A 70,908-nucleotide genomic window follows, 5' to 3' on the forward strand; every position below is an offset into this window, starting at 1 on the left:
CCTGCCCATCCTGCATTACAGGCAGATTTTTTACCAGCTGAGCCACAAGGGAAGCCCAGGAATACTGGAGTGGGTAGACTATCCCTCAGAGAAGGCAATGGCACCCCACTCCAGTACTCTTGCCTGGAAAATCCCGTGGACGGAGTAGCCTGGTAGGCTGCAGTCCATGGGGTCCCGAAGAGTCAGACAGGACTGAGCGACTTCACTTTCACTTTTCACTTTCATGCATTGGAGAAGGAAATGGCAACCCACTCCAGTGTTCTTGCCTGGAGAATCCCAGGGACGGGGGAGCCTGGTGGGCTTCCGTCTATGGGGTCGCACAGAGTCGGACACGACTGAAGCGACTTAGCAGCAGCAGCAGCAGACTGTCTATCCCTTCTCCAGAGGATCTTCCCGACCCAGGAATCGAACCGGGTTCTCCTGCATTGCAGGCGGATTCTTTACCAACTGAGCTATGAGGGTAGGAGACATAAAGTGAAGTGGGAGAAGTTTTAGCCCAGGGCCTGTACTACAGTAAGCGCTCAACAAATCTGAACTCTTAGTGATACTACTAGGCTGCCATCCTTACCAGGAACCGCATGGGGACACTCTGAGAGGGAAGAGATGGGGCTCTAGGTGGCCCCCCGAGTGGGGTGGGGGTCGGGGGTGGCGAGAGCCGCCGATCGGGGGGCAGGCCGGGCAGGGGCGGGCGGTCGTGGCCTCAGGGGCCCTCTCCCGGCCCCGGCCCCCCTCGCCGCCAGGGCACCACTCGGCTGCTGCGCTTTACGAGCGAAAACAAACACGTCCCACAAGCGGCCCCTGTGCCGCGCGGCCCCGCGCCCGCCAGCGCCGCCGCCGCCAGGTCAAAGCCGGCTTTGTGCCCGCCCCGCCGCCCCCGCGGCCCAGGCGATTTTAATTAGTGTCTGGGTCTGCGCCGGGAGATGGGAATCAAAGCCCCCGTTCTTCCAGCGTCCCCGCCCCGACCCCCGCCTTTCAGCCTCGCGGATCCCCCGGGCTCCGCGTACCCCTGCTGGCTGCTGCGGGAACTGGAGCCTTCCCCAGCAGCCGCCTTGAGTTCGAATCTCGCCTTTTTACAATGGAGGGACCCGGGGCACGTTCTTGGCACTCTGAACCTCGGTGTGTCCGTTAATAATAGCATTCACCCGGTCAGCCCGCCCTTAACGTGGGCGCTGGGAGGGTTTACATCATAAAATAGGAGGGCTAGCCCTGAGGCAAAGCACCGAAAACACTTCTTAGGGGAGAGGCTGGGGAACAGGGGTGGGAGGTTGGTGTGGTGGTGGGGGGTGGTGTGGTGGTGTGTGTGGGTGTGTGTGTGTGTGTGTGTACACGGGTGAGAAAGGGCAGATTGGCTCTTTGGAAATTTCACTTGGCAACTGCCCTATAGCAGAGGGAGTTGAAGGGTTGGGACTGGAGCCAGTGGCTTGTGATGTGGATCCATATGGGGGGCTGAGGCAGCCACCAGATTTGGGGGGGCGGTGAGGAGGGGACCTTGAAGGGGAAGGTCCCACCATGAGCAGCCTTCTACTACCTGAGGTTTGACCCTTACACTCTTGAGGCCTCATAAAGAGTAGCCAGGACCTTCAGCTCTGCCTGGGATGCTTATTTAAAATGTCAAAGCCTGGCCTTACTCCACACCTGCTGAATCTCAACCTATGGCCTGGGGTCCCAGAACCCACTCTTGGAACTGTTCCCATGTTGGTTCTTGTGGGCGAATATGGGGTGTGCAGAGGGTGAGTGAAGACTATGACTTTTCCATAGTCTGCAGGAAAACATGTAATCCTTGGTCCCCCTCCCCCAGCACCATGGCAAGAGGGACATTGAGCCCCTCATTCCCCTCATAGAGCAGCATGTCCTTCACTAGACCTCGGTGTCCTTGCCCATAAAATGGGCACAGCCTGGCTCATCCACTCTCCCTTTTGGGGCTCTGGGAGGACTAAAGGTGCCCTTTTGTGGGAAAGGGTATTAGCGGCAAGAAACAGCCCCCTCTCCCACTCACTGCCATTAACCAGCCCCTCTAAAGGCATTTTTGTGTGTGCATGACTGATGCTGCTCAACACCCTTCTGTGAATCCCGACTGCCTTCAAATTAAAACTCTGACTCCTCAGCCTAATGTTCTAAATTGGGTCCTGGCCTTATCTCCAGCCTCCTTTCTCACAGTCCCCCATCTTGGTCCAAAACAGCATCCCTACCCTGTCCCATGGAGAAGGTGATGGCACCCCACTCCAGTACTATTGCCCGGAAAATCCCATGGATGGAGGAGCCTGGTAGGCTGGAGTCCATGGGGTCGCTAAGAGTCGGACATGACTGAGGGACTTCACTTTCACTTTTCACTTTCATGCATTGGAGAAGGAAATGGCAACCCACTCCAGTGTTCTTGCCTGGAGAATCCCAGGGACGGAGGAGCCTGGTGGGCTTCCGTCTATGGGGTCGCACAGAGTCGGACACGACTGAAGCGACTTAGCAACCCTGTCCCAGACACCTGTGCTTTCTTGCTTCCTTGCCTTTGTCCCTGTTGGACATAACACTCCCTCCCTCTCTCATCTCGCCCATTTTCAAACAGACAAATTCTATCATTGCTTTATTATCCTGTTGAAGGGCTACCTCCATTCCTGCCCCACCCTGCCCCTGCATCAATCTTCTATGATATACTCCAGCACTATTTAGTCCTCTGTTAAAGCACTAATTACCATCTACACTGGTTAAGATCTTGAGTTTGGAAGTTTGATAAACCTGATTTGTTGCCATGATTGTGTGGCCTTGGGCGAGTTCCTTAACCTCTCTGAGCCTCTATTTCCTGCTTGTGATTACTGAGGGGATTCGGGGACTTAAGGAAAGGGAAAGTGCTTGGGGGCAGTCACTGCAGTGTCATGGTTAAGACTTCAGACTTTGAACTAGAGGGCATGTGTTTGAAATTCTACCTCCACTCGTTGGCAGTATGACTTCGGGTACATGCTCAGTCACTCAGTTGTGTCCAACTCTTTGTGACTCTATGGACCATAGCCCACCAGCCTACTCTGTCCATGGGATTTTTCAGGCAAGAATACTGGAGTGGGTTGCCATTTCCTCCTGATCCAGGGATCAAACCTAGGTCTCCTGCACTGGCAGGTGGATTCTTTACCCCTGAGCCACCTGGGAAGCCTATGACTTTGGGTAAGATTACTAAAAATCCCTCTGTGCCTCAGTTTCCACAGCTATGCAATTTGGATAATATTCGTATAGTGAATAGACTATGGGATGGCCCTTGTGATTTCATATCCTGTACAATGCCCATCTTTGAGTCTGAGTGGAACCTGTGATTTGCTTCCAGCTGGTGGAGTATGTCAGAGGTGAGGGGATTTTGCAGATGTGATAAAGGTCTCAAATCAGTTAATTTTGAGTTACTCAAAAGGAAGATTATCTTGCCTGGGCCTAATTTAAAAAAGTAAAAGTTCCTAAAAGGAACCAGACCCTCCTTGGAGTCAGATACTCTCTGTTGCTGACTTTTGAAAAGTAAGTTGTTACGTTGTGAGACTATACGTCCATGGAATTCTCCAGGCCAGAATACTGGAGTGGGTAGCCTTTCCCTTCTCCAGGGGATCTTCCCAACCCAGAGACTGAACTCAGGTCTCCCACATTGCAGGCAGATTATTTACCGGCTGAGCCACAAGGGAAACCCTATGTTGTGAGAGGGCCCATGTAAAGGGCATGTGGTAGTCTCTAGAAACCAGGAGTGGCCCCTAGCTGACAGTGTGCAAGAAAACAGGGACCTCGGTCCTTTTACCACAAGGAGCTGAGTTTTGCCAATAAACCAAGAGTGCTTTGTAGTGGATCTTTCCCCCAGTCAAGTTTTTGATGAGACCTCAGCCCCTACTGACATGGGGATTATGAACTGGTGAGACGCTAAAGCAGAAAACCCAGCAAAGCTGTGTTCACACTTATGACCTATGTAAACTGTGCGATAATGTATTTTTTTAAAAGAATAGTTAATGTACAGTATTATGTTCATTTCAGGTGTATGATATAGTGACCTGACAATCAAATACATTACAAAATGATCACCTTGACAAGTCCAGTAACCATTTGCCACCATAAAAATTATTAGCATCACTGACTATATTCTTAATGCTGTAGATTATGTCCTGCAATTTATATCTGGAAGTTTGTATCTCTTAATCCATCTCACCTATTTCTCCTATTTTGCCCAGTGCCCCACCCATAATAAATGTGTTTTAGGCTGCTAAATTTGTGGTAGTTTGTTACTCAGTCTAAAAAACTGATATAAATTGTACCTACTCTGTAGGGTTCTGGTAAAGATTAAGAGGTCACTAAAGTCCATGGGGTTGCTAAGAGTTGGACACGACTGAGCGACTTCACTTTCACTTTTCACTTTCATGCATTGGAGAAGGACATGGCAACCCACTCCAGTGTTCTTGAGAATCCCAGGGATGGAGGGTGGGCTGCCATCTATGGGGTCGCACAGAGTCGGACATGACTGAAGTGACTTAGCAGCAGCAGCAGCAAAGTAAAGCCTTGGGCTTCCCAGGTGGCACTAGTGATAAAGAACCCACCTGCCAGTGCAGGAGATGCGAGAGACATGGGTTCAATCCCTGGGTCAGGAAGATCCAGCTGGAGGAGGGCATGGAAACCCCTCCAGTATTCTTGCCTGGAGAATCCCATGGACAGAGGATCCTGGTGGGCTACATTCCATAGGGTCGCAAAGAGTTGGACATGACTGAAGCGACCTAATACACACACACACGCAACATAAAGCCTTAGCCTGGTGCCAGGCTCATGGAAGATGCTCAGTTAATGGTTGTGATTAGTTACCATTGTTATTATGCTTAGAATATAGCACTTTACAAAATTAAGTTTTTAATCTTCCGCTTGTTAAATTAGTGAATTTAACAAATAGAATTTGCAAGCAGGAAACCTACCTTTGTGCAAACTTGCTATGAGACCTTCACCTTGCTGGGTTATATCTGTTAGGATGCTTTAGGTTGAAAGTACAGAAAATTGACCAATGATGGCTTTCCAGCAGCAGAATTTGAGATGAGGAGTGGTGTGAAAATGTTGTGTTAGGAAGTATTTCCAAGACAAACCAGTAGTAAGGAAGTAGAGAAGTGAGACTGAGAGGGCGAGTCCTCCACATTGTGGAGAAGAGGACTCTACAGGCCAAGTCCCACAAAAGGGAACTTTGGTGCCATCTTGCAGAGGATTTCTGGGGATAGTACAGATCTCTCCTCAGAGCTATACAGATCAGTGCAAGGACCAATACCTCCATGCTCATCCATCATTGGTTAAGGGCACCTTTGAGTGCGAGGGAGTGTGTAAATTCCCAGGCTTTTCTGGCTTTCCACACTCACAGGCCATGTGGGCTCCAGCAACCTGAGGGTAGTCTTCTGATAAGAAAAAATCGATACTGACTGTTGGGAGTGAAAGCACATTGGAAGCGTGCTGCTGCTGCTGCTGCTAAGTCGCTTCAGTCGTGTCCGACTCTGTGCGACCCCATAGACCGCAGCCCACGAGGCTCCCCCGTCCCTGGGATTCTCCAGGCAAGAACACTGGAGTGGGTTGCCATTTCCTTCTCCAGTGCATGAAAGTGAAAAGTGAAAGTGAAGTCGCTCAGTCGTGCCCGACTCTTCAAGACCCCATGGACTGCAGCCTACCAGGCTCCTCCGTCCATGGGATTTTCCAGGCAAGAGTACTGGAGTGGGGTGCCATCGCCTTCTCCAACATTGGAAGCGTACAAGTAAGAAAATATGGAAGGGATGAGAGGGTCATTGGCAGTACTGCTACAGTGGCCTAAGCTATGAGGATATATGTTGTTTTCTTAATAAAAAAAAATGTAAGTGGCCCCCAGACTGGCTCAATGTGGTTCATCAATTCAGTTACCTACAGCCTTCCTCAGCATTACTGACATTCATAATCCTCTGCCTCATGGTCACAAGATGGCTGCTTCAGCTCCATGTCTTATGTCCTTAACTGATCTCATCTGAAGCAGGAAGCAGGAGGCAGAGGGAGGGCAGCAGCAAGAAGGCTCTCTTCTCTTGTGACTCTTCTCTACAATGTGGAGAACAAGCCCTGTGCCCCTCCCCAACCGACATCCCGAAAGAAATGGGGTTGAGGCCCAGCCCTAGACCAGTCACTGGCAGAGGAGTGTGGGGTTGCCAAAGCTGAGTTTGGTCAGTCATGGTTCACTCCAGTTGCTGAACACCTAACCAAATGGACTTCTGCTAGCAAAGAGGAGGTTGGGGTATGGCTGCCAAGGGGGCAACCAACAGCACCTGCCACAGAATATTTGCAAAAGAGAAATATTGGTATCTGCCTCTGAGATTCATGATGAGGATGAAATGAGCTGGTTTTAATTGCTATGCATGTCCACATGTTTCTACTTTCTTGCACTGTGAGCTCACTGAATATAGAGGCCATGTCTCACTTACCTTTGCCTTCCTTGATTCTACCCTCTGAATAGTGCTTAACCCCATCTACTTCTCTGTTGCCACACCCTAGTCCCTGCTGCCATCATCTCTCATGATAGCTATGATAAATTACTCATGGATGGCTTCCATTCTTGGCTCCCTCCAAGGCTTTGTCTCCCACAGAAGCCTGAGGAATCACTGTAAAGCACAAATTTGATTGAGTCACCTCTTTGCTAAAAACACTTCCAGGCTTAAAAAAAAAAATGGGGGTGATATTCAGAATTACTACTGATTTGGCATAGGCTCTGGGCAATCAGAATAGGCATCAGCATTGACAGCCATGGGAGGGCATCCTCCCTGAGTCCCATCCCTGTTCTGAGGGCCCTGGAAGGGCTGGCATCTGCCTACCTCTCCAGGCTTTCCTCTAGAGCCTGTTGTTCCTGCTCCCGGCTGTCTGTACCGCCCACCTCCACTGCCCAGCCCGACTGTTTTGCTGGGCTGATCTGCTTGCACTTCTCCAGATGTACCACACTTATTTGTCTCTAGGCCTCTGAACATGCTGTTTCCTAGGGCTGGAATGTGATTTCCCCACTTTCTCGGGCTACTCCCTTAAAGTCACTAGTTGGGTATCCCCTCTTCCAGGAAGCTTTTTCTGAACCCCCTTCTCCATCACCATGGTCTCACAGCCCCTCAGTGCTTTTTGCTATCAGAGTGCTTGTCACCCTCAGCTGTCCTGTTCATGGCTTTCTTCCTCATCAGGCTGGGGTCTTTTTGAGAATACACGGAGACGCAGTGGACAGTTACGTCACCAGTGCTGGTAGTAATGGGTGGTGATGGTGGTGGTGATAGTGAAGGGTAGGACCACCCTTAGATCCAGGCAGGGGGGACCACCACCCTGGACCACGCCCTCTAGAGGGCCCCACTCTGCCCCCCTTTCAGCTGCACCCCTACCCATGTAGTGCAAGGAGTCCATAGGTTCAAAGGGATGTGTACTTATCCCGCTTTTAGACCAGGGAACCCAGGGTTCTGGAATTCTCTGCCCAGACAGCCCAAGTCTGCTTCCAGGACTGTGCACTCCTTTCCCCAGATCTGTTCTCTAAGGCTGAGGGGTGTTTCCTGGGGGGAATGGGCAGAGGGAGGAGGGTTTGGATGAAACTGGGACATTTTTCTAGTTACTATTGCTACATAACAGATTATGCCAAAGCTTAGCTTAAAACAAATATTTTTGGAGGGAATTTTACATTTTTTAATTGAAATGTAATTGATGTACAATATTATGTTAGTTTCAGGTTGCTACATAATGATTTGATATTTGTATACATTATGAAACGATTACTACTACAAGTCTAGTAACCATCTGTTCCTATATAAAGTTATTCTAATGTTGTTGATTGTGTTATTTATGCTCTACTGTATATTACATTCCTCTGAGTTATTTATTATATAACTAGGGGTTTGTAATCTTAATCCCCTAAACCTATTTTGCCTACCACCCACGTCCCTCCCTTCTGGCAACCATCCACTGGTTCCCTGTATCTATGAGCCTGTTTTTATTTTGTTTGTTTTGTTTTTTAGAATCCACATATAAATGAGATCATGTGGTATTTCTCTTTCTCTGTGTGACTTATTCACTTAGCATAATGCCTTCTAAGTCCATTCGTGTTACCAAAAATGGCAAGATTTCATTCTTTTTCATGGCTGAGAAATATTCTATTCTGTACATATGTATATATATCACATCTTTACCCTTTCATATGTTGATGAACACCTAGATTGCCTCTGTATCTTGGCTATTATAAATAATGCTTAAATGAGTATTGATGTACATATCTTTTCAAATTAGTATTTTTATTTCTTTGGGTAAATACCTAGAAGTGGAATTGTGGTTCATGTGGTAGTTCTAATTTTAATTTTTTGAGGAATCTCCATGCTGTTTTGCCTAGTGACTGCACCGATTTATCATCCCACCAACAGTGCACAAAGGTTCAGTTTTCTCCACATCCTTTCCGACACTTGTTGTTTGTTGTCTTTTTGATAATACCCGTGCTGATATCTTATTGTGGTTTTGATTTGCTCTTCCCTGATAATTAGTGACGCTAAGCATCTTTTCATTTGTCTGCTGGCCATATGTCTATCATCTTTGGAAAAAAAATGACTATTCAGATCCTCTGCTCATTTTTTAACTGTTTTTTTTTTTGATGTTCAGTTATGTGAATTCTTTGTATATTTTACATATTAACCCTTATCAGATGTATCATAGACAAATATCTTCTTCCATTCACTTAATCTGCCATTTCATTTTGTTGATAAATTCCTTTGCTGTGCAAAAGCTTTTTAGTTTGATGTGGTCCCATTTGTTTATTTTTGCTTTTGTTTTCCTTGCCTGAGGAGACACATCCCCCAAAATATTGCTAAGACTGATGTCAGAGTGTGTACTGCCTATGTTTTCTAGGAGTTTTATGATTTCACATCTTTCATTTAACTATTTAATCCATTTTTACTTTATTTTTGAATATGGTATGAAAAAACAGTCCAGTTTGATTATTTTGCATGTAGCTCTCCAGCTTTCCAAATACCATTTATTGAAGAGGATGTCTATTCCCCATTGTACATTCTTGCCTCCTTTATTGTATGCTGATGACCTATGTAAGTGTGGGTTCATTCTCTCTATTCTGCTCCACTGACTTACGTGTCTGTTTTTGTTTTTGGTTACTGTAGCTTTGTAGTATAGTCTGAAATCTGGAAGCACCATTCCTCTAGCTTTGTTCTTCTTTCTCAAGATTATTTTGTCTATTAGGTTTTTTGTATTTCAATACAAACGTCAGACCTATTTGTAAAACAATTGTTTTTTCATGCTTGTGAATTCTGTGGGTCAAGAACTTGTATGGGACACAGTAGGAATGGTGCATCTCTGCTCCATAATGTCTGGTCCTCAGCTGGGATGACTCCGTAACTGAGTCATCTGGAGAGGTCTTTATCTGTTTATCTGATGGTTGATACTGGTAGTTGGCTAGGAGGTCAGTTGGAGTTGTTGACTGAAGCATCTATGTATGGCCTCCCCATGTGCTCTGGGCTTCCTCACAGTATGGTGGCTTCAGAGTAGTTGGACTTCTTATTTAGGGCAAATATCTTAGTAAACAGAGAAGTAGTTGTGTTGCTTTTCCTAGGCTAGCCTTGGAAGTCACCCAGCATAATCTATTGGTTACAAATGAGTCACAGCCTACCCAAATGTAAGGGGAGGGGACATGGGCCACACCTCTCAATGAGAGCAGTATAAAAGCACTTGTAGACATGTTAGACATGTTTTAAAACCACCAAAGACATGCAGGCTAGGGTATTTCCACCTGGTCCGTGTGTGTATGAAGCCCCCTCATAGTTCAGGCAGAGCTGGAATGAGAAGAGAGGAGGGCCAAGAGTTGGAACCTGGGGATTGCCCTTCCTGTGCTTCTATGTTCTTGCAAAGAATTTAGAGAAGTCAGAAATTTTAAAATTTGGCCTTCCAGGTCATTAATAAATTACGTTTGTCAAACTAGGAAGATAGAAGATATTTATTTAATAGTTTGTTTAGTTTGATTTATAGCTTTTAAATATTTAGGATATGATAAGTAGGCTCCATTTGTATTCTTGGTTGGACCCTGCAAATGAGAGGGGTGGTCTTTGTGATGGAGGCAGCAGCAGTGGTGGTGGAAATAGTGGTGATGATGGTGCAAATTGTAGTGGTGATCATTTGAAGGCTCAGTTCAGTAGTCAACCACATCACATCACCATTGTCTTCACCATCATTATTTCCCTCATTTTCTTCTTCAAAAAGCATGTGTTATGGGGGCTGTGTTAGGGGCTGGGAATGCAAAGATGACTGCAATGTGGTTTCTGGCTCAAGAAGCTTACTGACCAGTGGGATAAAGGCTCAGGAACAGATCTTTGCAATACAAAAGGTTGAATTACAGAACGTACAATGCTGGGGGCAGCAGAGGGGACCAGGAGAGCCATTTAGAGGAGGGCTTAAAATCTAAGCTGGGCCACTATAGGCAGAGGATAGGGAAAAGCATTCCAGAAAGTGGGAACAGCATGTTTAAGTTATAGAAGAGAGGACAGTAGTTTAAGAAACGATAACCTGGAAACAGGGATTCCTTTTGACCCTGTGTGTGCTCTTATCCACGCTCTTATTTGGGGAGGCTACTCCCCCAGTCCAATCACAGGATTCTAATACCTCCTTCCTGATGACCCAAGATGGACCATCTGAGTCCTTCCCTAGGATCTTTCTATTGGAATTGGAAGGGAAGAGCCTTTGTATATTATCTGACAGAGAGCTATCAGGATGCTGAACAGTTTACAGTATGTCTGCTTCTTAAAAGAGTTGGTTGGAAAGGAAGTGCTGATATGCAGGGTGAAACAGAGAGAGAGAACACCCTGATGGTGTCGAAACCTGAGACCCAAGTCTTTCTAGAGCCCACGTTCATCCCGGCTTGATCAGATGAAGCAGCATACTGGACCCTGGGATGCAGCTGGGAGAAGAGGTGAGAGAACTGGAGCATCAGGAGCCAGATCCCCAAGGGCCAGGAGAGGGAATTTCGATACTATTCTGAGGACAAAGGGAAGACATTAAAGCAGGTGCTTAATGGAGGGGAGACAGGGTGAGATCTGTGTTTTTAAAGATCATGCTGTTTTGATAGGCAAGACTTGCTAGGAAGGAGAAGGGGTGAAGAGGAGAGGCTGATGGCAGGGGGCTTGTGAGAAGACAGATCTCATCCTCACCCCAGATATCGTGGGCCAGAGGGAAGGGGGCAGGCCCTGTGGGTTCCGTCACAGCCCCAGCTCTTCATTGCTCTTTGACTTTGGGCGAGTTATGTGGGCTCTGTTTCGTGCTGGGGACGGATAAATGTGGAGAGAGACATTAGATGTCGTGTGGTCATTCAGATAGCCTTGAGCTGGGGGCCAGAGATCCTTGTCCCAGTTCCCATTAGAGAAGGTCATGGCTCAGGTGGTAAAGAATCTGCTTGCAATGTGGGAGACCCAGGTTCAATCCCTGGGTCGGGAAGATCTCCTGGAGAAAGGAATGGCAACCCATTCCAGTATTCTTGTCTAGGAAATCCCATGGACAGAAGAGCCTGGCGGGCTCTAGTCCATGGGATCACAAAGAGTCAGACATGACTGAGCAACTAACACTTTGACTTTGAAGATAACTCCTGTGCATAGAAACCCATGCCACCCCACCCCTTCCCAACCTCAGCCAACCTCCTAAGGCACTTCCTGTTAATCTTCCACAGACTGAGTCTGCAGGAGAAGAAAGCCAGCAGTGGGTCTATTCCAGGGACCAGGGTGAGGGGAAGGAGGGTGGCCAGGCCTGCCCTGGAGAGAGATGCCATTGTGCCTGGTGGGGGCCCAGGCCTTCCCTCAGCCCCCAGGCCAGCCCCAAACCACAGGCCATGTCCTGTTTCTCAGAAATACTGCCATTTCCCAGAGCCCAGGGTTCATGAGGGGACACGGGGAGGTGGCTTCACAGTTGCTAGAGGAGGAGGAGGGAGGCTCTCCAGGAAACCTGGAGGCCAGGCTTGGCCTTATAACAGGATGATCAAGTTTGGAGGCCAGAAAGCTACGTGAGAAAGTTGAGTGGAGCAGAGGCTGTGCCTGTCCTAGCCCAAGACCTGGCCCTTCCAGTGCTCTGGGATCCTTCAGGAGCAGAATCCCAGACCTCCCCCTGGAATCCACCCCCTCCCCCACGACCCCCGCCACTTACTGATGTGTGATCTTGATTAGGTCACTTCCTCGCCCAGAAGTTTCTTCTTCACTATGTAGTTGACAGTCTCCACCTCACTGGGTCGTCCTGAGCATCAGATAAGACACTGGATTTGACTGTGCATGTGGGAACGGATGTACGTGCTTCACCCAGAGCCCAGGCTACGCCCAGCCTGGCCACCAAGCTGGATGGTGGATCCCACGGGACTCCCTACAGCAGTCTTGGGGAGCACCTGGAGACCACTCCATCCTCCTCCCTCATCACACTCATGGGGAGCCCAGCAAGAGTTAGGCAGCAAGTTGGTGACTGAGGAAGAATGGAAAGTCACTATGGAATGGAAAGTGAATGGAAAGTGAAAGTCACTCAGTCGTGTCCGACTGTTTGTGTCCCCATGGGCCATACAGTCCATGGAATTCTCCAAGCCACAATACTGGAGTGGGTAGCTGTTCCCTTCTCCAGGGGATCTTCCCAACCCAGGAATCGAACCCAGGTCTCTCACATTGCAGGTGGATTCTTTACCAGCTGAGCCATCAGGGAAGCATAAGAATATTGGAGTGAGTAGCCTAACCCTTATGCAGGGGATCTTCTTAACCCAGGAATCAAACCGGGGTCTCCTGCATTGCAGGCAGATTCTTTACAGGCTGAGCTACCAGGGAAGCCCCTGGTATGAATGAATCTTGACTTGTTCCTGAACCTTCCCTTCCTCCATCCTCATTCCTGTTTCTTCTACTTTTTCCTTTCCCATGAGATCTCCTTATCACCAAGACTTGCTTAAATCCTGTCTGAAAAACCCGCTTCTTCTATCTTATGTCTACTGCCAGCCACTGCCCTGCCTCTCTCCCCTCTTTCACCACTCAATCTGTCTCCTCATCCCCCAGACACTGCCTCAGCCCCCCAAAACCTGCTCCTGCCTCCCAGTTCCCCCGACGTGGCCCATTGCCATGGTCCCCAGAAGCCCCCTCTCCCTGTGGAGAGCCCTTTCCAGGTCTCATCTACTGGACTCAGACATGCCCTCTCCTGACTTCTCTCTCGCCTCCATGCGGTTCCTTTGCTGACGCCCCAGGGCTCTGTCCTAGTCGCCTTCTCTTTCCTCTCTGCCGTCTCCCCCAGGCCAGCATCTCCCGTCTCCAGCTGTCAGTTACCACCTGTAAGCCAACAGCTCCCAAATCTCTGTCTCTGGCGCAGCCTCCTTTCTAGACCATTGTATACCCAAAGGACTGGGGTTCTCGCCTGAGACTCAGTTCAGCTGAAACTCCTGGGTTCTCCCCTCAGCCACCCCGAGAGGCACCAGCTCCACAAGACCCCCTGCTCTTCCTCAGCCTGACGTCCATCCCAGCCCCAGCGCCTCTCTCCTGCCCAGGCACTGTCCTCCCTTCCCTGGATCCCACAACAGCCTCCTACCTGGTCTCCGTCTCACTCCTCCACCCCACCCTTCACCAGCAGGCAGGGCCAGCTTTCTAAACCACAACCTGACCGAAGCGCTGAAACCCTTCCAGGGCTCTTTGCTGCCCTCGGGGTGATGCCAAAGCTTCTCGGCTAGGTATTCAGCCTCAGCTCCCTCTGCTCTTTGCCTCACATTTTATTATCCAGCAACAGTGAACTGTTTGTGGTCCTCCCTGTAAGAAGCTGTTTTTCATCTCCCTGCAGCGGCCTCTTCCTGTGCCACTGTCCACCTACCTTCCCCTCCCTCCCCTCCACCCTTTCTTCTAATTCCTGCTTATCCTTCAGACCCAGCGAAGTGTTCTCCATCTGGGCAGGGGCTGTGTTCCCCATGGCCCTGTGGTCACAGCCCTTGCACTCATGGTGTTGTAAAGACTCATCTCCTGCTCAAGATTTTGGCTCACTCAGCACAGGCAGGGGACCATGTTGGTTCTTATATCGTGCTGGTCATCTTGCACAAGGCCTAGACCAGAGTAGCTCAGAAAGTGCTTTAAGAATGAATAAAGGGAAGGAAAAGACAACTCAGAGTGATGTCAAACCCTGGGAGAGCTGCTTAGAGATTCTGAGTGTGTTGACACACTCAGAAAGCTCTGGACCAAAGTCAGGAGGTTCTGATGTGCTGAACATACCTCCCACGGTGGGAAAGATTTGGGGTGTATAGCACAATCTTCAAATAAGTCCATCAGAGAAACCAGGGAGGCAGTTGGCCTGCAACACCAGGACAAGTATACGGGGAAGTCATTCCTGTCCTGAGGCCCAGGCAATGCCTCTGCTCACAGATCCCTGCCTCCAACCCCATTCTCCAGCGAGGGAAGGGGTCCCTGTGCTGGGAGGGGCAGGGGTAGGTTCCAGGAGGCAGGAAAATCTCCACTGAGTAGAAGACATCTGAGCTAGGCTGAAGGATGGCCAGTTAACAGTGTTAACTGATTCCTAGGCTTTCAACTCAGAAGATTCAGAAGCCACCCTGGACTTCAAATTAACCCCATGTGGTGAGCAAGCCAGGCTGGAATGAGGAGTCTTCTCCAGGAGGGACAGGCAGAAGCTGGGACGAGCTGGATGTCTTCTTACTCCAAGGATGAGGGGGAGACTTCAGGCACGTTCCTCAAACCCCACTGTCTCAGAAAAGGCCCTGGGGAGCGGGCAGGGGGATGTTGGGGAGGATGATACCCCTCCCTGCTCAGTGAGGGCGGTGTTGGGAGGCAGCTTAGCTGACGTCCCCAACCTCAGATGCTCAGGGACAAGACAGGGGCTCGCATCAGGCTCTCTATGGCTTCCCATCAGGTTTGGGGATGGGGGGGTGACATGTGACTGCGGATGAGAGCACAGGTCTGCGAGTCAGTAGGTCTGAGCTCTGGTCCTGGCTTCACCACTTGTCACTGTGAGGCTTTGGGGAAGATACTGGGTGATCCTGAGCCTCTGTCTTCTCCTCTCTAAAATGGGAGTAATTCCTATATTGTTCACCTTAAGTAGAATCATGGGCATTAAAACGTCTTTGAAAGGGAAAGGAACTGTACCCATGGGCAGGATAAATGACTGATGTCTTTAATTGTAACTGTTAGGCCTTCTTCCCAGACCGTGGTGCCAAGGTTGGCAATCTGACTGCCAAGTCTTGGAAAGCCTCTGAGGTGAGAATATTCGGGTTTATAACATTGGTCACGGTGGAACGGGAAGGAGTGCGAGCTTGGAGCAAGAGACCTGGCATACAATTCCGAATCTGCTACCACCCTGCTCTGTGGCTTCAGGCAAATTGCTGCTCCTCCCTCAACTCTGTGTCCTCATTGTAGAGTGTAGCTGACGGTTGTCAGGACCCCTGCACTATCTGCTGGGAAAGTACTTTGAGGTTCCATGCATACCCCTCGGCTGGCTGACTAGAGTCAGTCCCCCTCACTAGGCTCAGTCCCAAAGAGTTATGGGAAGGGGGGCTGCCCACAAAAGCAGGAGGCACTGTAGCAGGGGGGCCGGGGACAGCAGCAGCCCAGAGCAGGGGAGAGGCCACGATGGCAGACAAGGACCTGGGTCAGAAGGCGGGGGTGGGGGAGGGTGGGTACTAGCCCTGGCTCTCAAAACCACTCTCTGTGAGGACTGGGGCCAGCCTCTGCCCCTTCTGCACCTCAGTTCCCAGTCCTGTAAAATGGGGATGACCAGGCCTGCCTGTAATCAATCATGAGAACACGCAGAGACTGGAAATGGACTCAACAGGCAGGGCTGAGGGGTAATGCAACTTCTTATTTATTAATATATAACAACAAAAATGATAAAGCTCATATCTGCAGCTGTTCAGATCTTTGTTATAAGGTCTTGGTCATTTTGTCTGGACTGGCCGTGACCTTCAGCTCCGGGGTCTGGGCTAGGAAGATGTTCCAGTGACCTGAATGGAGAAAAGAGGAAGAGGTGTGTGTGGGTGTGCAGTCTATGTATGTGTAAGGGTGTGTTGGTGGTGTGTGCGTGTGCATACATGTGCACAACTGAGGCAGGGTGATCGGGGTGGGGAAAACTTGGGACAAGGAGGACCGAGTAGGCTGGGTTTGAAGCCCACAGAGGGGAAGGAGATAGGGACCCCATCCTACCCTCATAATCCCAAAGGGTTCTGGCACAGGAGCCCACCTTCAACCTGACATCTGTTGGTGACCCTCCCCTCTGTGACTTCCTCTCCACCCACCTGGGTCCATCTTCCTCAGGGTGGTGGGGAGTAAGCTGGGGGCCTCTGTAGGAACGTGGTTAGGAGGTTTCAGTGGGAGAGGTTCCAGTAGAGGAACTACTCAGCACCAGGATTTAGGGGCTCAGAGTCCCCTCTGACAGCCCTGTCTCCCTCGCCCCAAGACCAGATCCAGCTGGCTCTGCTTCACCTTCCCGCTCCCGAGCTCTCGAGCGCCTGAGTTGGGAAATCTCTGGCCCAGACACCCACTGGATTCCTGTGCTGGGAACTGACGTCTGTAGCTGACAGCCCCCCCTCCCAGCACCAGCAGCCTGGAACTCCCCAGCTTCTAGCCCGACTCTCTTCCCAGGCCCCTGTCCTCGGCCCAGGGTCCCACCTTCGTGGGTGCCGGTGAGCAGCCGGAAGTTCTGCGCCTCTTTCTGGAAGTCTTGCTTCCTGACTTTCTTGATCTGAATCAAGTGGAAGATTCCTGAGGGCAAACACAAGGGCACGAGCAGGAAAGGGAGGGTGTGTGGTCAGTGAAATGGGGCGACTTAGACCCAGGACAGACCCAGTCACCTCCCTGCCCTCCCCTATTCTGACCAGACCCCGAATCCTGAGGACTCAGTTTCCTAAATATTTTGAATCTGTCCACCCTATCCCCCAATGTCACCCTTCCCCTCTAGGCCCCATCGTGTCTTACCGGGGTCACTACCCTAGACTTCTGACCTTTAACCCCGCCTCTCATCTGTGATCCCGGCTGCAGGCAGTGGAAAACATGCCTGTTACCCTGTCACCCCCTCCTTCCATGACCCTGCTCCTCTCACCATCATCATCCTGTGCTCACACCCCTCACCTGTCAACAGTGCCGAGGGGCAAGGAGCAAAGGAGGGAGGAAGGGAGGCTGGGAAGCTGCCAGGCCTGTAGGGCCTAATCAGTCTTTTTTTTCTGGACTGTAGAATGTATGATAAAAATCAACAGGTGATTTGCTTCAGACACCAAAGCACTACAGGTGTCAGGGTTGTAGGCTCCTTTTCCACTCAAGGCTCAGTTCACCCCATCCCTTGTCTGTGCTCCAGGCCTAACCAACTCCTTGAGGTCCCTGAAGGGGTCAAGCCTTCCCATTTGCCATCCCTTCTGCCAAACTCCGGCTTCTGTTGCCACAGGTGAACTTCTCATCCTCCCAGCCTTACCTGGGAAGTCTTCCTGATTCTCCCTCCTCCCTTAAATAGTTATAATTTCCTCCTTGGGTTGCCCACACCTCTTGGCTTCTGTTCGTGATTGTTCCTATTTCTAATATGCTACCATTGTGTCTGTTCTTGCCTCCTCCACCAGAATGTTCTTGGGTTCCCTGAACCTGGCTCATATTAGGCATGCTGACGGAATGAATGAATGAATCCCTGGATGGATGGATAAGCAAATATATGAGTACCCAGTCTAGGCCAGGCCCTGAGGGGGAATGAGGTATTAGCTGGATCTCCTGATGTTTGTATCCCCCGGGGAGCTGGCCACGGGCACCACACATGGTGCTAAAGCCCTGAGCACTTGGGCTATGAGGTCGCGCCAGCTGTTGCCACCAGGGGCTGCGGCCAGAAAGAACAGATGTGACAGCAAGGCCTCTGCTAGGCCAGTACCACCCTCAAGAAAACCAAGAACTGGCCTTGCCTATGGGAATCCGGGTGGGGTCCCACCTAGGGGCACAGACTGCTCTGGTCCTGGGACTGAGCTCCAGGAAGCCAGGAATGCCCAGCACTGTGCTCAGGCCCCCCACCCAGGTGCCAGGGACAGAATATGGGAGAGACTTGCTCCAGAGGCCCAGGCTGCATCACAATTATGAGATGGGGACGGGTCCTGGTGCCCCTGCCTGCCACTGCACAAACCCCCAAACACAAATTGGAGAAGTGACTGGGAAGAGGGTCGTCTCCATGCTGTCACTTGCAAAGCGTGATTGAACGGTCTGGGCTCTTGGGCCTAGAAGCAAGAGCTTGTCTGAGGGTCATGGTTGTGTCTTTTGGCCTGTGAAGGGTGTGCCAGGCCTGAGAGTGGCTGGGCTCTGTGTGTCCCAGGCAGAGGTGTAGTGGTGGGTGAGTTCCAAGAGACAGGACAGGCTCGGCTTACTGAAGAACCTTCTTGAGCACAGCCATTCCCAGAATGGCAAGTGAACCACCTGTCTGGAGGTGAGGTGGGGCTGAGTGCAGTCAGGGGCTCGGGACCATCAGGGAGGCTAACAGAGGGACTTCCTTCCCTAGTTGGGGAGGAATTGAGAACCCTGAGGTCCCTTCTCCTCTTGAAATGCTAGACTTGAAAAATCCTTAATGCTAAGCCAGTTCTCTGCTCAGACTCTGGGCCTGGAGCTGGCCCCGCTCTGGGGTGGCCTCAGCCTAGTTTTCAGCTCACTTTGTCTCCAGGTCAATTCTCCTCTTCCTCTCCTGGCTCCAAAGGTTGCTGTTTCCACTTGTCTGGGTGAGGAAACAGCAACAGTCTCCCACTGACAATCAGCCCTTGGGAGAGTTCGTTTTGATTTTCTCTGTCTGGGACAGGGAGGGAATGGGGGGTGTTGATGGGGTATTTCAGCCACCCAGGGGCTTAGGAGGTGATAGGGTGAGTAGGTTTGCTAGTGAGAGGGTGGCAGGGCCTGGTGCTGTGAAATTGAGGAGTCCTCCCCACTTCTTCCTTTTCACTGCACCCCTGGTAATGAGACTTGGCCTTGAGCTATGACTCCCCCATCTCTGCCATCCTGCGCCTTCCTTGGGTCCTTCCCTAAAAGCATAAGGTCACCTTTGTGGAGGTGGCACTGGGGACAGTAAGACCTGGGTTTGAATCTTTACTGTTTAAACTGTGTGATTTTGAGCAAGTCATTTTACCTCTCAGACTCAGTTTTCTTATCTGCAAAATGGGGACGTAATACAATACATACCCTTCCGGTTTCTTACACCTGTGAACTGCAACACATTATACATAGTACCTGCTACTCACCAGTCACAGAGCGCCGGACATATAAGCATGGGCTCTGGAGCCAGAGTTTGAGGCTGTCGCTGCAGTGTGCCCCTCTTGCCTTTTTACATCCTGTCCAGCCCAGGCCCACCCTCCATGAAGGTTTCCCTGACCAGCTCGACTCCCAGGGAGCTCCTGCAAGCCATGAGGGCCTGAGGACAGAGGCTCAGCCTGTTACTCCCTGTGGTGCCAGAGCGGGTGGGAGGAGGCCCAGTATAAACTTGCAACCCCACCTGTCCAGGGACTGAGGGTCTCCCAACGCTCAGAGCAACCATAAGGATTACTGAACCTCCCCCTCAGCCTCTGGTCAAGTCCCCTCCCTGCTCTTGCTTACACACTTCTGTGAATGGAACTTGCTCCCTGCCTTCCACAGCAGGAAGACTTCAGGCTGAGAAGGCACTTCCTCTCATTAACAGAAACGTGCTTCTCTGCCATTCTAACTCAGCCAATGAGGTGGGATGAGAAGGATGCAGACATTTTTAGCACTTACTGTGGGTCGGGGGTGGTACCTATGTCATTTCACTTAAGCCTCTCAAGCCCCTTCTCCCCCATTCACAGAAGAGAAATTTGAGGCCCAGAGAGGTCCAGTGATTGCCCAAGGCCACACAGCTAAGAAATGGCAGAGCCGGGATTCAAACCTAGGTCTGTCTGATTCCAAAGCCCCTGCTTGTTGTTTTGACCCTTGCGGTCACTCAGAGCACAGCTGCTCCCTCTGCCTGGGGCAGTCCTTCAGAGCCATGAAGCCAGCGGTCCTGTTCCCCTGAGTCTTCTCTTCTCCAGGCTGAACAGCTCCACTTTCTTGGTCCATTCCTCCCACGACAGGGGGCAGAGTAGAGCAGGGAAAGAGCCGCATCTGACGTCACAAGACCTGGGCTCTAGCTCCTCCACTTACTGGCTGTGTGGCCTTGGGCCAGGTACTTCACCTCTCTGAGCCTCAGTTTCCTCATCTGTAAAATGGGGATAATAATACCTAACTCTCAGGATCGTTGAGGATCAAATGAGATGATGAATGTGAAAGCACTTTGTAAATTTCAAAGTGCTTCACACATTGGTTGTTATTATCATTGTCATCATTCTTATTATCATTCCCTCTTCCACCCCCCATCCCCTCCACCTCCCCACTGCCAGCCAACCACATCAGTAGAGAAAAGTGACCTTAGAACTAATTCCCAGTTAAAGGTTTAATTTGTTTTACTCTACCCAGGGGATTTACATTTAATAAGAAGATCCCCAAAGCTGAACTCTCAGCAATTCCCTTCTCTTAACCTTCAGTTGGTGATAGAAGCAGCCTACTGCACAGGATAATTTTCTCACAGAATGAGAAATATGTCGACTTACCGTAGAGGGATAGGATCCACCATAAAGGAAAGGCTAGATGAGACTGGCCTTGAGGATTTGAGGGTGCTGTGAGGGCCCTCCTGCCTGAAAAGATCTCTCCTCCCAGTCTGCTGAAATTCTACCAATGGACAACAGCTCTTTGGTTCTTCGGGGTAGGCATTACTCTGTCCTGGCTCCTCACAAAGTGTAACAACCCCTTTCCCCCAGGAGAGGGAGCACTGCCAGGCTCTGGCATCTCAGAGTGGGTGAGAGTATCACAACTGTCAGAGTCACTGTCCCCCTCTCTCTTGGAATCTGGGACTCAGAGCTGGAAGATGACCTGAGGCAGGTCTTCTTGGGCCGGAGGCACTTAATCAGTTCCCTAACACCCCTGGGAGGGGGCGGCTGGAGCACAGGAAGGGGGACAGGCCAGAGTGGGAATGGGCCAGTGCTCACCTTTTACCAGCTTCCAGAGGTAGATCTCCACCTGCTCAGAGGCCTCACGCTCGAGGGCAAAGCGACGCAGGTTGTCCGGGCTTGGGGATACTGACGTGTGAACAAGAACTCGACCTGGCGCCTTCGGACACTTGGTGGCACCGATCTCACTGTGGCCCGGGTCTGCCTTGTCCTCTGGGAGAGACAAGGAGCTGTGAACGCTCTGTCTCCCCACTCCTGATAGCCCAGGAAGAGGGACCACTGGGCTGACATCTCCCTCAGGGTCATTAGGGTCCTTGGGAAAGTTCTGGTGCCCCTGGGAAGACAAGGAGATTTCTGGGGAACAGAGAGGGGGCCTCTCCCCTAGTCTCCTCCCATTGATTAGCCTGTCAGAAAGCTTCTGACCCTTCAGGGCCCAGCTCACCTTCCACCTCCTCCAGGCAGCCCACCTGGAACAGCTTAGTTCACCCTATGTCCTCCCACCTATAGCTTGTTAACCCTTCTTGCTTATGCCTCTCACTCATGCCCTTAGATCCATGCTGCCTTGCATTGCCTTGTGGTTGTTTCATTTGGGTATGTTTTCTCTCTAAAATAAACCCACAGGGGAAAGGCAGGAATCCTGTTCTTTAAGTCCCTTGAGTCACTCACATCGCCAAACACAGGCTCACAAGGAACAGAAGGAAAGGTTTGGGAGAGGTTGAGGCGCTGATGGCAGTAATGATGATGGAGCGTCATATGGAACAGGTGGTGATAACCGTGATGATGGCGACTGCAGTGGTGGGGGGAGGAGTCGGGGGTGGAGGGTGAGGATGATGGGGATGGTGGTAAGTTTGTTTCTGGATCCTACAAATTGGATCCAGTCCTAAAGCCTTGACATGTTGGAATTTCAAGGACATTCCCAGAACTTTCCATGTATCAGTACTCCCTGATTGTCTTTCAGGGACTGAAGGACTAAATCCCTACACATCTCCCGACCTTCTAGACTCTTACTAGTTATGAAGACCTTTGAGGTGTCCAGCTAAAAGCTGTAAGCTGTCTCAATATCTTTAAGGGGAAATGGAGTAGGATCTGAGGGTGAGCCCAAGACCACGTGTGTTTGTGAAGGAGCCCAGCAGCGAGCCACAGCCATTCTCATAGAGAATTCAAGAGAATTCCTGGGTGGTCCAGTGGTTGGGACTCTGTGTTTTCGCTGTTGAGGGCCTGGGTTCACCTCTTGGTTGGGGAACTAAGATCCTACAAACTGTGCAGTGGAGAAAAAAAAAAGAAGAAGAAGAAATGTATTTTAAAATAAAGAAAGAAAAAGGAATTCCCTGGCTGTCCAGTGGGTAGGACTCCACGCTTCCACTGCTGTGGGCCTGGGTTTGATCCCTGGGTGGAGAACTAAGATTTTGCAAGCTGCATGCATGGCCAAATAAAAAAGAGAACTCAAGGTGAACCCTCAACCATCATGCCATCATGCTTCTCTCTCACCTTGCCCCTACTGTTTATTAATTTATAAGTGACTGTTATCCCTTATGTCTAGGTTTTGATTTGCAATTCATAGAGCACTTTCATCAACTCTATGTCTAAGGTTCAGAAAGGTAAAGTAACCTGTCTTTGCCTAGAAATGTAAGTTAGGTAGATAAGTATGTCAGGGAGCAAACCCATGCAAACTCACATCTCCTGACAGCAAATTCTGGGGCAGATGGAGACTTAGGATAATCATAGCCATTCGGCTATCTCATCTGTGAAATAACTGAGATGGAAAAATTAAGGAAACTCTGAAATCATAGTACAATACTGGGTGCACAGTTGGTTCTCAGCATCTCCTTCCTCTGTTTCTTCCCCGTTCTTCTCCTTTCAGTTTTGTAGCCAGCCCTGTCAGAGACATGACCAGGACAGTGCCTTCGGCCCCACCTGCCTTCCTTCCAGGCTTGAGGGAACAGGCCCGCCCCTTACAACAGCTCCTGCTGACAGTCACAGGCTGCTCTTCTCAATGAGATGCTCTGACGTTTTTTCCTGCACAGCCGTTAATCCTAAGGTCACTGTTGAAAGAACTCAGCCGGCAACTCTGGAGGCCTGACTTCTAGAAGCTTTGTTCCCCCCACCCTCCGCCGTTTCCTCCCACCCTTAGCTTTTAAAACCTTCCTGCTTATGCCTTCCACTCATGCCCTTAATCCCACACTGCCCTGCATGGCCTTAAAACTGCTTGGCTGTGTTTTCTCTCTAAAATAGACCCATAAGGTCAAGGGAAGGAATAAAGTCTTTTGAGTGACTCATACCACCAAACACAGGCTCACAATGAACACACATAGAAGGAAAGGCTTGGGAGAGGCTGAGGTGATGGTGGCAGTGATGACGATGATGAGTGTGATACGGGAGAGGTTTTAGAAGGACTTCTAGTTCCAGCTTCATTGTGTAACTTAAGAAAGTCCCTTCCCTTCTCTGGGTCTCAGTTTTCCCATATGTTTATGAGGACTGAAGGAAGACAATAGTGATCAAGAGTATTGTGTTTGTGGGGATTCCCTGGCAGTCCAAGTGGTTAGCACTCGGCTCTTTCACTGCTGTGGCCTGAGGTCAATCCCTGGTCGGGAAACTAAGATCCAGCAAGCCTCATGGCATGGCCGAAAAAAAGAAAAAAAAAAAAGGAGAGCATTGTCTTTGGAATAAGACAGACAGGGTTCATATCCCAAGTCTGTCACTTACAGTTTTGGGACCTGGGACAAGGTATTTATTTATCTTCTCATTCTGTAAAATGGAGATGAAGATGTAGGTGACTACCCTGTCCATTGTGGTGAGGATTGCATGAACTCATGCCAAATACCTATGTGGCACACGATAAGTATTCAATAAATGTTGACCATTCCTCTTAAAAGGAGGTTCAAAAGGGAGGGGATATATGTATACCTATGGCTGATTCATGTTGAGGTTTGACAGAAAACAACAAAATTCTGTAAAGCAATTATCCTTCAGTAAAAAATAAATTAATTAAAAAAGAAGTCCTAATAGCCTAAGCTTTTATGACTTCACCGAATCCAGGACATTACTTGATTCTGTGTGTGCCTGAGAGCCTCTGAATCTGTAGCACTAGATGGTTCTGTAAGCCTCGTAATTGAGTTGGGCGTTTCTCACTGCCATGTTTCTAGCATTCTGTGCATCTAAAAGCCCCTGAATCCCGTGACTCTGAGCCCATGCCCCATCTATCCATGCCCACACAGGATGTTCTACGTGTCTGTGCCCTGGGGAGAGAGACCCAGGCCTTGCTCTGGCCAGTGCCCTCCCTGCCCCCAGGCTCTCTTTGTACCTGGACAAATCTTGCAGCACTTCCCAGCTACTTTCTCAGGGTGGTGGCAGGGGTATGCAGTGGGGCAGACCACCCGCTGGCAGTCCTGGCGGCCGTCCTGGCAGGTGCACAGGATGCAGGGCAGGGGTCCGAAGGAGCGGAAGGCCGGGTGCCACACCTCCCCGTGGGAGTATGTCTTCCCACCATGCACACAGGCTGGGCCGAGGAAGGCAGGAAGGGAGGAGGGTCAGTACCTTGGGCTTGGGACAGAGTCCAATAATGGGTGGGGGTAGGTCCTTGGGGTGCCCCTGATTCACCAGTCTGGCCCAGCCACCCTGTAAAGTAGAGGCCAGGGAATAAACCAGTCCCCTGTCCCTGACATCCCCCATCTCAGCACTCAGGGCAGAGGTGGGACCGGTAAGTTCTTGCTGAAGATGAAGAGTCCTCCCCGGCTGCCATGGGCACCCATGGTGGGGTGTGGAGAGGGCTGGCCTGACGGTAGGAGACCTGTGCTGTCAACAGTGGGCCATGCGAGCGTGGTCAGGTCCCATCTGTTTTCACAGCCTCAGTGTCCCATCTGTCAGAGAGGGGCTGGGCGGATGCCACTGTGGCTCTTCCCATCCACCAATCAGGGTGAGATGCAGTGAGGTCTCTCTGCCCGTCTGCTGCCACAGTTGTCTCCTTGACCTGCTTCCCTGATCCATCCCAACCATCCTCCTGCAGCCCAGCTCTGCTTCCCCCTTCCTTCATCAAAACCTTTCCCTCAATACCTCCTTATCTTGTAATAATTGATTTACATGCTTGTCTCCCCTACTAGTCTATGAGTCCCTTGAGGAAAGGGACCATTTTCATCTCTCTCTTCTCTGCCTCTCAATTCCCAGCAAAATCATGCTCAAAAGAATATTGTTATATGGCCTGTAATCCTAGTTCCAGGACTGGTTCTGTCTCTAACTCAGTACTCTGAACCTCAGTGTCCTCATCTGTCAGATGGAAGTTTAGATCTAATGTTCCGTGAGTCTACCAGCCCATGGCCAAGTTGAGACTGGGGAACCATGGGGTGGAGGTGGCAGGGATGGGAAGTAGGAGCAGACAGGGGCCCCCTTCTCCACCTCAGGGTCAGCAGAGGCTCCGGTTCCCACCTTTCTTATGTTTCTCCTTCAGAACAATCTTGACTGTGGTGCTGCCTGCCTCCTTTGGTCGGAAGTGGCGAGGGATGAAGCCCAGAGAGGCGCTGGGCCCGGTGGGGGACGGGGTGCTCAGGTCTCTCTTTCTCCCGCTGTCCCCTGAACACGGATCCTGGGAATGTCTCTGTGAAGGGCAGGAAAGATGAAGATCACTGATGGCCCGCTGCCAGTGCAGAAGCAGAAAAACAGGCTGCAGTGAGAGGCCTGAAGGTGGCTGTTGGGACGGCATAGGCTCTAGGCAGAAGGAAGGTCTGATAGGGTCAAAGACACTCCCAGGCAATGCATCTTTGAAGACTCTCAGAGGTCAGTGGTTTTGGAAGTCCAGCCTCCACAGAGCCCTTCTTCAGCTGGCAGCGCCAGAACCTTGGAGCTGAAAAGTAACCAGAGGGGGCTGAGGTCTTGATCTGGAAATTGTGAGTGATCAGGGACCCCGAGAACTTAATATTCAAGAAACGGAGTGAGCATGAGCGTCAGGACATTCTTTGTCTGAGAAGATTTAGGTGATGGGACAGGGGATGGACCTCCAAAGATCCCACCCAACTGCAGAATCCCCTAGGTGAGAGGACTGAGAGCAGGTCCTGTCCAGAGATGATGGATCTTAGGAGCCCCTTTTCTGAATCCAACACCTCAAGACCCCACACTGCCAGATCAGGTCTTGAGAGGGTTGAGGGTTAGCGATGAAAGCAAAGGGTGTGTGTGACGGCCATGAAACAGAGCAGGAGCTTCCTGGTCCAAAACTTGGGGATTGAGAAAGGAGCAAGTGGGCTGGGGACAGAGGTGGAGTTTATCGCCCCCTCCCTGACACTGAGTCACATTCCTTCTTCTGCAGCCCCTTCCTGACTGTACAGTCTCTGAGACAGTCCTTCAATGTGTGCACTGAGCCCACAGGAGTTCCCAGAGTGCAAACTATGTCCCAGCCCCCAGCACGGGCCCAGGAATACAGGAGGTAGCCAGGAAATATTTGTCAAGTGAAATAGAGGCAAGAAGGAATTGAAGAGCCCAGCACCCCTATATGACTTACCCACGTCATCCAGCAGTTCAGTGAATAGCTGGAACTGCTTACTGGAACTAAGTCTGGTGGGTTTCACTTAGCTGCCTCCTATGACAAGGACAGGGGCTTCCCAGGTGGCACTAGTGGTAAAGAACCTGCCTGCCAATGCAGGAGACATAAGACATGCAGGTTCAATCCCTGGGTCAGGAGGATCCCCTGCAGGAGGGCACAGCAACTCCAGTATTCTTGCCTGGAGAATCCCAAGGACAGAGGAGTGTGGCGGGCTACAGTCCATGGGGTTGCAAAGACTGGGCCACAGCTGAAGCGACAGCACACGTCCACGCGTGGCAGGGACGGGGAGGGAAGTGGGTGGCATGGGCAGGACCCTCTAGAGAAAGCCCAGCCTGGGAAGGGGGTGAGCTGGCAGAGGGGAAGGGGGTGAGCTGGCAGAGGAGAAGGGAGGGCTCATTAGTTCAGACCTCTGGGGAGTCTCTGGGGAGGGGAGTCCCACTTCGACTGCCCCAGGGTCCAGGTGAGCCAGGCGGAAAGCGCAGGCAGAGCTGTTCACAGGGAACGGGAACGTGAGTCAGTGTGAGCCCATTCTCCCAGCTCTTTTCTTTCTGACCAGACAGAGTCAGGCAGTTTAGCTCATCTGAACGCTAGACCAAGATGGAGAGGGGTCAAGATGGAGCTGGAAACATGAGGTAGCCCCAGACAGAGAACTGGAACCTTAGGAGCAGGATGGAAGGCTGGCCCAAGTCAGAGGCCACTCCCTCTGAAGACATGCTGCCCAGAGGTGGCCTGAATAAGGACAGACACAGGCTCTGGACAGGACAGTGTCAGAATTTTCCAGGAAGGAATCAGGATGCTTGAGGCCTGCTTCTGCCCTGTGTGGCGTTTTTGGTTTTTTTCCCCCAGCCCCCTCCTTCCTCACCAGCCACTTTGGGAGCCGTAATGGAAGTCTAAAGAGGAGCCTGGAACCTGGTGGTGGCTAATAGAACTGACCCAGGGGACAAATGAGACATGAAGGCATAACTGGGATTGCCTGCTCCACAGTCAAGGAGATTCCGGCCCAGGATACCAGCCCCCTCGCCGCCCCCTCCCCACCCTCTCCATAAAGCTATGCGCTCACCACCCCTCGGTGTGGCTGCGTGGTGTCCTCTTCAGCCGACTTCTCACTGGACCCATCTAGAAACCCAAAGGGAAGTCCGTGAGCCTCCACCTCCTCAGCCTTCCTGGCCAGAGCCCTGCGGGCCTCCCCACCTTTCAGCTCTGCCCCTTCGGAGCCTGGCACTACTCCTGCAGCCCCATACCAGTAGTTCCCTTGGCCCCATGGGTATTTATTCCTACTTCTCATTACGCGTCTCCTCACCTTTGACTTGATGAAATCCCTCCAACTGAAGTGCAGACCTTATCTCCACATTGGCCTCTTGGTCACTTAAGACTGAACCCCTTGGCTAGGCCAGAGCGTGTCATTCAGTGCTCGTCTCAGATGGTGTAGGGGCTGCGAATCCCACCCCCAGCAGCCTCTCAGCCCAGCCACACCTGAAGTCACCAGGCTTGGCTTACACTATACGCTCCCTGGCTGCCCTTAGCCTCTCTGTCCCTCCCACCGGAATAGCCTAGGACTCCTCCACCCCTACTTGTCTGGGACCCAGCACTCAAAACCCTGTGAAGTCCCGCAACTTCCTAGAGTCCCCCTACCCCTGCCTCACATACAGTCTGGCTGCCACTGAGCAATCTGGATTCAAAGACCCAGAACACGGGAATCAGACTGCTTGCTAGAAATCACCAAGCGCACTCGCTCCATGCATACACAGCATGGCTGAGGCCCACAGAAGGAAAGGACTCTGCAGGAATTCACTGGAAGGACCAGGACTAAACTGGTTTCTGGTCTAGTGCTCTTCCACAATGCCAACATCTGGGGAAGCATTCCATGGTGGAGTACCACCCTCCTCGAGGTCTGCCTCCTCCAGGAAGCTTTCCTGGACTACCTCAGCTGACAGGGAACAATCTGGCCATCCATGCACTTCATTTTGCCCAAGCTGCTCGCCCTGCATGCGCTGCTGTGTTGCCGCTCTCTGTTCCGAACAGAGATGCTACCTGGATTCTGCTGGACACAGGGGCTTGGAGCCCCAGTGAACCCAGGCCTGTGCCCTGCTCTGCGATGAGGAAGACAGGAAGAGACATGGCCTCTGCCCTACAGCCCCTCTCCTGTGCCTCTTCTGATCCTCTTGGCCTCATCTGACAGCAGGCGTTTTGTCGCCTCATTGCAGGCACTGCAGCAGCACCTCTTCACATGGACTGCAGCCGGCTTCCTTCAGACTCAATCTGGCCGCAGATGCCCTCATGCCACGCCTCCTCCATGTCTCCGCCCCCATGTCTTATCTCCCCCTCCATCCCTCCTCCCTCTCCCATTCCCAGGAGAGCCCAACACAGCGGGGAGTGGGAGGGAATGACCCCGCCTTGGGGTGAATCTTTGACCAGTGGGAGTTGGTGGCTGGTGGACCAATTCCTCCTCTCCCTCTATCACCTCCAGACCTTTCCGAGGAGCAGAAGGCTACTTGGAGCAATGGGTCACACTTGATGTCAAGTCAAGGCCAGCTCCCCAACACATTCCTGTGCTGTTTTTCCCTCCCTCCCTGCTTCACTTTCTGTCCCCTCCTTCCTGCTCCCTGGGATTATAGTACAAATACCGCACATCAGTGTCTGGCACAGGCTCAGCTGTCTGATGGGTGCAGCTAAGCCACCATCCTGAGGAAGGGAGGGGCCAGGTGACCCCTGAGGGTCCCCTGAACAGTCCATGGCTGGGTTCCTGAGGCGGTGGGTGCACACTGCCAGATGTAGGGACAGACTCACCTTTGCAGGCCTGGCAGCAGGAGGCGGGCAGCGGGAGGGGTGCTGGGCAGCCTGGTTCTGGGCAGGTCATGAGGCCGCAGTAGATCTGGCCCTCCTGACAGACAGAGCACACGGGAGCTGGGAGGTGAGCTCTGCTGAGGACCAGCCTTGGGGCTGGGATAGCCCCCACTCTGGCGGTCCATGGCTTGAGGTCTCCTCTGAGGTGGGCAGAGGGGGAGCAGCACAGTGTCTGGGGCAAGGCCCAGGCAGCTCAGAGGAGGGTCCCTGCACCTTTCCCACTCGCTCCAGGCCCCAGGGTAACAGTTATCCTCCAGCTTCTGAGCCTTTTCATACCCAGGCTCTTCCTAGGCTCTCACAGCAACCTAGTGAGGTGAGATTTTCCCAACCTACAGGTGGGAAGGGACTATGGAGGGGCCTGAACCCCCTGAAGTCAGAGACACAGCCAGGCAGAATGTTTCAGACTCTTCTTCCTGCTGTCAATGTCCTTCTCCCCTGGCCTAGAACAGGGAGCCCAGCATAAATGAGCAGGACGAATGCGTGTCTCCTTGAGCTCATCTTGCTCTTATGCAAACTCTAGGTCCCCAACTTCAGGACCCAGCCTGGAAAAGCAAGACTGCAACAGAAAGGGCCTTCTGGGAGTCAGGAGGCCAGATGACCTTTGGTGAGTCACTTCTCTGGGCCTCAGCTTCTTCATCTGTGAAATGGGGGCACTTCCATCTGGGTTGTGAAATCAAATGAGGGAACAGTTATGAAAACCCCCTTTAAACTGCAAGGCACAATGTGTCCCTGGGAGGGAGTGAGATTACTTCGAATACTTCCCCTATTCCTTTTCCAGCAAGTCTCAGAAGTGAGGATTCTGATCCCTCAAACAAGTCCCATATAAACAGGGATGAGAAGAAAGAAGGGGAGATCCAAGTATCCAGGGGGAGGGGACAAGGGATCACAAGAATGCTCATACCACCTTCCCCCACCATGAGTTCTCTCTTCCCACAGCCCCCTCTTCATCCAGGTGCAGCACAGTACAGGTAAAAGTGTGTGGGTTTGGAACCATGTGGCCTTGCATCTGAATTCTGAGTATGCCACTTAACTAGCTGTGTGTGTGTGTGTGTGTGTGATGTCTGATTTTTTGCGACCCCATGGACTATAGACCACCAGGCTCCTCTGTCCATGGGATTCTCCAGGCAAGAATACTGGAGTGGGTTGCCATTTCCTACTCCGGGCAATCTTCCCAACTGAGGGATCAAACCTATGTCTCTTGTGTCTCCTGCATTAGCAGGCAGATTCTTTACTGCTGTGCCACCTGGGAAGTCATGTGACCTCAGGCCAATTGTTTAATTGCTCTGAGCCTCAGTTTTCTTATCTATAAAACATGATTAGTGATAGCCTTCTCATAGGGCCATTGGGATACTGTATATAAACATAAGGCATTTCCTAGTAGGTTCAGTGCCCTAGTTTACTTCAAGAGGCCGAGGCCTTGCAAAAATAACCATTGTCTAGGCTGATTTCTAAGTGGTCCCTTTTATTATAAGTTGTTTGCTCTGCAGCACAGATACTTTGAAATTCAGACTCAGAGTGATGGGATCCTCTCACTGAAAAGATGCGAGACAGATCTGAGAGAGATGACTGTCTCTAGTGGTCACGCATGGAACCGTGGCAGAGCCAGAGCTGAAACTTGGGTGCCTGACACCTAGAATGGACCTCTTACCCTCTCATCACTGCTGAATCAGATGATTATTTAATCAGAGAGGACCTTGGAGATCACCGTGTTAGACTCCCGGGTGTGCCTGCAGGCGCGCTCTCATGTCCAACTCTATGCGACTCTACAGACTGTAGCCCAGCAGGCTCCTCTGTCCGTGGGATTCTCCAGGCAAGAATGCTGGAGCTGGTTGCCATGTCCTCCTCCAGACTACCTTCCCGGCCTCATGTCTCTTATGTCTCTGCACTGGCAGGCAGTTTCTTTACCTCTAGCACCACCAGGGACGCCTAGACCCCCTCACACACTCAGAAGAACTGAGGCTCAGAGAAGTTTGCTGGGCAGGTGGTAGGGAACTCGAGATAGCAGGGGTTTCTCCCACCAGTGCACAGATGCACTAAGCCCAAGGGTGAGGATGACATGCTGAAGGCCACCTACAAATGTGCAGCAGGGCCACGCCTGGAACCCCTGAGGCGGAGGGGAAGACTTTCCAGCTCAGGTCCTGCTTGACTCCAGTTTCTGTCTCCTGATAACACTGCTGGTTCAGCTCTGCCTGACCTGACCCTAGGCCAGCTCTGACCAAAGCAGGGGGAGTTTAATTAGCTTCAGATTAAATTACATTTACTACAAACAGTCTGGCCCTGTCTCTGCACCCCAGGATTGATCACTGATCATTCATTCATGCTATGTGCCAGGCCCTGAGCTGGGGGCCCTGCAGGATACAGAAATGAGTTGAGTATGTCTCCTGCCCTCAAGGAGTGCAGTCTACAGAGGACACAGAAATGGCCAGGGTCAGAGCGAGGTGACCAGGCAGCTCAGAACTGCATGGAAGCCCTGAGCAGGAGGTTCCCACCCACAGATGTTCCCTTCCCTGGAGCCCATTCATTCTGATGCCCTTTGACCAGGAGGGACAATCCCCCAGGGCCCATACCGCTGGCCTACATGAGAGGGAAGTCGAAGTTCTTACGGTACAGCTGCAGAGGACACACTGGTTGGGCAGATGGGAGGGGAGCAGCTCGTGAGCACTGAAGATCTCTCCGTGTTGGTACGTGGTCCCATTATGCTGGCAGGACCTTGGTGGGGCCCGGAGCCCAGAAGGGGTATGAGGTTCTGTAGGTGGAGAGGGGAAGGAGGAAGAAGAAAATGGTCTAGAGCTTTATCAGAACTAACTGGGCCACTTCTCTGAAATGTTTGTATCTTATCCCTTGTTTGTTATCTTATCCCTTAAACCAAGCTCTGGCCTCAGCCTTCCCAGCCAGACCTCATATTGATGAACCAAGAGGAACCCTGACATTCCTCTCTGACCATGTCACTCCCTCCCATGGCCTTTAAGCCCCTGAGTGTCAGAGGTGGCTCTGATTGCAGCAATAAGGCCAGGCCAGAAGCCTCAGCCCCACTGAGTGCCACTCAGTTTAGACCTGTGCTAGTCCACTCAATGTTCAGTAAGCATCCATGGAGCACTTGTTAGTGCCAGGCACTGTTCTAGGTTCTGGGGATACAGAAGGGAACAAAACAAGGTTCCGTGTGGAGTTTCATCCAAGTGGAGTTCACTGGTGTGATCTGGACTGTGCCTGATCTTGGAGTAAGTGCCTTCCACTCCCTGGCCACCAGACACCCCCCGCATTACCTGCCAGTTAGCCTGTCCTCACCCTACTGGACAGAGGGGTAGCCCTCCTGCTCCTTTTTTCAAGGCACCTTTCCTAAGCACCTTCTCTGCACCAGGTGCCATGCTATATGCTGGGAATGGAGTGCAAATAAGGCCCAGCCGCTCATATCAGGAAACTGATGGTCTCACTGGGTCGAGAGACAGGCCCCGAGCAGTGACACTGGTTTGGTCTGGGCTAAGGCAGACGGGAGCACAGAAGTTGTGGCAGCATAAAAGAGGTGCCCCTAACTCATCCGGGAAGGGCTGTCAGGGAAGGCTTCCTGAAGGGGCCAACGGCTGAGATGAGTCTTGAGGAATATGCAAACAAGGCAGGCAAAGGGACAAGGCTGGGAAAGAGGGAGGGAGTGAGGAGCAGGGCAGGAAGAAGGGGGCTGGGCTGAGGCACAGCGGGGAGCGGTCAGGACTCCTGGGGTCAGCCTCAGCCGGGAGGAGGTGTGATGCCCCCTCACTGGGCAGGATGAAGCCTAGAGACCCCGCTCCCCTAGTGAACCCAGAGCCAGGAAACCATGACCCAAGTTGGAGTCACAGTTAGGTCCCTACTGGGTCCCACTTGGAAAAGAAGCCCCTCTATGCCCATACTCCACAGAGGTCCCCAGTCCCCCAAGAGAGCTGCTTCCAGAGTCTGGACCTGAGGCTACAACCTGGGACTCCCTCACCTCATCACCTTCTCAATGTTACTAAACACGGGTCCTCCTCTTGACATCTCCTGCCTTCCGAGTTGGCCACCCTGCTGACTGCCCCTCATTTGCCCCTTGGTTATGTCAGTTTCTTCTCAGATCACCTCTCCTCTCTCCTCTCTTATCTCTGCTTCCTGGAATCCCAGTCTCAGAGGCTATTAGTAGATTCTTAAAATCATGGACATTTAGCATTGGGGCGCATATTAGAACCTCTGAACCACAGCACAGGAGGAGTCTCAGAGCACATAGTCAGCTCCTGTGGCCATTCCCAGCCCCGGGCGGTAACCCCGGGGTCACCCTGCAGGGCCTCCCTGCCCCAGTTCACTCACCTTCACTTACACGGGGTAAATCCACTCTCTCAGGCTTTGGCCAGCCCCTGAGAGAACGAAGCCCACCTGTGCCATCAAGAGGCCAAGCAGGCCTGTTTTCCTTCAGCTCTTTCCCACGTTCCCTCCCTCCTCCTGCCAAGCACAGCTACTCAAGGCTGAGAAGTCTGTGACCACCCAAGCCCTCCTCGCGGATCCATGGAGGATGCATTCTGTGAGCACCTCGGGGTCTCAGCAGCTCTGGTGGCTGGAGTCTGCCCTTCTCATTCCGGGGACCTCCTCTGGCTGTGTCAGGAGTGGGTCAAGGGCCAGTGGGCAGGTGGGAGGCTGGCACAGGGGCAGACGCGAGGCCACTCACCCACACAGCGGGGACAGCACTGCTGCGGCTCGGTCACAGGCTGGGGGCAGTGGACGGGTGGGCAGTGGAGGCGGTAGCAGCTCACGTGGGCATTCTGAAGGGGACACAGGGGTCAGTCCTGCTTCCAAAGAGCCACTGCCTCCCACCGTCCTCTCCTCAAACCCCCTCCTGACTATGGGGCTCTGCACTCCTTTTCAGCCTGCAGTGGGATAAAAGTGATAAATCCCACATGTCCAGTCTCCCTCCCGCCTGCTCACTTGTGTGGCACACTCATCCGTGTCCCTTCCAACCACGGAGGAGCACACCACGTGCCTGGATTTGCACAGATCTTGTGTCCCTTAGTGGTGAGGGACTAAGGAGAGAAATCCAAGTAAAAGACTTGGGTTATTTTGACAATGACTTTTTTTAAAGTTTTTTTTTTTTTCATATGGACCATTTAAAAAGTCGTTATTTAATTTGTTACAACATTGTTCCTGTTTCATGTTTTGGGTTTTTACCCTGAGGTACATGGGATCTTAGCCTCCCCAGGGAGTGAACCCACACCCCCTACATTGCAAGTCTCAACCACTGGACTGCCAGATTAGTCCCTCAACATTGATCTTGACTGTGCTGTCTTAATGCCAAGGCTTTGTTCTTTTACCTCTGGATCTGAGCCTCGTGGCTAATGGAGGACTGTGACACATGAAGGCAGGTGACAGGGAAGTGGAGAAGACTCAGGGCTCTGTGATCTGCTCCCTAAGTCTCAGAGAGGTGTGGGTGATCCCACACACAGCCTTGGGACTGGAACCAGAGGAAGGGCCTGAAGTTCTTAGGCTTTTTCAAATACAGCAAAGGACAGAGCAGGGGCAGAGAAACGTGCACAGGACAACGGGCAGACGTGGAAGAGCTGGAGGGAGAGGCCCCCCCGGAGGCTTTCCCAGGCAGTTTGTTGGCCTGTCCAGGCACCTTCCTCCCCCTTCTGCTCTAAGAGGTGTTGCCCTGGGTTGTAACAGTACATCTGTCTCTTCTGATCAGCAGAACAACGACCAAACCTCATTCTGTTCATCTCTGAATTGTCAGCACGGGGCCTTGCTCCAAGTGAGTGCCTGCTGAAGTCTGAATGAGTGAATGAATAAGAACAAACAGGGGAAGGAGAGATGGTCTCTTTCTTGGTCAACTGGAGTCAGCTTTGCTTAAACTTTGAAGTTGCCGAATGAGATTCCAGACCCTTGGCCCACCTGAGAGCCCCCAAAACACTTCTACCAAAGCAGCTTCCTGCCCCATGGAGAACCCTGGGCCAGGCCTTAGTCCTTCTGGGGTCACTGCTTCCTAAGATGGCCAGAGGTGATCACAAGGATTAATCAGTGCTAAAGGGCATCCTAGAGTCCACAGAATCTGTCTGAACTCTAAAAGTGGCCTTCTTGAGGCCTGGGACCCAGGGGTGCTGGATAAACATCCAGAGCATGAATGGAGCCCTTCAGATGAGAAACTAGGATAGAATGCAAGGAACTTTGGTATCTGAAGAGTTAGAATCTGTCTCTTGATTCCGGCCTTGAAGGTATCAAGGAATGGAGATGATGAGTGAGATGCAGCAGGAAGTAAGGTAGAAATACCTGGGGCACAAAAGGTGGTGGTAGGGGCAAGGCATGAGGCCTTGCAGTCAAAGGGTATCTCTCAGGAAAATCATAACTACCATTTATTGAATGGCTACTAGGGGCATTTATTTATTTATTTTTAAGTCATTATTCTGTTTTAATCGAAGAAAATGAGGTTCTATTTATTTATATAAAAACTGCTTATTAAGCAGCTATTTTGTATAGGTACTATTCCAGCTACTGAAGATACAGCTTTCACGGAGGAAGCATTCAAGTGGTTCTGATGATTTCAAATATGTAACATTAAGGTGTATCAGCGAGGGCTAATGATTTTATCAAACTTGCCCCCCAAAACAGGTTTTACAAGACAAATTTTGTGAGTATAAGGAGTACAGTTGCAAAATCATAAAAATCTAACCACTGCAGTGTAACTCATAAATTCAAACATTTTAGCATCTCTATCACAGGCTCTCTAAAATAAATGGGCCTTGAATAATTCGGAGAAAGCAATGGCACCCCACTCCAGTACTCTTGCCTGGAAAATCCCATGGGTGGAGGAGTCTGGTAGGCTGCAGTCCATGGGATCGCTAGGAGTCGGACACGACTGAGTGACTTCACTTTCACTTTTCACTTTCATGCATTGGAGGAGGAAATGGCAACCCATTCCAGTGTTCTTGCCTGGAGAATCCCAGGGACGGGGGATCCTGGTGGGCTGCCGGCTCTCTAAAATAAATGGACCTTTAATAATTAGGGGCATTTACTGAATGACCACTAGGGGCATTATGTTATATGGAAATGTATTATCTCACTGCATTCTCTCAACAACCCTAGTGGTAGGTATTATTATTATTCACGATTTCAAAATGAGAAAAGAGCCTCTGAGAGGTTGCCTAAGACACATTGCAGGTGAGCACTGTGTAGGTCTGTGCACTTTCCGTGATGCCGGAAATGCCTCAGGTGGAGGGAACAGGGCCTCATTCATGCACTCGATGTTTACTGCATGGCAACTGGGTGCCATGTCCTCTTCTGCACGGGGGACAGTGAGCAAGAGACAAGAGTTCTGCTCTCACGGAGCTTCCATCCTAGCGGAGATGGAGACAGACTATAAAAAATAAACAAGTAGGAACCAGATCATGTCAGATGTTAAATTTATAACAGGAATAAAACAGGGTAGCGTGATTGCGTTAACAAGGTTAGACTATTTTAGAAACGGCTGTAGAGAAAGCCTCATAAGGAGGTAACTTTATGTCGTGCACTGCAAGATGAGAAGGAACCATTCCTGGGAAGATCTGGGGGAAGAACATTCCGAGTGGAGGAGCAAGTTGGAATGAGTTTGCAGCATTGACGCAGGTAGGAGATGAGGTTGGAGAACAAGGCAGAAATCAGATGGTTCAGATGCTGTAGATCCCACAGCAGGCAATTTGAATTTTTCTTTAGGTGCAATGACAAGCTATTGAAGGGTTTTAAGAGCTTCTGAATGACATGATTAGTTTTATGTTCAGAAAAGATCCTTTGAGCTGCCATGCAGCAGACAGATTAGAAAGGGCACAGGAAGAGGATTTCCCTGGCAGTCCAATAGTTAAGATTTTGCCTTTAATGCCAGGGTGCGAATTTGATCCCTAACTGGGGGGGAGTTGAGATAGCACGTGCCTCACAGCCAAAAAACCAAAAAACCTAAAACAGAAGCAACATTGTAACAAATTCGATAAAGACCTTAAAAATGGTCAACACCAAAAAATATTTTAAAAAGGGAAAAGGGGTATAGGGAGACTCTGGGATGTTCACACAGCAGCCCAGGTGAGAGAGGAAAGTGGCTTAGATTAGGGGAAGTGATGATAATGGAAAGAAGGAAGGAACTCAGAGTGTATTTTGGGGATGTCAGCTGCAGCCCCTTGGGGTGAGGAAACTGTGTATGTGTGAACTCCAGGGAGGGAGAAATGAATTAGCTCCACTGATCACAAAACTTGGACTTGGTCAACTGGACCGCATGATATGTCTGGAATTTTCTGTTATGGTTTCCTTCTTGTTTTTTGGCTATATTTCACAAAGTTCTTTTTGAAAAGGCTGATTGGCCTCAGATGTGCTAAGAAACCAAGGGGAAGCAGGGATTGGGGGTTGTGCTCCCACTGGCATCAGGTCTGACCAGGGGCAACATGGTAGAAGCAGTGGGGAGTCAGAGGAAAAGACCCAGAGGACTGAGACCCCAGTGGTCAGGGTCAGGAGAGGGGCTGGCCCACACCCCTCCACCTTCTGGTGTTTCCTCAGAAGGTCTTCCCTGCTCCCACTCTGAGGACTGTTTTAACAAGGGAGGCTCTCACAGCCTTGGCTGTGCAGGGAAAGAGGGGTCCAAGGGGCTGGCCCTAGCTGGGACTAGGTACCCCCTCCCCAGCACCAGCACCTGGACAGACAGAGCTCTGGACTTCACACCAGTGAGGCTGGTCTCCGGCAGCTGAGCCAGGGCCAAGGGGATCCAAGCCTCCTCAATCACTCTCTCCTTCCTCATGCTCCAGCCCCACACCTGGCCTGGGAATTCTGGACCCCATACGGGTTTCGTTTACCCCACCTAGTTGACTATACAAGGTCCTGTGGAGGGTGCTGGGTTGGGGTGGGCTGGGAGGACAGAGGTTTACAAAAAAATCTGGTCTCTCAGGGTGCTCAGGGCTGGTGCACTGGGATGACCCTGAGGGGTGGGATGGGGAGGGAGGTGGGAGAGGGGTTCAGGATGGGGAATACATGTACACCCGTGGCTGATTCATGTCAATGTATGGCAAAAACCATTACAATATTGTAAAGTAATTAGCCTCCCATTAAAATAAATAAATTAAAAAAAAATCTGGTCTCTGCCCTAGTTGGCACAGCCTTCAGCAAGACCCCGACCTGGGCAAGAGTGACTACCCAGGAAGACTTGCTCCCAGGGCTCCATGGAGGAGGGGCAATAACTGACAGACAGACAACCATTGTACTTGGTTGACAGTGATCAGGAGAAAGGGACAGAGAAACTTATGTGGCCTCCCAGAAGAAGAAAATACTTTCAGGTGAGGGATCAAGTAAAGCTATTGGTGGAGGTGGCATTTGTGCCAAGTTTCAAAGAATGAACATTTAGACCAGTGGCCCTGGGAAATGCATCCTAAGGCTGGGTGGCAAGAAAGGCCGCTGGAGGAGAAAGCAGGAAGAAAGGAAGGATTAGGGGGTCAGGTCAGGAAGGCTCTGCCTTCTGCTGCGTAGGCACGGGAGGCTGGTGGCAGCAGGAAAGAAGGCTGGGTGAGAGGGGGGAGGTCCGTGTCCTCATCCCAGCCCAGCCACTGATCCACTGTGCGATTTCTCTTGGGAGGCCCACAGTAGGCCTGTATGCCCATGCCTGAGTACTCAGTTGCGACGTGGTGTGGCCCCAAGTCCCTCAGTTGCTACCGATAGACCCCAATTCTATGGGGGCCTGCTTCCAGAGTATCCACCACTCCAAAGTCAGGCTGTTCTCTTTCCCTCAGTCTCCCAGACATACCTGTCACAGGAGGCCAGAGGAACCTACCTCGGAGCAAGTGCAGCGGAGGCAGTACATCAGACCCTGAGGCTCCAGGTAGGGGTGCCAGCTCTCGCCGGGGGAGTATCTCTTCCCATGGAAAAGGCAGAACATGTCTGGGCCTGGCAAACCAAGCAGTACTTTGTGAGTCCCAGGAGGCTCCAGCCCGGAGCCCCTGCTTCATCCCTTCTTCGTTCTGGCTCTAGGAAGGATGTCATCTGGACACTCAAGCAAAAGAGAATCCATAGGACATGCTCTCCTAGTCAGGGGGCCAGAATGACTGAGTTTCAATATCAGCTTGACTGGCTGTGTGACTCTGGGCATGTCACTGGCCCTCTCCGAACTTTGACACTTCTCTCACAGAGTGGTTAGAGGATCAAGCAGTGAACACGCTGTTTACAGATTTAAATTGTGGTAGAAATGTTAGTTATTATAATTAGATGAATAATCTGAGGCCCAGAGAGGCCAAACTATACCTCTTAGGACACACAGGAAGTCAGTCGTGGAGCAAGGATGACACCCAGAGCCTCTTGACTCTCAGAGCAGGGGTCCTTCTGTTCTCACAGTCACGCTTGCTTTCCTTTCCTTTGTCCCATTTGGCTTATTCATTACTACATCTCTGCACCATCCTCTCGTGCCCTCTGCTGCTCACCTGCCTATGCATGAGTGCGCGCGCACACACACACACACACACACACACTCTGGGCCACGGATATATCTTTCGAATAAAGCTACTGACAGCAGCTTTCCTGCTTTCATACTATGCTGTGTCCCTATATCTCAGTGAGCTCTGATCGTTAAGTGTTTGAATCAGGAAAACAAAGTGCTGCCCAGTGAAAGGTTGTTACAAAACTGACTTTTAAAATATCCTTTAAAATGGTCAATGGTACTGCGACTGCACATCAATTGATTGTTTTTGTAATGATTTACAAATGATATTTACAAATGATTTACAACTGATACAAGCAATTGATATGTTGATATGTTGTCAATATGTAGATGAATGCTTTTAAGAATGATTGAAATAGTTTATTTCCTTATGTGGGTTAGGTATCTCTCCTGCAATCCTGATTTCTTGAGACCTCCATCCCTCTGTCCTTCCATAGCCAGTCAGTTGCCCAGTCTTTTGGGCTCTGTCCTGAATCTCGTGTCCTCACCCCTCACCAGCTCAGCCCCAGGTCAAGGCTCCATGTTGGGGGCTGAGGCCTCCTTGCCCTGCCACTCTGCCTTTGGCCCTATCCCTTGCCAACCCTCCTGCATACAGGTACCTCGTGATTTTTACAACAGAGAAGGGATGCTATCATTCTACAAAAAACTCTCCATTACGTAAAGAATAATCTAAGCTCTTTTAGCTGGGGAATCTGGAAGGCCCAGCACAAGCTAAGTGTCCATAAAGACATACTAAATTAAATGAGATTGAAATTTGGAGAAAGGAACCAATGTTTATCGATGATATTCTATTTATATAAATTACTTATCTTATTAGCATCAATGTTTTGACAATTAAATTAGATAATGCTTGGAAAACACTCACTTAGCCCAGTTCCTGACACATAGTTGAATGCTATAATTATGACAATTATGGTAACAATGACCCTGCTGGATGGACATTATCATCTGTTCCAGATTCAAGAGGATAAGGCACTTTTGTAGGGTCATTGGGATTGTTACTTACAATTGTTAATTGTAGGAAAACTAGATGAGAAAACTGAGGAGCCGCAAAGACCAAGTTGACTTGCCTGAGGCCACCCAGCTATCGATTTGAACCCAGGACCCCATGCTCCCAAGCAGACTTCCCTTCAGTCCACCTCACCTGCTACGGTTTTTTGCTTAAACTCAGGGCCTGGAGGTTTCTTGTCCCCACTGGCCACCATCCCCCTTTCCCAAATTTTTTTTCTTCAGTTCAGTCCAGTTCAGTTCAGTCACTCAGTTGTGTTCCACTCTTTGCGACCCCATGAACTGCAGCACACCAGGCCTCCCTGTCCATTGCCAACTCCCGGAGTTCACTCAAACTCATGTCCATTGAGTTGGTGATGCCATCCAGCCATCTCATCCTCTGTCGTCCCCTTCTCCTCCTGCCCTCAATCTCTCCCAGCATCAGGGTCTTTTCCAATGAGTCAATCCTTCGCATGAGGTGGCCAAAGTACTGGAGTTTTTTTTTTCTTGGTCCTCTATTAATCTAGAATCCAGAGGTTGCTCTCCATGCCTCCGTCCTGCACACTTTTTAGAGTCTCACACTTCCTGAATCATTCTCTTAGACACCTAAACTCTGCAGAATCGCAGAGCATCAAAAGCAGTACAGTAGCAGGAGCAGCTCGCCCCTGGGACAGGAATTCCCCCTCCACATTGAGGGTGGGCTGGAGTGGAGGACAGGAGCTAAGGGCCTAGCTTAACCTTTAGAAAGCTGCCTTTGTGAGAAGCTGAGAGCAGCCTCCTCAGCTCCCTGCACTGCTTCTGTTGTGTCTCTTGGGTTTCCCAGAACAAAGATTTGAGGCCATGGCATGACGCCCTCAGGATCTGTGCTTCGGTGGCCACTGGGGACCACGGCTTGGTTTGCCCCATCTGCTCCCCAGCCCCACAAAGTAGAGGGGGGATCAGACAGCAGATCCCATTCCCAGCAAGGCCCCGGCTGGCCCGTATCAAATGAGCTGTGTTTATCTCTCAGCCTCCGCTGGCAAAGAGGGCAGGACACAGGCCCAGCTGGGGTGCTTGTCAGAGCCAGCCCAACTCTCCAAGGATTGAATAATGTCTTTCTTCCTCAGTCCCCTCCCCCGACCAGGAAAGGGCGCAATTGCAACACTGCTGCGGCCTTAGGACTTAGCCTTGCTGTTGAAGAAATCCTGTTCCATCTTCCCTGCAGCCTGGCCCCTGTGCCAGCTGGCACCCCCACTCCATCCCCTTGCCTGCTCAGAGCGTAAAGACAGAGAGAATGTATCAGCCCATGCCCAGGTCAGGAGGCGCCTTCCCCCCACTGATGGACCTGGCAGCAGCTAAGAATATGGGGGGCCTGGCAAACCGTCCCTCAACCCCAGGAGCCACAATTCCTACCCCACCATGCCCTCCAAGGTGAGAAGCACAAGGAAGGGTGGCATTGCCTGGAGCTCCCTCTTTTTCTAGGGAGGTGAGTGCCCAAGGCCACGCCAAAACCAGGCAGGAGGAGGAACTGGCAAGACTGCAGGCTGCCTCCGTCGTGCAGCTCTGGCACTCGCCCCATCCTTGCACTTGGCTGGTAAGGGGCTCTAGCTCCTTATGCCACGAATTCACTGTGTGATGTTGAGGAAGACTCTTGCTTCCCTTCTCTGGGCCTCACTTTCCCATCTTCAAAATAAGGAGTGGGCATGAACTCTGATCTTCACAGGTTTTCTGTACAGATAGTTTATGAATCCATGATGTCAACATTCTAAGACTCTAAGGTTCTAAGTTTCTAAGACTTAAGATTTGAGAATTCCAAGCTTCTGAGAGCCTACATATCATGAGACAACAAAGCTTCTAGAGCTGCATGATGTGATTCTAAGATTTGACCATTTCAAGCTTCCATGATTCAGGATATGTTGATGGTTCTGTACACCTAGGCTCACAGGGGCTCCAAACAGGTAGGATGAGGCCCAGGCAGCCAGTGCAGCCGATCCTGAGAGACACAGAGAAGGAGCAAAGTCTGTTTCTCACATCCCCTCCCTTCTCATCTCCTTTCTGTGGTCCTCTGCGGTCTTCCCACTCCGGCCCTGACACCCCGCCACCACATCTCAGACCACCTATCATCTCTTTCTCCCACTTGGGGACCAATTGTTCCTTCTCTCAGGGGACTTAAGGAGTTAATGGCCCCCAGCAGTGATGTCTAATCCAGGAAGACATTAGTGGAGGAAGTTTTTGCTTGAGGAGGATGATTGGAGCTGCTCTAGACTTTAGAGAGACAGAAAAGAACAGGGACAGGTCTCATACCCCTCACCCAGTGTGTATATAGGCCCCAAACTCTGATTTCAGAGTCAGATAGGCTGGGGTTCCAATTGAATTTGGCTTTTATTTGCACTGTGCATTTAGACAAGCTATTTAAACACTTCAGGCCCCAGTTTCCATATTTGTCAAATGGTCGAGTAATAATCTTGACCTTTTGGGGGTTATTGCAGAATTAAGTCAAATAATATATATAATATGACTAATGCCTGCCACATATTAGATGCTCAGCCAAATGGTAGACTAAAACAAAGAGAGAAAAAGCAGACCTTGTTGCTGACCCCAAATTACCCTAACAATTTCTGTTTCTCATAGTTTATTCTTTTTACTCCCAGAATCCTACAGGCAGACCCCAGGTACCCAGAACATCATGGTACCTGCCACTAAGGCCAAACATTCTAGATCTCAAGATTGGAGGCAGAGAGACCACAGGAGGTTGTTACAGTCATCTCTTCTGAGATCATGCTGACCTGGAGCAAGGCAGAAGCAGTGCTGGGGGACAGAAATACAGATTTGAGGACTACCTACTAGGTACAGTGGGTAGGCTTTCAGACAGACTGACAAGGGTGGAGAGGGTGAAGGGGCAGTCAAGGGTGGGACTGGGCTTTCATGCCTGAATAACAAAGTGCATGTGGGGTTCTTAGCACATAGGCAGTAAATGTTATCATTAATTTTGATGTTTCATTCTCATTAGTAATAGTAACATTGGTTCCTTTATTCATGTACTGAGCATTTTGTATATCAAGTTATACGTGCCCATGGACCTGGTACACGCCTAAATAAGACATAGTGCCCACCCGCAAGGAGCTTACAGCCTAATGAAGAAGACAGATATAATACCTACAGTCAGACAAATGCCATGACAGTGCAAGCATGGGATCTTCAGGAAAGTCTTCCCTGAGCAGATGCCTGAACTGGATCTTGAAGGAGCTAACAAGGTGGAGTCGGGCAGAGAAGAAGTTGCATGCAAAGACACAGGGGTGGGAGTGACTGTGGTCCATGTAGTCCCCTGAAGGTGACTGGGGTGTGCTGGGTGCTAGTTCCTCTCCCTGCAGGAAACACCCACTTGGCTAGGCCAAAGCTGAATCTCTTTACCTAGCCTGATGATTGAACTTCGTTGACCTAATCTGAATTCAAGGTCGCTACGTTTATCAGACAGACTCTGCTATCTGTCATAGTGTTATCATGTCACTCCAGCCTATGATGAGCAGGCTCCCACCTGCTTTTTCAGCAGAACTCTCTGTGGTGGCCCTTTTTTAAGCCTCACATCCTTCTGCTAAATTTCTCACTCTTCCCATCCCCACCCAGCCCCTACCCTTGCTCCTTCATGCTTCTGTACCTTTTTACCCATGCTCTTTCTTTACCTAGAATGTGATTCTCCATCTCCAATGTTGGACCAATTCCTCATCCTCCAAAGCCTGTTTAGATGCCATCCTGTGAAGCCATCCCAAACTCCCAGGCCACTTGCCAGTCCTTTCTGGCGGTTCTACAGACTGAGTTCAGCCCTCTGCCACAATTTGCATCATACTAGGTTAGAAGTACTTTTTGAATGGACTTCTCTTCCTTACTAAACTGTGAGTCTCTTGAGAACAAGGGCCAATGGGATACATTTCTGTATCCCCAGTGTTCTGTGCAGACCCTACACAGAATCCGCGCTTGGTAGAGGAATGTGGGATGAAAGAATGGAGTTAAGGGAGGTTCTGGAGGAGGAGGTGATTGCTGGTCCTTCGTCTTGGAAACCTCCTGCTTCAACAAAAAGAGAACTTCGTTATGTGACAGAAGAGCCAAATCTCTTTGGGCACTTTGACCTTGCCGCCTAATAGAAATTGGCCCTGGACCTCCCCTTTCCAGTTCCCATCATCTGAACTCCTACACTATTCACCAAACATTATGTACAAAAAAGCTAGGAGCCCAGGAAGGTATGAGGCTGAGTGATTTCATGATCTTCACATGTAAGTCCAAATTTCCAAGCTGTCCCATCCAAGGTCATCCCACAGTCTACCTTGAGACTCTCATGGTCTCTTAAGATCTCTTAAGGGGTAGTCAGGAGTGGGTAGTGTTGCTGGGAATTCTTCCAAGAGGAGGCAGAAAAGACAACAAGAATATTCTGGGCTGCAGAACAGGCAGGATGAGACCAAGAAAAGGGTACCAGGTGGACCTGGGGCTGGAACTGTGACTGGCCTGACCCCAGCCTGCAAGAACTCAGGAAACCTGAGTGAGCCAGCCTGCATGGGGATGTGAGAACATTTACCTCTCTTCCCTCACGCCCACTCTGCTGTACTTTATTTATTTATAGTTCCCTTTCACACCAACAAACTTGCTCCTCTCTGAGACATAAGCTCTGTGCTAGGTACTGGCACTCAATGAGGGAGGCCTCCTAAGGGAATCAGAAGTAAAAACCTTGGCTCCTCAGTGGGTGAGCTGTGCAGTCTAGGGAAAGGACCCTGGCTTCTCTGAACCTGACTTCTTATCTGGCGCATGACAAGTGTTCAGGAGCATAGAAGGACCTTAAAGGAGAGAGTCAGCAAACCAGGAAAGACAGCTCAGTTGCCTGGCAAGGGGCAGTGCGTGGAGAAGAAGCTGTTTACATTCTCTTCTTCCATGGACATGTATTAATACATTCATAGGTTCAAAAAATCTTAGAAGGAGAAGGAAACGGCAACCCACTCCAGTACTCTTGCCTGGAGAGTTCCATGGACAGAGGAGCCTGGCAGGCTAAGTCCATGGGGTCGCAAAGAGTTGGACACAATTGAGTGACTAACACACAAAATCTTAGAAACTTAGGGATTGAGAGATTATGTCCAATCCCCTATTTTACAGATGTGGACACAGTCCCAAAGAGAGCCTGAGCCTCGTCTAAGATAATTGATTTTTGCCAGCATGAACTCCAGTGCCAGTCTTCAGATCCAGGTAGATGGGGGCTTCTCATAGGAATGCCTATCCCCTAAGGGACAGGATCGGAAGAAATGGCTTTAAATTACAAACAGAAGGATTTAGCTGAGATAAAGGAAGAATCCTGACTATAAATATGGGTAAAAGAGTATGAAACAGGCTTCTCTGGGGTGAGATCCTGCCCAGAGGCAGAGGGATGCTGGCAATGACCTCTGCATTGCACCTTCCAGCAGCACTGCTTGCATGCCAGTCCTCTTCTTTGGGAGTCCAAGGATTCAGAGTCTCTCTCCCAGAGTCTGGTGCCATGGCCGGCGGCTGGGGGAACTTGAGAGGCCAGCCCTGGAACAGGTGCAACAGCTGGAGCAACTGCACAGCTGCTGCCCAGCTCTGTCTGCTCAATAGCCTGCAAGCGAGCGAGTGAGACAGAGACCTCTACTGGTGGGAGACAGGTGCAGAACCTCTAGATAGAGGCAGAGAGGGGTCTGACTGGAGCCAGATTTCAGCCCTCTGTACCCACTGTCCCAGGCCCTCTAGGCCCTTTCTGTTGGTGTCTGATTCTCAGTGGATGTCTGTCTATCCACTCCTCCCTGGAGGGCAAGGGTACCAGGCTGCAGACCCACACTCCCCCAATTCCCTTTTCCAAAGGCCAGAGCGGACCCTGAACCAAGGCAATAGCATCTTTGGGTCTTAGAATCATGAGATGTTAAAACTGGAAAGGTCCTCAAAGATTATCTGTTTGACTCCCACCATCTTGCTCTACAGCTGGGAAAAGTCAAGGGCAGACAAAGGCAACCTGCTGTGTGGGTCACAGTTGGAACTGGAGGCAGAGCCAGGACCGGAGCCCTGATCTTCTGATTCCATCTGTACCATGTCATAGCAGGGAAGCTCCTTTCCTGCCCCACTCTGCCTCTGGGGTCTGAGGTTTTGTCACCTGGGACCAAAATCTTTGATTTCCATGGTATATGTAAATCTTGGAGGTAGAAGAGCTGGTGGTTTTACCTGATAACCAACTCTCTCCTGAAGTCAGGATTGGATGGAGGGAGAGATGAAAAAACAGAAGCAGCTGTACACCTTAAAGTTGGGGGGAAGTTAGGAGAGGGGCTACAGTTAGCAAAGGAAGAGCACAAAGAAGAGGAGCTGACAGAGGAGAAAGAGCACTGGAGAGGGAGTCAAGGAACTGGGCGGGTTCTCATTCCACAGACAGAAGTGGGGATGGGTGCCCAACGAGACTGACGTCATACACGCATGTGGCTCAGCCTGGGACTGCACTGGCGAGCGACCAGATCAGGGGTTCACCCTGGCTAAGGGCTCTAGGTGGGAATGGAAATGGGGCTTGATCCATAGTAGCGTCTGAGGATTAGAGCTCAGTCTGTGGCTGGAGTTGAGACTCAGTCTGGGCTGGGATCAAGGCTCAATCTGTGGCTGGAAATAGAGCCAAGGATAGAATAACCTTTGCTTGAATACCCTTGCACTTTAAACTAAGGAGCAAGCTGCCATACATGTTCACAGGCCCTACACATTCTGCAGGATGGGACCATCTCAGGAATCAGACACCACAGGGTTTGAGAATTTCTATCTGTGGGTACTACTTCTGAAAGCACCTAAGATGTCACCAGGAGATTTCTTACTTACAACAGGCCCCAGATCTTACTAACTAAACTTACTAAACTAAGATGAGGACCTTCACAGGAGACCTTCAAACAAGACCTTGCTGCTGCTGCTAAGTCACTTCAGCCTTGTCCGACTCTGTGCGACCCCAGAGACGGCAGCCCACCAGGCTCCCCCGTCCCTGGGATTCTCCAGGCAAGAACGCTGGAGTGGGTTGCCATTTCCTTCTCCAATGAGGGCCTTCACAGGAGACCTTCAAACAAGACCTTAGCAAATGACTATAGGATTGTTTCTAGATTCATAGGTTATTAGCATTGCACAGAAGGAGGCTCAAAGGAGGAAACGATTTGTCCTAATTCACACAACCAGTAAGTGATAAATCAGGGACTAGGATCCAGGTCTCTGTTCTTTTCTTTAATAAATTTGCTGTGTGACCTTAGGCAAGTCACTTGCCCTTTCTGGGCTTCGGTTTAACTGGAAGGATTGGTACATTGAGGGGTAGGAACAGGTGACTTTCAAAAGTTCTTTCAGCTTTGAAATCGCAGCATCTTTCACCCCTTGACTACCTCCACGTCACCTTAACTCAACAATTCTGCTCCAAGGTTTTTCTTGCATGTCGGTAACTAGGCTCCAGTCTAGGGGAGATGGAATACTGGCAGCACCTAGTGAGCAATATGGCCCAAAGAGTGGAAGCACAGAGGAGGGAAGATCAGAGTGGATCAGGTGGCAGAGAGAGTTTGCTGGAAGAGGTGTGACCTAAGCTAGGCTGTAGAGGGCTGACAGGCTCTGGGCAGCAAGGAGGAGAGCCGTGGGGAGGATGTGAGCAATCTACATAAAGATGATTCTAGGCCATCTTTCTAAGATACATCCAGGGCAATGAAATCTGGGGGTTAAGAGCCATGTGCCAAGTGGAAGGGAGGCAGGCATTAAGGGTATCCTGTGCTAATTCTCTCTTTTAAGAAGCAACGAGAAGGTGTCGGGAGGAAACCTCCAGGCCTCAAGGAGGAGGAGGAGACACTGACAGAGCAGTAGGCATTGTGCTGGGCACTTAACAGTCATCTCCTCTAATCCTCCCAAGAAGCCTTCAGGTGAGTGTGTGTCTTAGATGCAGAAAGTGAGGCTCAGAGAGGTTGTCACTTACGAAAAGCCACACAGCTACTAAGGGGCAGAGCCAGGACTGGAACTAACACTGGGCTCTTTTCAGGACTTGTTACGAAGGACTTCTGTGAATCTCATGCTGGTGGCCGCCCAGAGACGAACAGACATGCAGCCTGCCCTGATGATCAGAGACAGGAATGAAACAGTACCCAGCAATGCTGGCTCCAGAAAGTCATGTGCAAAAGAAGGCAGAGATGGAGGAGCTGAGCTGTGGAGAGGAACGTGCTCTAGGCTGGGAAAACGGGGTTTCATCCCAGGCTGTGCCCCGTGTAACCTGGGGCGGACCACTGCCCGTGCTGGGCCTTGGTTTCTTTACTGGGTATGTCTGCATTTACACTAAGATGCTTCCTTCTATTTAAGAGAATCTTTGGTTTTGTTCTTCACCCTCCCAGCCTTCCAAGAGACAGTCAAAGATGGGTAGGAGGTCTGCCTCCAGCCTATTGTGGAAAGAGTGAGGAAATTGAGGTTCAGAGAGTTGATATCAACTGACTGAGGTTACCCTGTATACAAGTGAAAAAACATGATTTAGGGAACGTGTTTTTCGAGAACCTACCATGGACCAGCTAGCTGCTGGTGCTGGTTGCTTTCCATGTTTTCTTCAGTTTAATCCTCAGAACAGTCCTGGGATTTTCACTCCCATTTTATAGATTAGGAAACTGAGGCTCAGAGATATATCTGCCTCCTACCAGCTGGTAGTCAGCAGATCTGGGATAATGAAGACCCTGGTCTATCTCCCTGTGCCCTGCTGCCTCCCAGTGTCACAGCTCAAAATCAGAGTTCCTTCCAGGTGCTGTGGGACTGGGGGGAAAGCATCAGGTTGGGAATTAAAGGGTTCTGGCTTCGGATGGCTCACTAGCTCTGTCAACAGTGAGCAAGTTTCCTCTCTCAGTCTAAGTTTTCTCATCTGTAAAATGCAAATGATAATACCCACCTGACCGGAGTGTTGTAAGCCTCAAAAGAGAAAGGCAGTGGGAAAGTCATCCTAGTTAACTCTTCTTTCTTTTCACCGGCTCTCTTGAAATGCAATAGCCTCTTCATCATCACACACTTGCCGCCAAACATGCCAGACTCTCTGCTAGGAATAAGCACCCACGCTCCTCCAGAAGAAGCACCGTGCCCTGCCCTCTCTCCCACTGCTCTCAGGTCCTTCACCCTCGGGTCCGTGGCCGCAGCCCCCTTGGCTCTGAGTCTTGCCGAGTTCTCCCCAGTCTGGTCAGCCCGAACTGGTCGGCAGAGAAGCCGCCACCCTCCCGGCACAGGTGCTCCCTGGATGGCTGTCAGAACAGTCTGGGGTTCCAAGTCCCGGCACTTTCCAGCACATCCCGGGGGTCCCCTCTTCTGCCACCCAGCACACCCACTCCGCTACTTACGGGCTCGTGCGTGGGAGTCCAAGGGGAACCAGAGCAGCGCGAGTCCCAGCAAGGAGGAGAGGACCCTTACCTCGGGAACCATCCTTCTTCCCCAGGGCCAGGCCCTCAGGCGCTGAGCCGGGAGGGGACTTGGGGGAAAGTGAGATGAGGGGGACACTGACGCCCAGGGGCACAAAGCAATCCACAGACCCGGGGAGGGTTAGGGGTAGAGATTCAGAGAAGGGTTGAGAAGAACGTGGTGAGGACAAAAAAGGAGGTCCAAGGTGGGAATAGGAGGAAGGTGGAAAGCAAACGGAGGGAGAGGGTTGGAGGGATACAGGAAGGTATGCAAGAGGGGAAAGCAATTAAAGTAAAGGAGAAGGTGAGAGGGAGGAGAGGAGAAGAAAGACGGGAGAGGGAGGACCGGAGTCCGCCGAGCGCGCAGCGTTGGGCCAGGCGCGCGGGACCGGCAGGCTGCTCCGGGCGTGCGGGCTAGAAGCGGCCGGCGGCCCCTGCTCGCAGAGCTCGGGGTCGGGCTGCCGGGTCCTGGAGCCCGGCGGCGCGGCGGTACCCGCGGCGGCGATGGCGCGGCGGCCACGGGGGGAGGCTGCGCGCGGGCCGGCTGTGCACGCCAAGGGCGCCAGGCGCCGCGCTCGGGCGCATTTGTACTTTGCCGCGGGAAGCAGGCAGCCCCGGCCTGGCGCTGGCCTAGCCCTGGCGCCTCCTCTGGGGCACCGCGGGCTCGGTGGATTGGCCACCCGAGAAACAGGCCCACTTTCCCCCTCCTCTCTCGTGCCGGTCTCTGGGACAGACGCTCCAGGCGCCGCGCCGAGAGGAGGCGAGGGGGCTGGGGAGGGGGAAGGAGCCACCCGGGCCACGGGTTTTAACCCCTGACTCCCCGCGGCGCCCTGAGCCCAGGAGGACTGAACCCTGTTAGAAACTTTCGGGTGGGGAAGAGACAGATGTCGAGGTCGGAGAGGCGAAGCGGGCTGTGGAACCGAGAGGCGCTCAGGTGAGGGAATTTGACGGTGCTTGCACAGAACCCCGCCTCTGGATGAAATCGGGACACTTGCTGTTCTTAATTGTCTGTGCACTTGGCCACTCCACCTGAGTCTGTTTCCCAGATCCTCATGCTAAAATGGGGACCTTAGTATCTTAAGTATCTTTTAATGTTTTTAACGTCTTCCCACAATTGTTTCCCACGTGGGATGAGCACGTCAAAGCACTCAGCTCTCGAAGAGAAGGGGTCCGAATTCCAGGCGCCTGGAATGCTCTGACCAGTTATCCCTGAATCTAGAGGCACCATGCGGGATCCCTGGCCCTTCCTCTGCGAATCTTCTGCTCCCTCCCACCCCACCCTGGCACTCCAGAAGCAGGACGCAGTCTTTCCTTTGCTTCTGGAGATAGGGCCTGCACCTTTCTGAGAGGGTTGGTCATACTTAGTCCTCTTGAGTAAGTGCTTTAGGTCGAAGCATTGTCTTTCTTACCTGAAATTGATGGGGTGGGGGTGGGGGCAAGGGCCTGGAGCCCCCCACCTCAGCTCATCCTTGGTGCCCCGTATCTTGTGGTAAATGAGTGTATGAATTAATAGGACCTAAGAGGAGTTGGACAGGACTGAGCGACTGAACTGAACTGAACTGAACTGGAGAAGAGAACCACCAGCTCTGTCCAGACAAGAAACACTCAAACTCTGAACTCAAAAGGACAGGGCCCCTGTCCTGGATCTCTCCCTAGCTTGCTTGGATGTCTTGGGTAAGTTCATCCATCCCCATTTTGGACCTCAACTTCCTCCCCAAAGGAACTTCTTGCAGAGCTGCTGGAAATTCAGTAAATGTTGGAGGCGAGCAGACTGGGAAGAGTAAGAGATAAGACAGAAGGGATATTGAACCACATCCCGCTCTGGTAGGGAATCACATTTCCAGGTTGAAACACTTCTGACTGTGTCTGTAAAGATAACCAGGGTCCCCACCTCCTGTGTTGCCAGTTGATGCTCTCCAAGAACAGAGAGTGCTGGAGGAACCAGTGTTCCCAGAAACAGAGCTTCTGGGGGACCACCCTGGCAGTCCAGTGGTTAGGACTTTGCCTTCCAGTGTGTGTAGGGGTCGGGGTGGGAAGGGTGCAGGTTCAATACCTGGTTTGGAAGCTAAGATCCCACATGCCTTGTAGTCAAAAAATCAAAACCTAAAGCATAAGCAATTTTACAACAAATTCAATAAAGACTTTAAACATGGTCCACATCAATGAAATCTTAAAAAAAAAAAAAAAAAAAGAAAGAAAGAAACAAAAGAAACAGAGCCTCCCCAGAGCCCTCTGAATCAGAGACAAACATTTTCTGCCGCTGGTGCCTTCCAGGCTTAATTTCTTCTTCTCCAACCTGGCCACTTCCTCTCCCTTGAGTATGCTTTTAACAGATGATGAGATCCTTGGGTGGGGACGATCCCCTGGAGAAGGAAATGTCATCATGCTTCCCTTTTTGCTTAGGCTTTCAGGGCACTCAGAGTTAAGTTTAGTGTTTAATTGAAGAAATAATCTCATCCCAAGGATCTGGGACAGAGATCTTTTCCTTTCTCCGTCTTTGTTTAAAGTCTGCTATATACATAGATTCATCTCAGATAAAGGAGATGGATTGACATTGCCCTCGGCTCAGAGGTTAAAGCGTCTGCCTGCAATGTGGGAGACCTGGGTTCGATCCCTGGGTCGGGAAGATACCCTGGAGAAGGAAACGGCAACCCACTCCAGTATTCTTGCCTGGAGAATCCCATGGAAGGAGGAGCCTGGTGGGCTACAGTCCACGGGGTCGCAAAGAGTCAGACACGACAGAAGCGACTTCACTTTCACTTTCCCCTATATCCTATCCATTCTACTTCAGGAAAGGTCTCTACCATAAGATCAAAAAGGTGTCAACACACCCCTCCATCCTTAATGTTCTCAGGGTTCAGGCCATCATCATCTCTTACTGGACTTCGCTAGTAGCCTTTTAGCAAGTCTTCTGCCCCTAGTGTGGGTACCTCCAATCTATTTTCTTCACACTTGCCATAAAAATTACATAGATTATTCCTACTGACACACCTGATCACACCATCTTCCCACTTAAGACCCATTATTGAAAGTAAAAAGAAAAAAAAAACATTAAATGCAATGTGATATCCTGACTTGGATTCTGGGATAGTAAAAGGACATGAGTGGAAAAACTGGAGAATAAAGTCTATTAGTTTATAGTCATGTATGAACATTGGTTTCTTAGTCTTGACAAAGGTGCCATGGCTATGTAAGGTGATAACACTGGGCGAAACTGGGTGAAAGATCCATGGTTCTTAGAGAAAAACTCTGTACTACCTTTGAAACTTTTCTGTCAGTCTAAAATTCTTTCAAAATAAAAAGTTTATTAAATAAATAACAGGATAAAACATTATCAACTTTCAATTGTCAACAGATTCAGTTCAGTTCAGTCGCTCAGTCGTGTCCGACTCCTTGAGACCCCATGAACCGCAGCATGCCAGGCCTCCCTGGTCATCACCAACTCCCAGAGTTCACCCAAACCCATGTCCATCGTGTCGGTGATGCCATCCAGCCATCACATCCTCTGCCATCCCCTTCTCCTCCTGCCCTGAATCCCTCCCAGCATCAGGGTCTTTTCCAGTGAGGCAGCTCTGGATTCAAGGCCGCGTGCATTGTGGCTCTTACTGCCACCTACCCTGTACTTTCACCAGTCACTCGCCTCCCCACCTGCCCATGCACTGTCTAATCTCCATGGCTTTCTCTATGTCTCCCTTCTGTCTAGACTATCTTTCTCTTCCTTCATGTAGTGAATTCTGTTTTACTTTTCAAAAGTCAGCTCGGAGTCATTTCTCTTTCAGGGCTTCCCTGAGTCCCCCAAGTGAAGCAAATTTTTGGTAGCAAATGGTATTTTAACTATTGAAGTGTAAATAGTTGCTTTTCCGCCTTGCACTCTGAGGGCAGGGTTTCTTTTTTTTTCTTTTGTATCTATATTTCCAGAATTTAGCAAAGTCCCTGATACACACAGATACTGAATAAATAACTGCTTCATGATGGAGTAAAGACCTCAGGGACTTGAAAAGATATTTGCTTTCTCATGGGAGACCCTTCAGCACCCCTATTGCTCTCAGTGATTGACATAAGAAACAAGCCTTTGGAAATTCCGGCAGTCCAGCAGTTAAGACTGCACTTTCAGTGCGGGAGATACAGGTTCAATCCCTGCTTGGGGCACCGAGGTCCCACATACCTCTCAGTACAGCCAAAAAAATAAAAACAGCAAAAAGAAACAAGCCCTTGAGGAAAGTTTCTGTGTCTTCTGTAGAAATGCTGTTCATGATGATTTTCCATATATTATCTGTGCTCAGTTGCTCAGTCGTGTCTGACTCTTTGTGACCCCATGGGCTATAGTCAGCCAAGCTTCCCTGTCCATGGAAATTGCCTGGAAACACACTCTGGAGTGGGTTGCTATTTCCTTCTCCAGGGGATCTTCCCCACCCAAAGACTAAACTCATGTCTCCTGTTGGTCTGTCTTAGCAGGCAGATTCTTTACCACTGTGCCACCTGGGAAGCCCATATATTATCTAATACTCTTAAAAAGGAGATTTGATCAACTCTTCCAAAATCTAATCAGGAAAAAAAAAATCTGTCTACCCATAACAATCTGTTGCACTGTTTGCCACCTGTCTGCTACCCTCTTAGAGAACTTGCTCACAGACTTCCTAGGCTGCCCATCGCACTGTTGGACAGATCTGTTAGAAAGTTCTCTAACTAAATCTGATTTCTTTGAGATTCCCCACATTGCTCCTAACGCTGACCTCAGGGCTGCACAGAACAAGCCAACTCCTTTGGTCTTTTTGGAGCTCTACAGAGATTTGAGGCAGAGAACTCCTCTTCTATACTCTCATCTTTATCAGTTCTAGCCCCCAGACCCCTCATGCCACATTAAATTTAAACTTTCTCTCTCTTGAAATATGCTGAGCTCTTCCTCTTCTCTCCCCTACCCAGGTCTCTGTACATTATGGTGTTTGGTTTTTTTTTTTTAATTATTTGGTTTTTTGGCTGTGCTGGGTCTTAGTTGTGGCACAGGGGATCTGTAGGTGTGGCCTCTGAGCCCTTCACTGCAGCCTGTGGGATCTAGTTCCTGACCAGGGATTGCACCTAGGCCCCCAGCATTGGGAACGTGGAGTCTTAGTCACTGGACCACCAGGGAAGTCCCTGTGTAGTCACTGGACCACCAGGGAAGTCCCTGTGTTTTTCAAACACCCTGCCTCTATGCACTCTTATCTGTTTGTCTTATTTTTCCAGGATCAAGGTAAACTCCATCATTCATCCAATAGTTATTGATAACCAACCCTGTGCCAGGCACTGTGCAAGGTGCTAGGAACACAGTGGAGAACAAGAGAGACACTGATGCTTACAGTCCAGGTTCTCACTGAAGGCTCTCTGATGACCTTCTTTCCCCCATGCTTCTGTATCTTCATTATAGCACTTATCACATTGTATCACCAAAGGTTTTTTGTCATTTCCCCTGAAAGAACATACACTGTTATTTATCTAATATTTTCCCTAGCCTTCAGCATACATCTTTGTACATAGTAACTGCTAAAGAGAGGTTTGTTGAACAAGATTCTTATTCTTTCAAATAGTTCTCTTGTGACTTGTTATTTGTGGCCAACAGGCCTCCTGGACTGCAGGCTGCTTGCTTATTTAAAATTAATATAGCAATAAGGATCATAGACTTCAGTGTCAAGGCAAGTTTTCTGAACTCAGTCCATCTAGTTCTGTAAGTAAGATTCTAAAAGCAGATTCACCATTTGAGAATTAATATAAGATGACTACATAATACATACTACACCTGAGGTATGCTGATAAATGTTTAACAGTCCATTCTCCGGGGGGAAAAAAGCCCTGGTTTAGAGCATTTGCCAATTTCCATGGTGTAAATATTCCCATCAGGGCCAATTTCAGGCTACAAATGGACATCATTGAATATGGGGTTGCAACATACAGTTGGACACCATTATGCAGTATTTCCATCTTACAGGGACATGTAAATAACTTCAAGAACACTGATAGTAAAATGCAGTAAACTAATTAGCAGGCAAGAATTTGAATGTTTCAAGTATAACATTTAATTGTAAATTTATTAATTTAATGTTTATTAATGATCAGTTTTAACCATCAGCTTGGAAAATTGCTGAAAATTTACCACTGGTCTCTCCAGTTTCCCTGATAGCTCAGTTGGTAAAGAATCCACCTGCAATGCAGGAGACCCCGGTTTGATTCCTGGGTCAGGAGGATCCACTGGAGAAGGGATAGGCTAACCACTCCCGTACTCTTGGGCTTCCCTTGTGGCTCAACTGGTAAAGAATCCGCTTGCAATGAGGGAGACCTGGGTTCGATTTCTGGCTTGGGAAGATCCCCTGGAGAAGGGAAAGGCTACGCACTCCAATATTCTGGCCTGGAGAATTCCATCGACTCTATAATCCTGTATATCTGAAAGTCGCTCAGTAGTGTCCAATTCTTTGTGACCCCATGGACTATACAGTCCATGGAATTCTCCAGGCCAGAATATTGGAGTGCGTAGCCTTTCATGGAATTCTATAGTCCATGGGGTTGCAAAGAGTCGGACAGGACTGAGCAACTTTCACTTTCTCCAGAGCCCTTATAAGCCAGTTCCAGTACACTGTCTTTACTTGATATCCTGGAAAGGATGAATGAATTGACTCTTGAAAGTTAGATGCAATTTAGATACATTAAAGAGGAGAGTCATATTTAAAAGAGCTGTTAAAGTTGATGTTATTGTAAAGTGAACAATCACCATTCCATTTCCACCCTTCAGTCAGGTCAGAGTTATTCATCCATGTAAAAATCATTTAAGACCTACTGTTGGGACTTCCCTGACAGTCCAGTGGTTAAGACTCCACACTTCCACTGCAGGAGGTGCAGATTCAGTCCCTGGTTGGGGAACTAAGATCCCGCATGCCAGACAACACAGCCACAAAAATAATAAATAGATAGCTTTGACGCAAAATTGAAAAAAATAGTTATTTTAGGACATATTCACTTGGATCTCCAGATATTGTGCATATAGTTAGCCTAAATAAATTGCTTTTGGAATGAAAAAAGATATACTGCGCTGGGCAAAACATGGTCCCTGGCCCCATCCATATTTATTTGTATGGGTACTTATGTGACTATGTGAATATTCCTAAGTCCTTTTTTCCTCCTTATGTTTCTTCATGGGACAGCCTGCACACAGTGATTCTGAGGGAGGAGGTGTGAGGAAAGCGGGATGAAGGAACACACAGCTCTTAATTTCACAGAGCCCTCAGGAGGGGCGCTGAGTGGGGACAAAGTGTCTTTAATGGAAGGCGTGGAGTGGGAGCATCCTTCATCCAGGTCCTAAGCTTAGCAACTGACCAGAGGCCTCCTTCACTGCCAGCATCAGCACTCACCAAGCACCAAGGAGAATGGACCTTCTGTTCCTGCCTCCCCCAAGCTCAGGGGGACTTTCAAAAAGCAGTTTGTCCTCAGAGACTTCCTTCCATAGGTCTGTGAAGATGAAGCGAGAGCACCAGTAAACAGTCCTACATGACTTTGGATTCCACAGCCAGACAGTGGCAGGCACTGTATCCACCCAAAGGTAGAGTGAGGAGCCACTAGAGCTAGCTTTTAAAAGCATAAATCATTCAACATCACTGTCTTGCTTCAAAAGTTTCCATTGCATTTAGAGTAAAATCTAAACCCTCTGCCATATTTTGAACACCCTTCCATGACCTGGCCTCTGCCTGCCCTCTGACTATAGACCATCCTCCCAGTGCCTGCTAGGCTCTAGCAGTTTTTTCTGTCCCTAGGCTGCCTATACACTCCACAGGGTCTTGGCCCTGGAGATTTCTCCCGCTTGGGATGTTCTTCCCTCAGCTTTCCCCCCAGCTGACAGTTCATTCAGCTCAAACGTTACTTCCTCAGTAAGGTGTCCTTTGTGCCACCTATCTAATGATGTCCCCCTTCAGTTACTTTCTGTCATGTTGCCTTCTTTTACTTTCTTTGGGTCACATCATTATCTGAAAGGCATGTCTTCATTTGTTTATTATCTGCCTCCCCCATGAACAATGACAGCTCTATAATAGCCTAGACCTCAGTCCTTGGTCACTGTTATAGTCCTAGTTCGTAGAACAGTGCTGAGCACATACAAAGGGCTTACTGAATATTTTTTTAATAAAAGAAGGATAGAATATTTATCTGGATTATCTGATTCCGTGAGGAATGAACGCTAAATTCAAGACACCAAATCCTTGGAATTAAACCACACTTTTATTTTCATCATTATTACTACCGACCTCACTTTTATTATCATCTCACAACCATCATTATGTACAACAGTGCTGCATGGCACTTGGAGAGTACTTCAGTTCAGTTCAGTCGCTCAGTCGTGTCCGACTCTTTGCAACCCCATGAATCACAGCACGCCAGGCCTCCCTGTCCATCACCAACTCCCGGAGTTCACTCAGATCACATCCATCGAGTCAGTGATGCCATCCAGCCATCTCATCTGTCGTCCCCTTCTCCTCCTGCCCCCAATCCCTCCCAGCATCAAAGTCTTTTCCAATGAGTCAACTCTTCGCATGAGGTGGCCAAAGTACTGGAGTTTCAGCTTTAGCATCATTCCTTCCAAAGAAATCCCAGGGCTGATCTCCTTCAGAATGGACTGGTTGGATCTCCTTGTAGTCCAAGGGACTCTCAAGAGTCTTCTCCAACACCACAGTTCAAAAGCATCAATTCTTCGGTGCTCAGCTTTCTTCACAGTCCAACTCTCACATCCATACATGACTACTGGAAAAACCATGGCCTTGACTAGACGGACCTTAGTTGGCAAAGTAATGTCTCTGCTTTTCAATATGCTATCTAGGTTGGTCATAACTTTTCTTCCAAGGAGTACTTACTATCTGTAGAATGAAAAGTGAACAAGTAGACATCAGCTTTGCAACTGACCTCAAGCTTCTTACCCTGCAGCTGCTCAGAATCAAGCGTTTTCACCTGGCACCCCATGCCTTCATCCTTCTATGAAAGTGAAAATGAAAGCTGTTCAGTTGTGTCTGACTCTGTGTATACAGTCCATGGGATTCTCCAGGCCAGAATACTGCAGTGGGTAGCCTTTCCTGTCTCCAGGGGATCTTCCCAACCCAGGGATCGAACCCAAGTCTCCCGTACTGCAGGCAGATTCTTTACCAGCTGAGCCACAAGGGAAGCCCAGGAATACTGGAGTAGGTAGCTTATCATGCCTCTATATGTTGGCTTCTTCTACCATTTCTTCTATTCAGAATTCCCATTTCCTGTCTTTGATGAGTTCTCATTCTCAGTGACTTCACCTTCACCTTTCACTTTCATGCATTGGAGAAGGAAATGGCACCCCACTCCAGTGTTCTTGCCTGGAGAATCCCAGGGACGGCGGAGCCTGTTGGGCTGCCGTCTCCAGGGTCGCACAGAGTCGGACACGACTAAAGCGACTTAGCAGCAGCAGCAGCATTCGTCCTTTAGAACTCAATTCTGTATCCCATCCAGGTAATTAGTCACTTCCTCTTCTTGTTCTTCCATAGCACTCTGTCTACACCACTGTTAAAAACTCACCTCCTGGGACTTCCCTGGTGGTCCAGTGGTTAAGACTGTGTGCTCCCAATGCAGGGAGCGTGAGTTCAATCCCTGGTGAGGGAACTAAGATCCCACATGCCTGACAGTGTGGCCTAAAAAAAAACAAACACCTCACCTCCTGAATTAGAGTCATTTGTTTCCATCTCTGTGTTCTCAGGAGCCATGGCTGGGCCCACCAGATAGCAGGTTCACAGTGTCTGTTGAAATCCTGCATCTGGTGTTGGGCATAGGCTGTTTACAGAGCCGTATGCTAGGTTCTGAAGGAGAAGATATACAGTGCTGGGCAAAGCATGGTCCCTGGGCCCAAGAACTTACAATCTAACTAGACAGACAAGTTGTTTTCATGGAAAATACATTATTAAAAACAAGTGTATTCTAGAATAAATATGAGACAGAAGAAAGCTTGATGTGGTAGAACCTGTATAACATTGAAATAGCTGGTACACTCGGTTTCTGGTTCCAACGTCACCATTAATTCACTACGTGGCCTTGACAAATGATTTCTCTTTTTTTAGACCTTGGCTTTCTTGCCTGTAAACAAAGATGTTTAATCAAAAGCCTTGGGTGATTTTTAAAGCGGATTCCGGCTGACTTTGACTCCATGGAAACTGAGTGGAAGGGATGGTGGGGAGAGCTTTGTAGTCTTGGTTTGCCCCCTGGTGGTCACTCAGCAACATCACAGTCCCAGGAGACTTGGCCATAGGCTTTTCTCAGGGATGGAGGTAGCAGAACCCGGAGTCTAGAAAACAAAGAACTGTGGAACAATGACCATTCTAGAGAACAAATCAGTCAGTCTTACTGGTGGATTAGTATAGAATCCTATCCTCCTTTAAGACAAAGGAACTAAACCCATGTATCTGTTTCTGTGCAAACCAGCGGAAGTCAGTCTGTATGAGGCTCTTCTGTATTCCCCCTGACTTTTTCTTCTGCTCCCATCATGGTACCCTCTTCTAAGGCAAGTTTTTTTTTTTTTCTGTTTTCAGAATAATTGAGGAATTGTACTCCTCCATTCTCTGTTTTTATTTCACATGAAAAGACACTGATCCTCAGTGCACCACCTCCTGTCGCCAGCTAGTTTGGGTTCAGAAAAACTAGACAGGGATAGTAGTACAAAATCCATTGTCCCTCTTGGCCAAATTCGAATCTAAAGATAGGTGAATTTGAAGTTCCACTCTTAAATCCCAGTGTCCTCCAACTCTCACCCCCCCCCTCAGGCTTTCTGATATATATTTGGTTGATGTTGTTCAGTTGCTCAGTCGTGTCTGACTCTTTTGCGACCCCCATGGATTGTAGCCGACCAGGCTCTCTGACCATGCGATTTCCCAGGCAAGAATACTTGAGTGGGTTGCCATTTCCTTCTCCAGGGGATCTTCCCAACCCAGGGATTGAACCCGCATCTTCTACATTGGCAGGCGGATTTTTTTTTTTTACCACTGAACCGTCAGGGAAACCCAATACGTATTTTATAGGAGAGCCATTAACATCCAGAACAAAGCTGGAGCAAATGTTTCAGTTTGGTCAGTGTTACTGTCCATCCAGACCAGACCACCTGACCTGCCTCTTGAGAAACCTGTGTGCAGGTCAGGAAACAACAGTTAGAACAGGACATGGAACAACAGACTGGTTCCAAATAGGAAAAGGAGTACGTCAAGGCCATATATTGTCACCCTGCTTATTTAACTTCTATGCCAAGTACATCATGAGAAACACTGGGCTGGATGAAGCACAAACTGGAATCAAGATTGCTGAGAGAAATATCAATCACCTCAGATATGCAGATGAGACCATCCTTATGGCAGAAAGTGAAGAAGAACTAAAGAGCCTCTTGATGAAAATGAAAGAGGAGAGTGAAAAAATTGGCTTAAAGCTCAACATTCAGAAAACTAGGATCATGGCATCTGGTCCCATCACTTCATGGCAAATAGATGGGGAAACAGTGGAAACAGTGGCTGACTTTATTTTGATGGGCTCCAAAATCACTGCCGATGGTGACTGCAGCCATGAAATTAAAAGATGCTTACTCTTTGGAAGGAAAGTTGTGACCAACCTAGACAGCATGTTAAAAAGCAGAGACAAAAAAAAAAAAAAAAGCAGAGACATTACTTTGCCAACAAAGGTCCGTCTAGTCAAGGTGAAGGCTTTTCCAGTCATCATGTATGGATGTGAGAGTTGGACTCTAAAGAAAGCTGAGCATTGAAGAATTGATTCTTTTGAACTGTGGTGTTGGAGAAGACTCTCGAGAGCAAGGAGATCCAACCAACCCATTCTGAAGGAGATCAATCCTGAGTGTTCATTGGAAGGACGGATGTTGAAGCTGAAACTCCAATACTTTGGCCACCTGATGCAAAGAGCTACCTCATTGGAAAAGACCCTGATGCTGGGAAAGATTGAAGGCAGGAAGAGAAGGGGACAACAAAGGATGAGATGATTGGATGGCATCACCAACTCAATGGACATGAATTTGGGTAGACTCCAGGAGTTGGTGATGGATAGGGAAGCCTGGTGTGTTGCAGTCCATGGGGTCACAAAGAGTCGGACACGACTGAGCAACTGAACTGAACTGACTGTCCATCCATTTTTTATGACAAAATGAGGGTTTCACTCCTTCTCACTCTTCCTGGAGAAGGGCCATGAGTCCCTCCTTCTGGGGTACTTGGTCCAAAAAAAAAAAAGTGAAAGTAGCAGAAGGGTTTTTTTTTTCACTTTTTATTTTGTATTGGGGTATAGCTGATTAATAATGTTGTGATAGTTTCAGGTGAATAGTGAAGGGACTCACCCATACATACACATGTATCCATTTTCCCCCAAACCCCGCTCCCATCCAGGCTGCCATATAACATTGAGCAGAGTTTCATGTGCTATAGAGTAGGTCCTTGTTGGTTATCCATTTAAATACAGCAGTGTGTACATGTGTGTGTGTTAGCTGCTCAGTCATGTCTGACCCCTTGGACTGTAGCCTACCAGGCTCCTCTCTCCATACAATTCTCCAGGCAAGAATACTGGAGTGGGTAGCCATTCTCTTCTCCAGGGTATCTTCTGGACCCAGGGATTGAACTGTGTCTCCCTCATTGTGGGCAGATTCTTTACCATCTGAGCCACCAGGGAATGAATGTGTGTACATATTCATCCCAAATCCCCTAACTGTCCCTTCCTCTCAGCAACAATAATTGCAGAAGGATTTTTTTTGATGAGATGAGAAAAACAGACTAGAATAAAACATGCTATTTATATTGTAAAAGGTGATCAATACTAGCAGAGAAACATTTGTCTTTCATTATTATATTTTAGATTCATGCTGTATTTTTTCTTCCAGTTTTATTGAGATAGAATTGACATACAACACTATAAATTTCAGGTGTATGGCATCATGATTTGACTTAAATCCATCATGAAAGAGGCTTCCCTGGTGGCTCGATGGTAGAAAATCGGCCTCCCAATGCAGGAGGTGCGTGTTTGATCCCTGGGTATGGAAGATCCCCTGGAAAAGGAAATGACAACCCACTCCAGTCTTCTTGCCTGGGAAATCCCATGGACAGAGGAGTTTGGCAGGCTACAGTCCATGGGGTCGCAAAAGAGTCAGACAAGCCTGAGTGACTAAACAAACAAACAAGAAATCATGAAATGATTACCACAATAAAGTCAGGGAATAGTCCTCATCTCATAAAATTTTTTTTTAAAAGAAAAATTCCTTTTCCATGTGGTGAAAACTCAGGATTTACTCTCATTAACAACTTTCATATATAACATAGAACAGTGTTAATCATATTGATCAAGTAGTATATTATATCCCCAGTACTTGTTATCATAAATAACCGGAAGTTTGTACTTTTTGATCCTCTTTATCTAATCCCCTCCCCTCCCCACTCCCCAGATTCATGCTTCAGAAAGATCATTCAGAGTGTGAGTTAGAAAATAGAAGAAAGCAGGATGAGATGGAAAGTGTGCTGGATACTTTTTGTTTGCCCTGCCAGATAGGTTCTCCCTCCACTCCATCTGTTCTGTGTCCCAGAAATTTGACCTGCGTGGACTCCCAGTGGCCCTAAAAGTTTTGCCTTTTAGGTGTCTCACTCTGAAGGAGAGTTAAGGCGGGGTGTTTTCCCATTTTATTTCCTTAATTGCTGTCTGTTGGACCTAAATAGCTTCTTTAGTTTCAGTTCAGTTCAGCCCGTCAGTCATGTCCGACTCTTTGCAACCCCATGGACTGCAGCACGCCAGGCTTCCCTGTCCATCACCAACTCCCAGAATTTACCCAAATTCATGTCCATTGAGTTGGTGATGCCATGCAACCATCTTGTCCTCTGTTGTCCCCTTCTCCCACCTTCAATCTTTCCCAGCATCAGGGTCTTTTCAAATGAGGCAGCTCTTTGCATCAGGGAGCCAAAGTATTGGAGTTTCAGCTTCAACATCCGTCCTTCCAATGAACACTCAGGACTGATCTCCTTTGGGATGGACTGGTTGGATCTCCTTGCAGTCCAAGGGACCCTCAAGAATCTTCTTCAACACCACAGTTCAAAAGAATCAATTCTTCAATGCTCAGCTTTCTTTAGAGTCCAACTCTCACATGCATACATGACCACTGGAAAAACCATAGCCTTGACTAGATGGATCTTTGTTGGCAAAGTAATGTCTCTGCTTTTTAATATGCTGTCTAGGTTGGTCATAACTTTCCTTCCAAGGAGTAAGCGTCTTTTAATTTCATGGCTGCAGTCACCATCTGCAGTGATTTTGGAGCCCAAAAAGACAAAGTCTGCCACTGTTTCCCCATCTATTTGCCATGAAGTGATGGGACCGGATGCCATGACCTTAGTTTTTTGAATGTTGAGCTTTGAGCCAACTTTTTCACTCTCCTCTTTCACTTTCATCAAGAGGCTGTTTAGTTCTTCACTTTCTGCCATAAGGGTGGCATCATCTGCATATCTGATATTGCTTCTTGCTGCTGCTGCTAAGTCACTTCAGTCGTGTCCGACTCTGTGCGACCCCATAGATGGCAGCCCACCAGGCTCCGCCGTCCCTGGGATTCTCCAGGCAAGAACACTGAGGTGGGTCACCATTTCCTTCTCCAATGCATGAAAGTGAAAAGTCAAAGTGAAGTCGCTCAGTCGTGTCCGACTCTTTGCGACCCCATGGACTGCAGCCCACCAGGCTCCTCCGTCCGTGGGATTTTCCAGGTGAGAGGACTGGAGTGGGGTGCCAGTGCCTTTGGAGCCACCTTTATTCCCTTAAAAGAACAACCAAATAAAAGAGGGAATTCTTTGCTTGGTATCTTGGACCAGAGCCTGAGGGTAGGGAAAGGAGAAGACAAGACCAAGGGGATGGGAGGGAGCAGCAGAGAGAGAAAGTGAAGCAAGTTGCAGACTCAAGGTGGAGTTTTAGGTATTTACGGGGAGACATTTAAAGAAATCAAAGAGTTCTTTTTCTCCACCAATGTGCTTATGTGTTAAAGAGATTTTTTTTTTCTTTTTTGGCAATGCACTGAACTTTAAACCTTGCTAAACACTATAGACATAACTAAAGGAGGGAACTGTTCATGGGGTTCTCAAGGCAAGAATACTGAAGTGGTTTGTTATTCCCTTCTCCAGTGGACCACATTCTGTCAGACCTCTCCACCATGACCTGCCCATCTTGGGTGGCCCCGCAGGCATGGCTTAGTTTCATTGAGTTAGACAAGGCTGTGGTCCTAGTGTGATTAGACTGACTAGTTTTCTGTGAGTATGGTTTCAGTGTGTCTGCCCTCTGATGCCCTCTTGCAACACCTACCATCTTACTTGGGTTTTGATGGACGTGAGTCTGAGTGAAATCTGGGAGTTGGTAATGGACAGGGAGGACTGGCGTGCTGCGATTCATGGGGTCGCAAAGAGTCAGACACGACTGAGCGACTGAACTGGACTGAGCTGAAAGGAGGGAACATGCATTCATTCCATAACATCTGGAATGTGCCAGATACTGTAACTAAAGCTGGTCCCACCAAAGCTGGGTCAGCATCCACACCTCCCTGTCTTGTCCACTGCTGAATTCTCCATACCTGTATTCAGTTCGGTTCAGTTCAGTCGCTCAGTCATGCCCCACTCTTTGTGATCCCATGAATTGCAGCACGCCAGGCCTCCCTGTCCATCACCAACTCCTGGAGTTCACTCAGACTCACATCCATAGAGTCGGTGATGCCATCCAGCCATCTCATCCTCGGTCGTCCCCTTCTCCTCCTGCCCCCAATCCCTCCCAGCATCAGTCTTTTCCAATGAGTCAACTCTTCGCATGAGGTGGCCAAAGTACTGGAGTTTCAGCTTTAGCATCAATCCTTCCAAAGAACATCCAGGACTGATCTCCTTTAGAATGGATTGCTTGGATCTCCTTGCAGTTCAAAGGACTCTCAAGAGTCTTCTCCAACACCACAGTTCAAAAGCATCAATTCTTCAGTGCTCACCTTTCTTCACAGTCCATCTCTTACACGCATACATGACCACTGGAAAAACCATAGCCTTGACTAGACGGACCTTTGTTGGCAAAGTAATGTCTCTGCTTTTTAATATGCTGTCTAGGTTGGTCATAATTTTCCATCCAAGGAGTAAGCGTCTTTTAATTTCATGGCTGCAGTCACCATCTGCAGTGATTTTGGAGCCCAGAAAAATAAAGTCAGCCACTGTTTCCACTGTTTCCCCATCTATTTCCCATGAAGTGATGGGACCAGATGCCATGATCCTAGTTTTCTGAATGTTGAGCTTTAAGCCAACTTTTTCACTCTCCTCTTTCACTTTCATCAAGAGGCTCTTTAGTTCTTCTTTGCCTTCGGCCATAAATAAGGGTGGCGTCATCTGCATATCTAAGGTTATTGATATTTCTCCTGGCCATCTTGATTCCAGCTTGTGCTTCATCCAGTCCAGCATTTCTCATGATATATTCTGCATATAAGTTAAATAAGTAGGGTAACAATATACAGCCTTGACGTACTCCTTTTCCTATTTACAACCAGTCTGTTGTTCCATGTCCAGTTCTAACTGTTGCTTCCTGACCTGCATACAGGTTTCTCAAGAGGCAGGTCAGGTGGTCTGGTATTCCCATCTCTTTAAGAATTTTCCACAGTTTATTGTGATCCACATAGTCGAAGGCTTTGGCATAGTCAGTAAAGAAGAAATAGATGTTTTTCTGGAACTCTCTTCCTTTTTCTATGATCCAATGGATGTTGGCAATTTGATCTCTGGTTCCTCTACCTTTTCTAAAACTGGCTTGAACATTTGGAAGTTCACGGTTCATGTATTGCTGAAGCCTGGCTTGGAGAATTTTGAGCATTATTTACTAGCATGTGAGATGTGCAGTAGTTTGAACATTCTTTGGCATTGCCTTTCTTTGGGATTGGAATGAAAACTGACCTTTTCCAGTCCTGTGGCCACTGCTGAGTTTTCCAAATTTGCTGGCATATTGAGTGCAGCACTTTCATAGCATCATCTTTTAGGATTTGAAATAGCTCAACTGGAATTCCATCACCTCCACTAGCTTTGTTTGTAGTGATGCTTCCTAAGGCCCACTTGACTTCACATTCTAGGATGTCTGGCTCTAGGTGAGCGATCACACCATCGTGATTATCTGGTTACTTTAGGTTTAAATGAGATGGATTAATGCTGGGCATGTGCTTAGTATGTGGTAGGCAGTTACTTAATAAATTCTAGTTCCTTTGCTTCCCAGTGTCCTAGCCTCATGTCCACCCACTGTTCTAGCCACATCAGATTCTTTACCAATCACACACAGATTTTGAACTTTCATACATTTGCGCCTCTGCTCCTCTTTTCCCTCTGCCTGGAATGCCTCCCTGTGTCTACCTAGTGAACACTTCCTCACCCTCCAATCAGAGTTCACAGGTCTCCTCCTCTGTGAAACCTTCCCTCCCTCCCCACCCCAACTTTGCTTTCTGCTTCCAAAGCACCTTGTATGTGTCTCAGCTTTAGAGTTTGTAGTTCTGTTATAATTGTCTTTTTTACCACCGCCCGCCCCGTGATAATTATTTATGTATAATTTTGCCTCTCTGTTTAGGGTGTGACCTTGAGTGGGGCAGGGACCAAGTCTTTTCTGTGTTTGTGTAGTATTTGGAAAGAATCTGGAGGAGGCTGGAAAGATGACAGGTAGAAGGATTAGTTTTGCAAAAACTGCTTCTTCCCCTGAAACAAAAGGGAAGGCCCTGAAGATGAGTGATAGTTAGGAATGCAGCAAAAAATCTTTAAAGCAAAAGGGAAGGGGGCAAATCACAAGCGAAATCTGGTTTGAGGGAGGAAGAGAAGAGAAGGCCACCAGGAGAGATGAGGAAGGTGAGGGAGGGGTGGGGTTGGAAGGGTCTGAGGGCCTGAGCCTTCCTAGGTGTGTGAGGCCTGTAGGAGGGACTCAGTGCCTGGGCTGGCAAGAAGGGGTTTGAGGGCTGCAGGGAAGAACAGCCTGTCTCCACCTGGAACCAAACCAATAGCCTTCAGTCTAGTAGGAAGTCGCTGGAGCCTCCACCTGGCCGGAAGAGGGAAGGTTTGCTGTGATGCTGCTGCTGCTAAGTTGCTTCAGTCGTGTCCGACTCTGTGCGACCCCTTAGACGGCAGCCCACCAGGCTCCTCCATCCCTGGAACTCTCCAGGCAAGAACACTGGAGTGGGTTGCCATTTCTTTCTCCAATGCATGAAAGTGAAAAGTGAAAGTGAAGTCGCTCAGTCGTGTCTGACTCTTAGCGGCCCCATGGACTGCAGCCTACCAGGCCCCTCCATCCATAGGGTGATGAGGATGAGGAGGGCTAAAGCCAGAGCAGTGGTATGGATCACTATGAGAAGGATGGCAGGGAGCTTTGGCAGTGATGCAGTCCTCACGAAGTATGGCACGAGTGGCAGAGCAAAGGTAGCTGGAGAGGAAGCCCTGGTAGGTGTGGCTGCATCACAACCTGTTCCAGCTGGCATCCTTGATGAGTGTGTTAACTGTGTCACAGGTGGGAGCTTAGGGGAAAAACATCACCTGCACCCCAGCTTCCTCTGCTCCAGGCTGTTGGGCTCAGCTTTTCAGATGGTTTCATAATGTAGGAAGCAGCCCTGACAACTATGATCAGGTGCCACTTTAGAAACAACCAGTTTCTAAGTTGGAGTACTTTGTTACAAACAACAGACGTTGTGAGCAATTTAATGGGGAAAAAAGGAATTTACTCAAAGGGTATAGAGTTGACAGGAAGGCTGGTAACCTGCATGTGGAAAAATAGGTTGTAACCTAGGAAGGCCAGGCAGCAGGCACTACAGCCAAGTTTATGCCTCAGGAGCACTCTGGCATGACCACCGTCACCATGGTAGGGACACTCCCCCCTCTACCGCAACCCTCAAGGGACCCACTGTGGTTGGACACCTACTGTGTCCATGCTTCTTGTGTGTGTGCTCAGTTGTGTCTGACTTTACGACTCCATGGATTGTAGCCCGCCAGCTCCTCTGTCCATTACTGTTACTCCTGGGGATCTTCCCGGCCCAGGGATCAAACCTGTGTCCCCCTTGTCATTGCATTGGCAAGCGTGATCTTTACCACTGTACCACCCGGAAGTCCATCCGTTCCTGTGAATAATGCTAAACTTGTCAATATGTTTTTGTGTCATCCCCTGAAGATTTGGAGTTCAGAGAGGAGTGGCCACGTGGCTGAGCCTAGGTCATATGTCATGTTCTGGCTGCCCTGGGGCAGGGAGAAGACTACTCTGTGGTTCAGCTTCCTCAGTCTCAGCGAAACTGCATAAAATGGGGCGTTCCCCCAAACAGAAACTTCTAGACTGTTAGAGCTAGAAAGGACATTTGAATTGGTCTTTGAATAGACCACTCCATTGTAGTGGCCTGATCTAGGAGTATTCATTAGAATTCCTGTGGCATTATAAAAAATTTACATGCTGGCATCCCATCCTCAGTTTTTTGGGTTCAGTAGATCTGAGAAGGGACTTTGGCATATGTGTGTGTGTGTGTTTTTCTGAAATGCTCCCCAGGTTGAGAACTGATGAACTTGAGCACTCTTGTTTTAAAGATGAGGTGACTAAGGTCCAGAGAGAGTTTATCTGTTAGAAATTATATAAGTTAGGGGCTTCCCTGGTGGGTCAGTGGTAAAGAATCCTCCTGCCAATGCAGGAGACACACGTTCAATCCCTGATCCAGAAAGATCCTACATGCCATGGAGCAGCTAAGCCCATGCCCCACAACAGGTAAGCCCATGTGCCACAACTACTGAAACTCACACATCCTAGAGCCTGTGCTCCACAAGAGAAGCCACTGCAATGAGAAGCCCATGCACCACAACTAGAAAGTAGCCTCTGCTCTCCCCAACAAGAGAAAGCCCTTGAAGGAGCAAAGACCCCAGTACAGCCAAAAATAAATAAGTAATGTCTTGATTCTTTGTGACTCCATGGACCATAGCTCACCAGTCTCCTCTCTCCATGGAACTCTCCAGGCAACAGTACTGGAGTGGATTGCCATTTCCTTTTCCAGGGGATCTTCCTGACCCAGGGATTGAACCCAGGTCTCCTGCATTACAGGCAGATTCTTTACCATCTGAGCTACCAGAGAAGCCCAGTGAAAGGGAGAAAGTGGTCATGACCAATTCTAGATCTCCTGGCTTTTGATCTAGTACTACTCTGAACTCTTGCTTTCTCCCACTGCAAAAAGAAATTTCTTGTCTTTATTCATATCTAAGAAGGCATGCTACACTTCTTTGGTTCAGCTTCTTCAATAGTAAACAGACTTCAGCTCAACAGCCCCCGACTGTCAAGAGTGAACAACCCAGACCAAGGGCCGCATCTCTAACGGTAATTGGCTTGATCTCTGGACCACAGCCCCTCACCCCTCCCCTTGTCACAATCTGGCCAAAGCGTCCTCAAGAACCTAAAGTGGGAAGTGTAATAAAGAGGACCTCTGGATGAAGGACAGCCTGGCTAAGCCCATACTTCTGTGTTTGGCGGGATTCTGACTGTCTGGGCCTCCGTGCACACAAGCCCTTGTTTCAATTACTCATTGACCCTTCTTCAATTCTTCACTGTCCTGTAGCCATCTGGTTCTCATTTTGGGAATCCACGTCTTTCTTTTCTCTGCTGTCTGACTTCCACCAATCACTCTGCCTTGGACTGGTTTACTATCAGCTCAGACACTGTTTCCAGGCAATCTCATGAAAACCCAGGGCCTCTGATCCCTTCCATTACATTATGTACTTTTTTTCATTTTGCTCTCCTTACGAAACTTGTGCTTTCCTATAAAGCTTCCCAACAGGAA

At 49.4% G+C, this 70,908-nt stretch overlaps 1 protein-coding gene across 4 annotated transcripts; it reads right to left on the bottom strand.

Annotated features, from left to right (window-relative positions):
- Nucleotides 1-15,775: 15,775 nt before the first annotated feature.
- On the bottom strand, nt 15,776-50,654 carry CHRDL2 (chordin like 2). Of its 4 annotated transcripts, XM_040258836.1 has the most exons (13): nt 50,043-50,487; nt 39,073-39,185; nt 33,973-34,066; nt 31,913-32,055; nt 29,253-29,346; nt 27,526-27,581; nt 25,358-25,526; nt 24,240-24,434; nt 20,978-21,151; nt 20,097-20,151; nt 16,608-16,700; nt 16,180-16,279; nt 15,826-15,943 (listed from the first exon to the last, which is right to left on the bottom strand). In XM_040258836.1, the coding sequence occupies exons 1-13, from the start codon at nt 50,122-50,124 to the stop codon at nt 15,923-15,925; spliced, it is 1,389 nt and encodes a 462-aa protein (XP_040114770.1). In that variant the 5' UTR covers nt 50,125-50,487; the 3' UTR covers nt 15,826-15,922. The 4 variants fall into 4 exon arrangements, with proteins under 4 accessions (XP_040114771.1, XP_040114773.1, XP_040114770.1 ...); XM_040258837.1 differs by lacking the exon at nt 16,180-16,279 and having other exon boundaries at nt 15,776-15,943; nt 50,043-50,483; XM_040258838.1 differs by lacking the exon at nt 20,097-20,151 and having other exon boundaries at nt 15,853-15,943; nt 50,043-50,485.
- Nucleotides 50,655-70,908: the final 20,254 nt, after the last annotated feature.

This window comes from Oryx dammah, unplaced genomic scaffold (genome assembly GCF_014754425.2).
Source record: "Oryx dammah isolate SB20612 unplaced genomic scaffold, SCBI_Odam_1.1 HiC_scaffold_17, whole genome shotgun sequence".
Lineage (NCBI taxonomy): Eukaryota > Metazoa > Chordata > Mammalia > Artiodactyla > Bovidae > Oryx > Oryx dammah.

What these genes read in the sequence shown, in the direction of transcription:
- CHRDL2 (XM_040258836.1), bottom strand. Translation starts at nt 50,124, where the DNA reads ATGGTTCCCGAGGTAAGGGTCCTCTCCTCCTTGCTGGGACTCGCGCTG. An exon ending in TCCGCTGCACTTGCTCCGAG is followed by an intron (nt 34,067 to 39,072) that starts GTAGGTTCCTCT and finishes TGTCCCCTTCAG; the next exon opens with AATGCCCACGTGAGCTGCTA. An exon ending in GCTCACCGGCACCCACGAAG is followed by an intron (nt 16,280 to 16,607) that starts GTGGGACCCTGG and finishes ACGTTCCTACAG; the next exon opens with AGGCCCCCAGCTTACTCCCC.